Source organism: Podarcis muralis, chromosome 3, assembly GCF_964188315.1.
Source record: "Podarcis muralis chromosome 3, rPodMur119.hap1.1, whole genome shotgun sequence".
NCBI classification, from domain to species: domain Eukaryota; kingdom Metazoa; phylum Chordata; class Lepidosauria; order Squamata; family Lacertidae; genus Podarcis; species Podarcis muralis.
The window spans coordinates 110,759,365-110,812,657 of record NC_135657.1 but is presented as its reverse complement, the minus strand read 5'-3'; the positions used below and the strand labels follow the sequence as shown (position 1 = coordinate 110,812,657).

At 45.1% G+C, this 53,293-nt stretch overlaps 1 protein-coding gene across 2 annotated transcripts; it reads right to left on the bottom strand.

Annotated features, from left to right (window-relative positions):
* Nucleotides 1-8,673: 8,673 nt before the first annotated feature.
* FERMT1 (FERM domain containing kindlin 1) lies at nt 8,674-52,033 on the bottom strand. 2 transcript variants are annotated; one of them, XM_028722203.2, is made up of 15 exons: nt 51,754-52,030; nt 48,663-48,862; nt 46,961-47,194; nt 40,466-40,606; nt 37,335-37,548; nt 36,628-36,730; nt 35,117-35,224; nt 32,583-32,714; nt 31,026-31,075; nt 26,378-26,502; nt 23,348-23,454; nt 20,474-20,695; nt 17,050-17,174; nt 12,913-13,054; nt 8,674-10,665 (listed from the first exon to the last, which is right to left on the bottom strand). In XM_028722203.2, the coding sequence occupies exons 2-15, from the start codon at nt 48,811-48,813 to the stop codon at nt 10,492-10,494; spliced, it is 2,028 nt and encodes a 675-aa protein (XP_028578036.2). In that variant the 5' UTR covers nt 48,814-48,862; nt 51,754-52,030; the 3' UTR covers nt 8,674-10,491. The 2 variants fall into 2 exon arrangements, with proteins under 2 accessions (XP_028578036.2, XP_028578037.2); XM_028722204.2 differs by lacking the exon at nt 40,466-40,606 and having other exon boundaries at nt 51,754-52,033.
* Between the last annotated feature and the right edge of the window lie 1,260 nt (nt 52,034-53,293).

Sequence of the window (53,293 nt, the reverse complement as noted above, 5' to 3'; positions counted from 1 at the left end):
GCGAGCCAGCGCAGCACACGGAAACACCGTTTACCTTCCCGCTGGTAAGCGGTCCCTATTTATCTACTTGCACCTGGGGGTGCTTTCGAACTGCTAGGTTGGTAGGCGCTGGGACCGAGCAGCGGGAGCGCACCCCGCCGCGGGGATTCGAACCGCCGACCTTTCGATCGGCAAGCCCTAGGCACTGAGGCTTTTACCCACAGCGCCACCTGCGTCTCTCTGCTCAGAATTGCTCTCCACCAATTCTGGAAAGGGAGCAATCTGAGCGGGGCAGGTTTGGAATGGAAAAAACAGCAAGTGGTACAGCCTCACCCAGGACTTTTCCACTCAAAATGGTCCCCTCCCTAAAGGAGCTTTTTATGTCGTTTTAACTGGTCCCTTTCTCCATGGTGTCCCAGATGTGCCTTTGGGAAGGGTAAATATTCTGGGGAGCAATTCTGAGAAAGGAAGTGGTTGTGGGTCAAGCAGCCCTGTGAGCTCATTTACATGACATTTGTAGGTTTATTAAACGTAAAAGTAAAGGGAACCCTGACCATTAGGTCCAGTCATGGCCGACTTGGGGGTTGCGGCACTCATCTTGCTTTATTGGCCAAGGGAGCCAGCGTACAGCTTCCGGGTCATGTGGCCAGCAGGACTAAGCCGCTTCTGGCGAACCAGAGCAGCGCACGGAAACGCCATTTACCTTCCCGCCAGAGCGGTACCTATTTATCTACTTGCACTTTGACGTGCTTTCGAACTGCTAGGTTGGCAGGCACAGGGACCGAGCAACGGGAGCTCACCCCGTCGTTGGGATTCGAACCGCCAACCTTCTGATTGGCAAGTCCTAGGCTCTGTGGTTTAACCCACAGCGCCACCCGTGTCCCCTTGTAGTTTTATTAATTGTTCCCAAATCCCACACTCCCTCCTGCTAGAGCCCGGGGCAGCTACCAACAATCTTAATATGCAATACAAACTGTATACAACATTAATTAAAACAGATCAATGGCAACCTTTAAAACACAAGGCAGCAGATAATAAGCTCTTACCTGTTAAAATGTCTGCAGCTAATGACCAAAGGCCTGGGGTGTGTGTGTGAAAAACTCAATTGCAGTTCGGAGCGAATTCCATAGTTTGAGGGCAGCCTCTGAGAAGTTCCTTCCTTGTGCCATTGTCCTATGGGATTTTCCACTGATGGTACCAAGAACAGGGCCTCTCTGGCCCATGCTTTAATGTCTTCAAGAGTACTTGAAGGAGTACCTGTGCTTAGACTGCAGATAATATATGACTTCTGCACCAAGACTTTGAATTGAGCCTAGGCAGCCAGTGCTGTGAGCTCTAAGAAACAGTGCAATGGGATCTCTATTTGCTATCAATAGCGACGTGGGTGGCGCTGTGGTCTAAACCACTGAGCCTCTTGGGCTTGCCGATTAGAAGGTCGGTGGTTTGAATCCCCGCGATGGTGGTGAGCTCCTGTTGTTCTGTCCCAGCTCCTGCCAACCCAGCAGTTCGAAAGCATGCCAGTGCAAGTAGATAAATAGGTACCACTGCGTCAGGAAGGTAAACGACGTTTCCATGCGCTTTGGTTTCCATCACGGTGCTCTGTTGCGCCAGAAGCGGTTTAGTCCTGCTGGCCACGTGACCCTTAAAGCTGTTTGTGGACAAACACCGGCTCTCTCGGCTTGAAAGCAAGATGAGCACCATGACCCCATAGTCACATTTGACTGGACTTATCCGTCCAGGGGTCCTTTACCTTTACCTTTTTACCTACTTGCTATCCCATGTAGAAACCTAGCAGTGGCATTCTATGCTGGCTGCAGCCTCCAGACTATCTTGGAGGGCAGCTCCATGTGGCAGCCATTACAGTAGTCCAGCTGAGAGTGTAGATCACGGATTCCAGGCTCCCCTAGTCCGCAGATGGCTGTAGCAGGGGAACCAACCAGAGTTGGGGATAAACACTCCTCTTCACTGATGCCACTTGGGTTGCCAGTCACTGCACAGAATTGGGGTGTGTCCAAGCTGCATATGTGCTCCTGCACGGGGAGTCCAATGCCTCCAGAACAGGCTGTCTCCCTAATTCCCAGACCTGGGAACCTCCTATCCACATCAGCGTGTTCAGCTTCATTTTTTTAAACCTTATCCAGCTCATCGGTGCCTCCAGACACTGGTCCTCTATTGGCACAGCCTCTATTGGCATAAGCAAAATCTCCCAGAGCATTCTGTAAACCCCTTGGAACAGTCTCCAAGTCTGGACCATCCTTTGGCCTGTGCATCTCATCTCTCTTCTGCCTCCCATCAGAGACTGTGTCCTGAAAATGTACACCCTTTGTGAGGTAATGATCTGATCATAAAGGTGACATCTACATCCCGCATCCTCAGGCTGCCTGTTTCCATGACAGCGTAATACAACAAATCCAACATAGTACTTGTCACATGTGTCCTACATGTGTAGTAGCCCTACACACAGGCTTGCCCCAGCTTAGCAACTGAGTAACTAATGCTAGTAGGGTCCTACTCTTCAGGTTACAGACTTCACTAACCCAGAAATATCCCAAGGGCCCTACTCTGGAGTGGTCTCCTAGACTACATCTTGCTGTTAGGATGTGAAGTTGTGAAGAAATGTGGATTCAACATTAAAAGCTGTAACATTAAAAGCCCTGAGCAGATTGGGCCCAGGATACTTGAATAACCACCTGCACTCATGCCAACCTGTCCATTTACTGAAATCAGTGTTGGAAGACTTACTTAGGTGTCCACCTGTGAAGATGATTAGGTTGGTGAGCACCCTTAATAGAGTCTTTTCATTGGCTCGGCAACAATGGAACTCCATCGCTTTGTAGGCTCTATGTAGAGAGGATTGTTAGCAGCATAAAGGTAAAGGGTAAAGGGACCCCTGACCATTAGGCCCAGTCGTGGCCGACTTTGGGGTTGCGGCGCTCATCTTGCTTTATTGGCCAAGGGAGCTGGCGTACAGCTTCCGGGTCATGTGGCCAGCATGACTAAGCCGCTTCTGGAGAACCAGAGCAGCGCCCAGAAACACCGTTTACCTTCCCGCTGGAGTGGTACCTATTTATCTACTTGCACCTTGACGTGCTTTCGAACTGCTAGGTTGGCAGGCGCAGGGACTGAGCAACGGGAGCTCACCCTGTCGTGGGGATTCGAACCGCCGACCTTCTGATTGGCAAGTCCTAGGCTCTGTGGTTTAACCCACAGCGCCACCCGTGTCCCATGTTATGAGCATAAATGGCCCCAAACCCAACCCTTTCAGACATATGTCCTACAAGAAACCTGCCAAATAACGAAATGGGCATGAGAAGCAACTCCAGAACTAGCCCCAGTAAACATCTGCCAAGACAACAATGCACACTCACCTTACAAAGAACTCATAAGCCACCTACTCTCAACAGCGAGGAGTATCATAACTAAACACCGGAGGGACCTGACACTGCCACCAAACTGTATGGGAAATGGCCCTACTAGAAAAGTTAAGCAACAAATTGAAACTAGCACAGGGACAGACAAAAGAAGATGCCGTAACACTGGTATGGCTCCCCTTTATTACATATACAGCCCAGCAAGACAACAACATAAACCCTGCAACAGCATACCAATTGATGCGGCTAACTTAACCCAACCACCTTCCACCCACTCTCCAGTGAGCACTCTTGAGAGTCCCACGGACTGCAAGAAGATCAAACCTCTCCATTCTGAAGGAAATCAGCCCTAAGTGCTCACTGGAAGAACAAATCCTGAAGCTGAGGCTCCAATACTTTGGCCACCTCATGAGAAGAGAAGACTCCCTGGAAAAGACCCTGATGTTGGGAAAGATGGAGGGCACAAGGAGAAGGGGACGACAGAGGACGAGATGGTTGGACAGTGTTCTCGAAGCTACCAGCATGAGTTTAACCAAACTGCAGGAGGCAGTGGAAGACAGGAGTGCCTGGCGTGCTCTGGTCCATGGGGTCACAAAGAGTCGGACACGACTAAACGACTAAACAACAACAACAGCTCAGTTTAAGGCAAGTGAGTGAAAAGCAGCAGGCATCATTGTCCAAGGAAAACTATGCACACCCTTCAACTACCATAGCAATTAAAGCTATGCTTTTCAAAGAGCCTCGAGAACGCATGCTGGGCTTATCTTTGCACATGTCACTCAGCATCAAGGCAGCCTTGAGATCTACCAGACTTCGCAGAAACGTAAGACAGATTTCTTAATGGGACTGTCTGGTCTGGAACCCTTTTGGGTTCTGCCTCCTTTGTTACAAACAGATCAGCGTGTACTATTAGAAAACCCCTTTCAAGCGAAGGAGCGTCATCGGGTATTGCCAAATGCTGTTCAACCCTGGTGAATACTGAAAGGTAATTTCTTCCGCAGCAACAATTCTGGAAAAACAAAGCCCAGGCAGAAATAGGGCAAAAAGAGGCGTACCTCAGATTACGGACACATTTGGTCAACTTGTCAGACACGACAGAAGACTATAGGTCGATACAGTTAGATGCTTCAGAATGCCCAGCTGTCTGATTTAAAATATATTTATTTATATTTATAAAACTCACGTGTCCTAAGTGCTCAAGTTGCTTCATTCAGCACTACCCAGAGGTCCTTATGACAATCCAGTCAGCTTAAAATAAACAAGTATTATTTTATTTCCAAAATAAAACAAACAATCAAAAAGTTACACCATATAAATACTAACAGAAGGTGATGGTACATTTAACATATTTCTCCTCTGTAAGTATCTAGGTATCCATTATGCACTGGCAACTTGGAGATTTTGTTTTACTTCTTCGTAATATTGCAATTTCTACTTAAGCTCTTTCCCGCAATCTGTGGAAAGCCTTTGATACGTGTCCCTGATTTGTATACAAGATAAAACCACACTACACTCCATGAAAATTAGTTATTTTAGTTTTGTCTTTAGCTAATTTACATTGGTAAGTAATTTTTTTTTCCCTGCCATGGCTATTTGCAAGCAGTTTGTGGTATAAAGCTCTTGCAGTTTCCCAGTGTCTGGGAGCACAAATACTGTTAGTTCCTTAGATGTCGCTTTGATGAGGTTGACTGGTTTTATTATCCGCTAATGCATACGGAGAACGGAAGCTGAGAGCTCAGAGTTTATCTAGGGCTATCTAAAGCGTTAATGGCTAAACTGTGATTTGAATGAGTGACATCTGCCTCCTATCTCATGATCTTAACAGCACCGCTTCTGTAAGTGAAACACATTCCTGATTTCACAGGTTAAAAGCACAGGTTAAAAAACAACATGAAAGAAAAAGCATGTGAGAGTGTGCATGCCCATCTCAAGCTTATCGTTTCATTCCTCAGGAAATGACACAAACTGCTGTTGTAAACAAAAATTGCCCCTTTTCCCTTATGGGGGTATCCAAGAGCCCATATAGAGTCCTTACATAGGTTCCCTATTGGTAGGAGAAGATAACAGATGCCAACCAGAGAATATTGAGAAGCAAAGCAGCTAGTAAGCTTGATCTTTATTGAACTGTTGCAACAGGGTGCTCCCCTCACCCGTAGGAGAAGAAGAGGAACCCAGAAAAATGGCGCGCAAGGCCTTATACTTTTGAAATTGCCACCCTGTAGATCAAGACCACCCCCAGAAACATCATACATACATCACGGAAGGGGTGTAACCTAAGACCACCCCTCAGATACATCATACCTACATCACAGAAAAGGCGGTCTAAAACAGAAATTTGAATGTTGTTTTTCTCCTGTCATTGTTTATCTCCTATCTGGCAGGTTAAAGGTAAAGGTAAAGGTAAAGGTACCCTTGCCCGTACAGGCCAGTCTTGACAGACTCTGGGGTTGTGCGCCCATCTCACTCAAGAGGCCGGGGGCCAGCGCTGTCTGGAGACACTTCCGGGTCACGTGGCCAGCGTGACATCGCTGCTCTGGCGAGCCAGAGCCGCACACGGAAACGCTGTTTACCTTCCCGCTAGTAAGCGGTCCCTATTTATCTACTTGCATCTGGGGGTGCTTTCAAACTGCTAGGTTGGCAGGCGCTGGGACCGAACAACGGGAGCGCATCCTGCCGCGGGGATTCGAACCGCCGACCTTTCGATCGGCAAGCCCTAGGCGCTGAGGCTTTTACCCACAGCACCCTCCGCGTCCCAGCAGGTTACTTGATTGGATTTCCTTGGTTACTTGGTAGCCTGGCCAGTCTTTTGTAATGATAAATACTTAGTTCCTGGGCCATGTCACAGGCTCACACCCTAGTCATATCTTAAATGTGCCCTTAAGACAGGATTTGTGAGGAAAGAGACAATGGGGAGGTTTCCCACTTTGACCCAGGTCGGACTTCCTGTGCTGATCTATGTATGTGCTTGGTTGGTATGCTATGAACATTACCCTATATCTAAGACCTCAAAATTCCTACCACACTGCCAAGATATTAAAGAAGAAAGATGGAAGGCGGAAGACAGCAATAAATCACCTGCGTTTGGGCTGACCCTGACACCGGTGACATTTCAAATTTTGATCCAGAATTCAGAGAACAAATCTTATAACCAAGTTAGATTGAAAGTTAAATAAAGTGATCTATTTTGATTTCTGGAGAAAATAAAGGTACAACAGATATTCACTGGTGATAGGGCTTAGCACTATACCAGCATCTTCTGTCGCAAATGAGCTCCTCTTCATGTTCACATTAAAGGGGGGAATTCTGCATGCGCCTGTGTCCTGGTCCCTTCCCACATCTGCTCCAGAGATAGTTTAGGGGGAACAGATTTAGGAGACACATAGTAGGAAAAGAGTGGGAGAATATTTCACTGCACAAGCAGAAATCCTCACACTAACCAAACATTCACAAAGCGCTACATTAGATACAACCCATTATCATTTATTTTAAAAAGTCATTGTAAAACGTCTGCTGCACAATAAGCTGGTGGTTTCGTCATCTAAAGTGCCTTTAAGAAGTGTCTCATTTTTTGATCCCACCACACAGCTGCTCTTGAAACCCCTTAACATGTTGCAGAAGTCATATTGGCCACTTGGTGCCCTAATTACCGCTGTTGGGAAGTGCAAAACAGTTCTCTGGCGTGAAGTACTGAGCATATGATGAGCATTCCCTCATCCATTTTAGCACTGGAATCATTATCTCATTTACTACTGGATAAAAATGGGCGAAATTGACTCGCTCAAAGGGATTTAAACCCAGATCTCCTAAACCAGGCATGTCCAAAATCTGTTTCGGGGGCCTAATCCGGCCCGCTGGTTGGTTTAATCCGACCCCTGTGGCAATTTCCAAGTTCCTGGGGTAAAATCCTAAAAAAACCTCAACAACTTCAATTGTAAAGAAAGCTCAACAACTTCAACCCTAAAAAAAGGTCAATGACTTTGGTTGGCCCTTTGGTTGGCCCTCACAGCCCTTCACTTCATCAAATCTGGCCCTCTTTGAAAAAAGTTTGGACACCACTGTCCTAAACATACAGCAAGTAGACTACACTGATGTGCGTTTGCTTCAGGAGCAGGATATAAGCATGTTGCACTCTGTATATTATAACAGCACCTTGAAAGCTGCAACCAGCATATGTCCTCCTCCTCCTCTCCATCTCTAAAGGGATGAATCAACGCTGGCTGCAAATCATCCAGGTTGGAATGTGAAGACTGAAAGCTGAATTCCTTACTGACACAGGAAGATAAACAGACCAGAGCAGTCCCAAGAGGAGATGGTACCAGGCTCCAGAGATGAGCTCCTCCTTTAGCAAGCAGAGAATGATAAGAACTGAAATATTCAGCAAAGGCTGAAAGGATTTTTTCTTTCTTTTTTGCACTCCATAAAAATAGCACGACATATTCAATCCAGACTGAATCAGATCCCTGCATACAACTGATTCATAACAAAGGAAAATAAAATATACCTCAAAGAGAAAGAACTTGCTGTTTTCTTCTCTGCTGCACATTCTGACACCAAAAATTGAGGCGATTTCTACAGAGGACAGAGAGATCTGTTATGCTTTAATTAGGTTGGCTTTAACTCCATAGAATATAGTTCATGTAGCAGGAAATGCTACATGAGATGCTGCTTCAGTCCCCCGTCCTCCCCGATTTGAACTGAAGGAAACCACTACCATGAAAAGCACGATAGAATGTGCCCTCTGGAAAGCAGACTGTATGTTAAAGCCTGCAGTGTAGCACCCTTGGCAGGCTGCGGGTGGCGCTGTGGTCTAAACCACTGAGCCTCTTGGGCTTGCCGATAGTAAGGTCGGCGGTTCGAATCCCTGCGACGGAGTGAGCTCCCGTTGCTCTGTCCCAGCTCCTGCCAACCTAGCAGTTCGAAAGCACACCAGTACAAGTAGATAAATAGGTACCACTGTGGCGGGAAGGTAAATGGCGTTTCCGTGCACTCTGGTTTCTGTCACTGTGTTCTGTTGCACCAGAAGCAGTTTAGTCCTGCTGGCTACATGACCCAGAAAGCTGTCTGTGAACAAACGCCAGCTCCCTCAGCCTGAAAGCAAGATGAGCACCGCAACCCCATAGTCGCCTTTGACTGGACTTAACCATCCAGGCGTCCTTTACTTTTTACCTAGCACCCTTGGCACTGGATTGGATCCAAATAACTATGAACAGAAGAAAGCACTAGGGCAAGAATCCATCTCAAAGTAGTTGTTTTTTTTTAAAAAAGAAGGCAGAATAGAATAAGAGGCTTTTATGGAAGTCCTGGAACCATCACTGGGATACTATTGTTTTGCAAGAATGTATTTATTTTAAAATCTCTATTACACACCTTAAAAAATTATGGTTTCAGTAGGTTCATTACTACACGCCAACAGTTTTGATATAAAATGTGAAAATGACTAAACGTTAAAAACAAGCTGGAAGTTAAATTACTTCAGAAGATGGCACGAAATTAAAACTGTAGTTTCCCTACAGCAAGGAGCTAGTTGCAAAGCTTTACTAAATGCAAAAGGCACTGTACAAAAAGCAGGTACTAATGGCTTATGAAAATATGAGCAATTGCGACAAAAACTGGGAGGACGTTGATAAAATCCTTTCCATGAGAAGAACAACAAGAACAAAAAAAATGTCCAGGTGCAACAACACCCTAAAAATAACATTAAATCTTTTGGTGGCACTTGTTTTCTTGACTTATTTAAGCAGTAAGGAAAAGTCATCGGAATTAATCAATTCAAATAAATGCTTTTCACACTATGCCATGCTTGTGTGTGTCTGACAGTTCGTAGTCTTCGGGAGTGAACCCCAAGGAAAAATCCGTACCTGATGCATTGTGGGACATCTTTAGGAAAAGAAAAGGATAACTGCACATCTGGAGACAGTTGAATGTCATCTTGTATGCCTCCTTCTGGCAACTCCTGCAGCCAAACTGGTGCCAAACATATCGCCCTGGTTTCTTTTGGACCACATCAGCGAGGCCACTGGAGTGAGCCTTGTTATCTGGGCAGCCCAGGTCCTCCACACACACTGCCCAGGCCTGCGCCCCAGAGAGGTCACTTTGGTGCTGCCGATACAGCAAAAACAACGCAGGAGGCAGCGGTTACAAGTTACCAGTCTCTGCAGCCACAGCAGGCGCCGTGATTCTCCAACGGATTGATTTCTTCCCTGAAGGAGCACTCCATTTTGTCTTGAGACGGATGGATGCCAACAACCATGCCTAAGGGGTTCAGGAGTTAGCGGAGGTGAGGAATGGGAGGGCAAAAGGAAACTGGATTTGTCCTCTAAAGTATTTGTTGCATTGGAGCTTGACTGGATTTCACAGGCTCCAAGCGTCACACGCCAATAAAGATTATGGATAAGCCAAAACCGTGTGCTCTACAGGGATCAGGGATAGAGTACTCTTGGACTACAACTCCCATCATCCCGGTCCATGCTGGCTGGGGCTGATGCGGCTTGGATTGCAGTATCACCTGGAAGATTGCAGGCTCCACACCTCTGCCACAGGTACTTGGTTGCAATACAGTGGGCTCTAGGTTTGTTGTTGCACAGTAGGCTCCAAGTCAGGGATGGGGAGCGTGAGGGCCGTCTCGATTATATGGACTACAACTCCCATCGGTCCTGCCAGCACATCCAGCGGTCAGGAAAAATGGGAGTCGAACAGCATTCAGCGGGACACGGGTTAGCCCATAGCTGTCAAGTGTCCCTTATTTGGCGGGACAGTCCCTTATCCCAGCGCCATGTCCTGCTGTCCCTTATTGATGAGGCTTCGTTTGGCTGCTGGCTGGGCTTTCTGCCTTTGGCTCAGAGGGGCTCAGAAGTTGAACATACCTGTGCCCGGAAAATCCCTTATTTTGGCTGCTGATCCCTTATTTTCGAGGCTGCTGGTCCCTTATTTTCAAATCTGTAAGTTGACAGCTATGGGTTAGCCACCCCTGCTCCAAGTATTTACATCCAACATAGATAAACCCTTGAGGTAAGCTTATGTTTCTTTTTCAAAAGGTTACTGAGCTACACCCGTTTAAACTTCTCAGGTTCAAAACCAAGATGGATCTAGAGGAGGCACTCGCATTTTGGAGTTGTCGATTGGCTTCTTGCTTCTCCTCTCCTTATTCCCATCCTCCAGTTAACTTGTGGAACAAGTCCTCGTCCAGTGTTTCGTTCTGGTCTTTGGAACGGGTGGACAGGAAGATGTAACCTCCAATGTATTCGTGGACCACCTTGCAGTCTGCGCTCAGGCAAGCGAAAGCAATAGACACGTTCTGGTCAAACTCAATTGCAACCTGAAGGGGAAATGCAAAGAGGTATATATATAAAAAAGCACAATTAAACCGCCAAGAATAGAGGGAGGAAGGAGATAGCCAGAGAGGAAGCCTGCGATATACCGCCCTCAACCCGGTCCTGGATAGTGTATTGATACATCACCCAGGCCTAGTTTCAGCACACTGATTCCTCATCATCAGAGCTTGTTTGGATCAGACCAATGGCCCATTTAACCGTGCATCTTTTATCCAATGCCTCCACGCAGCCTGTAGGCAGGGCCCGAAGGCACAAAGGCCCAACCTTTCCCACGGGTCACTGGCAATAGGAAGCTAGACTGCCCATGCACCTGGAGGTTCTGTTTAGCCGCAACTGCTAAAAGACTGTGATAAGACTTTTCCCTCATGAATTTGCCTCAGTCCCCTTGACAGTTTGTGTCTATCAATGCTTCTTGCAGCAGCAAATTCTGTCAAGTGAATTATGCATTCTGCGAAGCATTTTTGCTTCTTTGCCCTGAAACTGTGAACGTATTTCAGAGATTATCTTTTGTGACTCCCAGCTGAGTCTATCCCCTCGCATTCATCGCATTTATGTCTCCCATGCTCCCAGTTTTCCCTCAAATGACCGATGAATAAAGAAACTCCAGAGCGATATTTTATATCATGGTGGAGATCGTGAAGTCCCTAAATAAAAAACGTAGTGAATAAAACAGCCCAATGTGATGAAAAACCACCCAATATAATAAAGTATAATACTGCGAATGGGGATGTGATGCATAATAAGGTAAAAGTAAAGGGATCCCTGACCATTAGGTCCAGTCGTGACCGACTCTGGGGTTGTGGCGCTCATCTCGCTTTAATGGCCGAGGGAGCCATTAATGTATGTAAATCACCGTATTTTTTGCTCCATAAGACTCACTTTTTCCCTCCTAAAAAGTAAGGGGAAATGTGTGTGCGTCTTAAGGAGCGAATGCAGGCTGCGCAGCTATCACAGAAGCCAGAACAGCAAGAGGGATAGCTGCTTTCACTGTGCAGCGATCCCTCTTGCTGTTCTGGCTTCTGAGATTCAGAATATTTTTTCTTGTTTTCCTCCTCCATAAACTAGGTGCGTCTTATGGTCTGGCGCGTCTTATAGAGTGAAAGATACGGTAGTTACAATACCAAATACATATCCATAAAATGAGATTTCTCTGAATCTCGAGACTCCCCCCCCCCCATCCACTCCATGGGTCCTGTTGTCAACATTTCTGACTGCATATTATTTCATTATCTATGTTTTATAACCATCCATATTGTCCGTAGTATTTGTGGCATTACAAGTGAGATTAAAATCCTGCTAATGTTTTCATCTGCTTACAGTGGTCTCCTAAATAAATTAGAAACTTTCCCCATTCTTTCTTGAATTTCTTCTTGGTCTCTGAGTTTCCCAGTCAGTTTTGCCATCTCAGCATAGTCTGACAATTTAGTTTGCCATTCCTCTCTGGTGGGGACTCTTTCTTCTTTCCATCTCTGGGTGGTTTTTCAAACTTTTTTATGGCGAAGAAAGGAAAAAACATTCTCCACCATCTGCATTGTGACACCCATAAAACTGGTAAAGGTAAAGGTAAAGGTAAAGGGACCCCTGACCATTAGGTCCAGTCATGACTGACTCTGGGGTTGAGGCGCTCACCTCGCTTTATTGGCCAAGGGAGCCGGTGTACAGCTTCCGGGTCATGTGGCCAGCATGACTAAGCCGCTTCCGGAGAACCAGAGCAGCACACGGAAACGCCGTTTACCTTCTCGCCGGACTGGTACCTATTTATCTAATTGCACTTTGACATGCTTTCGAACTGCCAGGTTGGCAGGAGCAGGGACCGAGCAACAGGAGCTCACCCCGTCGTGGGGATTCGAACCACCGACCTTCTGATCAGCAAGTCCTAGGCTCTGTGGTTTAACCCACAGCGCCACCCGCGTCCCTCCGTGATGCATATTAGGAAACACATTAATGTAGAAATAGGGAACCTGCGGCCCTCCAGATGTTATTGGACTACAATACCCATCAGCCCCCACTGACATGGCCAGCAATAAAGGATTATGGGAGTTGTAGTCCAATAGCCGCTGTAGGGCCACGGGTCCTCCTCCCTGCATTCATATAAGGGTTTCTATGTACAACAGGTATATTGTTTTGCATTTCAAATACATCACAAAAGGGCTGTTTGCCAGGTTTATTTGTGCAAAAGGTTAAATCGCAGTGCGAGAGGCAAGTTTGCTCCAGGAAACCTTTGTCTTTACCTGCCGTATCTCCCAGTTCACGTTCCACTGTTTCATATTTGAGAATCTCCATGTCGTAATTGGGTCCCCGGTGGCTGTGTCTATCCTTATCAGCCTGTTGTAAGAAATGCCCAAGAGGTCATCCTTCTTGCTTCCTTTAAATCTAAGGAGGGGGAAAACCCAGACAATTAATTCGGCAAGTCTCTCAAAAAGCAGTTTGCAACAGAGGGGAAAAAATCACAGTCCCTTTCGGAGGTTCTGTGAAGACTGTGTACAAGGATTTGCACTGGGAGAGAGGACCTATGTACGGTGGTATTATTATTATTATTATTATTATTATTATTATTATTATTATTATTATTGTCTCCCCTCAAGCCTACAAGTCAGTAACTAATGTAAAGAGGCGAGGAAATGAGAATATCAATGTTTATGATGGGATTGCACTTCCCTCTACTGGCCAAGCACAGAAATGCAATGGTAAACTATGTTATGAAAATAGTTATCGCTAAGCATTAAACTTTCTGAAGGCTTTTCCATGTGTTTTTTTTTAAAAAAAATCTTATTGTGAATAAAAACTATTTTGGCCCAAACTCTGATTAAGTAGTAGCAGGGCAAAATGTAACGACCTTGTAATGACTGTAGCCTTTTTTGCAGGGGAGATAGCCTGTTGTGGTTGAAATCTGCACTTGTATTTGACAGTTAAACGTTAAAGCCGGAAAAGATGTGTACACAGGACCCAAGAGAGGGAGAACGCAGTATTTAAAGACCTGAAGCTCCCTCACACACCAGCAACAGTTTCCAAAAGGACATGCTGGTAAAGGAAGCAGATTTAGCTTCGTGGGTGTTCGTGGTTGAGTAATATCTGCTCATTATGGCACAGGCATTTTTTTCTGGTTAAGAGCACATGACAACAGAAAGAGAACTGGGCCTCTGGCCAGGTTACCTGATCTCATGCACTCTGAATTTGAAGAATGTTGGTGCTGCTCTCTGCCCAAACAGGGCTCACCCTCAGTTACCTGCTAACTCATTTTGGAGCCATAGCTGTCAACTTACAGATTTGAAAATAAGGGACCAGCAGCCTCGAAAATAAGGGATCAGCAGCCAAAATAAAGGATTTTCAGAGCACAGGTAGGTTCAACTTCTGAGCCCCTCCGAGCCAAAGGCAGAAAGCCCAGCCAGCAGCCAAACAAAGCCTCAAGCAGTGGTTCCCACAGCATAGCAACCCGGCAAAAGGGAAGCAGCAAGGAAAACCACGATCACCTCTCCGCTGGGAAGCGCTGAGCAAAAGCGAGTCCCCAGGCAATGCGTCCAATTTGATCAGCACAAGGCATGCAAGCTCCACCCCCCAGTCGTTCTTAGACTCCTTATTGGGTGAGCAACGCAGCCAAGCAACACAGTTGGAGCCTCCCTCCTCCCTGGCCGGCAGGCAGGGAGGGAGGGAGGGAGAGGAGCTACTTCCTTTGAAACCCGGGAAATTTAAGGGACATCATCAATAAGGGACAGCAGCGGGACACAGCGCTGGGATAAGGGACTTTCCCGCCAAATAAGGGATGGTTGACAGCTATGTTTGGAGCACTGGCCCAGGGACTGAACACCAGAATCTCTCAAAGGACCAGTTGATGGCATTTTACCATTGCACTGTTGAGAGTGTATTAACTTATGGTCTGTGTGTGTGGTTTGGGAGCTGCACGGTCAGGGAAAAAAACAATGCTGTCCAAGGTTGTAAAGACTGCAGGGAGAATAAGTGGGTGCACTCTTCCCACCTTGGATCAAATCTATGCTTCCAGGTGCCATAAGAAAGCTGCAAAGATAGCGCAGAATAGTGCGCACCCCGGAAATGATCTCTTTCAACTTCTGGAAGAAGGTACAGGGTTATAAAGACTAGGACTAGCCGCCTGAGAAACAGTTTCTATCCAAATGTGATTTTGGTTTTAAACGCAGTGTAAGGTAGTTTCTATGGGAGTATATTATATTCAATTATGGGGTATCAGAGCTTTTAGGGGCTAACCAGGCTGGGATAGTTGGGATAGCAGGCTTGTTGGTTTTTGAATGTCTGATGTAAATTTTTTCAATTTCGTTGTTCTGTATGGGACAATGACAATAAAGATTATCGTATCATAATTCCAGACCCCCCAGTCAGGAATTCTGTGATGTGAGTCAGCTAAGGGACACTGAGGATGGAGCGGGAGAAAATATGCGACAGCCAGGTCAGTGTGAAACAGCAACCTCTTAATTGCAAGTGGGAGACACCTAAACAAGTGGGAGAGCCAGTGTGGTGTATTGGTTAAGAGCGGTATTCTTGTAATCTGGGGAACCGGGTTCGCTTCCCCGCTCCTCCACATGCAGCTGCTGGGTGACCTTGGGCCAGTCACACTTCTTTGAAGTCTCTCAGCCTCACTCACCTCACAGAGTGTTTGTTGTGGGGGAGGAAGGGAAAGGAGAATGTTAGCCGCTTTGAGACTCCTTCGGGTAGTGATAAAGCGGGATATCAAATCCAAACCCTTCTTCTTCTTTTAAACAATTTCCCAGCGGCTCAGTTTTTTTACTTGCATAAATTCAACAGCTGCTTGGCTGCTCCCCGTTCCAGTTTTTTTCTTCTGCCTTTCTCCTTCTTTCTGGCTGCCCCCTCCTCTCTCTCTCCTCCTCCTCTGGCCTCCGCCTGCGACTTCACTCACTTGCCAACCAAGGGTAAAGGTAAAGGGACCCCTGACCATTAGGTCCAGTCATGACTGACTCTGGGGTTGCGGTGCTCATCTCGTTTTATTGGTCAAGGGAGCCGGCGTACAGCTTCCGGGTCATGTGGCCAGCATGACTAAGCCGCTTCTGGCGAACCAGAGCAGCGCACGGAAACACCGTTTACCTTCCCGCCTGAGTGGTACCTATTTATCTACTTGCACTTTGACATGCTTTCAAACTGCTAGGTTGGCAGGAGCAGGGACCGAGCAACAGGAGCTCACCCCGTCACGGGGATTCGAACCGCCGACCTTCTGATCATCAAGTCCTAGGCTCTGTGGTTTAACCCACAGTACCACCAGCGTCCCTGTGCCAGCCAAGGGCCGGGTGCGAAAAAGGAACATAACCCCCATGCAATGTAACTTAACTGTATTTTCTTTTCTTTAACATGGACTTGTCAGTCATTCCAGTGTTGGTCAGAACCCTGGAAGATGAGACCAGTTTACCGACGCTTGATCAACTAAATGCTAAATGCTGCCTGCGGTTTTCCTCCCATCTATGTGCACAAAGGATTACTGGCTTCATTTAAAAACACAAAAGTGTAAAGTTCACATCTTCTCCACAACCCTACAGCTGAGACCCAAAGGCATTCCAGTCAAGAGCTCTAGCAACGTGGGCCAACAACCCTAGAAAAACATGGTGTAAACAGCAGGATAATATTAGGACTGCGCTCTTAATACTTCCCTTTGCAGTTGGGTCACGTGACGTCAGTGTCAGGAGTTCAGCCTACACTCGAGTAGGACCCTGGCAGAGACACATGCCCAACTGGCCTGTTCCTTCCCTCCTGGTCGATCGTTCGGGAGCTTCATAAGCTTTCTTCAGCCCAAACATTACAGCAACCGATGCCAACTGACACCAGCACACTTAGGGATCCACAGAGTTTGCGCACCTCATGCGTGACAGACCTCATCAACTCAGCATTTTGGCTAATCTACTTTATTTACATATGAACACACACGGAGCACTGCACCATGGCTCCCTCTCTCTCTAGCATCAGACAGCAAAGAGGAAAAGAAGAAATGACAATAGTCCCACTTCACGGAACACAGTAACACAAACATCCTGTCTCCGTCACTTCCCACTCTGTGCAGTCAAAACATACACCATCATGTGAAAGACAAATATCCCATGACTGCAATCATGGAGCCAGGAATTCTAACAGTCAGATGATTGTTAAAGTGGCCCACAGTTCATGACCTGGTTCACCCACACTGCTGTATTTTATCTAATTCCACCTGGGAGAAAAATCGATGCATCTTGAAGAACATCGTTGGATCACCAGAAATCATGTTGCCACTGTCACAGCTTCTGTTAAAAGTCACCTCTGCTTGATCTAATTGCCAACTCATTTGGCGCTGAGTCAAAACGCAGGAAGCAGAAGAGCTCAGAGAGCCACCTGCCATTAAATGGTCACATTGCACTTACCTCACAATGTAGTACGATAAGCCAAACTCAGGGAGCGACTGCCACGCCTGGACAAACCTCAGCTTGGCTTCCACCAGAGACATGTGGGCGATATTTTGGTGCGCCTCCAAAATGCGAGTAGCCAGCTGCGAAAACAAGGAGGGGAATAGAGGTTTCGATTGACAGGTGCCGGGGGTGAAAGAAGAGCATTAGGAAGATGGTTATGCATGTGGTCAGAGAGCAGCCATCCTTGCTACTCCCTTAAGGAAGGAAGGCAAAGGGGTGCAAACTGGGGACAGCTCATTCATTTCAGGGGGACCTTCTTACTTGGTTCCCGATCCCCAGAAACATTGCACACATGGGCAGAGCTGATATCCCCTAATCACATGGGCAAGAGGCCTTAAACGGCTACAGGCAGCTTTGATTTCCTGTAGCTTTTGTTTTCTTTATCACCCAGGGTGTGGGTGGGGAACTTAAGCTATGAATGGTATTTGATGCCCAAGAGGAGGACTTGTTGACTGTGGTTTACTACAGGGCTGCCTGGTGCAATACATAATAAGGCAATCTTAATGGAATCCAATGCTGGAGGAGACTCTTGAGAGTCCCACGGACTGCAAGAAGATCAAACCTATCCATTCTTAAGGAAATCAGCCCTGAGTGCTCACTGGAAGGACAGATCCTGAAGCTGAGGCTCCAATACTTTGGCCACCTCATGAGAAGAGAAGACTCCCTGGAAAAGACCCTGATGTTGGGAAAGATGGAGGGCACAAGGAGAAGGGGACGACAGAGGACGAGATGGTTGGACAGTGTTCTCAAAGCTACCAGCAAGAGTTTGACCAAACTGCGGGAGAAAGTGGAAGATAGGAGTGCCTGATGTGCTCTGGTCCATGGGGTCACGAAGAGTTGGACAGGACTAAACGACTAAACAAAAACAAATGGAATCCAAAGGTGAGGGAACTGACCAGCTAGGGTTGTTAGAAGCGAAACCTTAACACACAATGCTGGGAATGTAAGAAAGTAAAAAACTTCTAGGAAATGATATATAGTAAGATGGAAAAGATGTTGAAATATACATTTCTAAAAAAAACTAGAAGCATTTTTACTTATAGGTGAGGATATTAATAGACAGGATGTTAAATTGTTCTTATATGCAACAACAGTGACAAGAATATTGTTGGCCCAGAAATGGAAGCAAGAAGAAATACTGACAAAAGAAGAATGGCAAACAAAATTAATGGACTACGCAGAACTGGATAAAATGACAGGAAGGATTCGAAACCTGCGGGACCAGAGATTTACAGAAGATTGGTAAAAATATACAAACTATTTGAAGAGGAACTGTAATCAACAAATTACAAGATGTTTTATAAGGAGAAATATATGAAATATTGCAAAGAAGAGGAAGAAGAGAGACATTAGTTATGAGATTTAAATGTAATAGTGAAAGTAAGAAATGTATATTAAGTGAAAAGATTGGAAAAATTTTCAGATGTGATTGATGGAAGTAAAAAAAATGTATAAGATAAAAAAGTATGTTTAATCATTGTTGAAAATGATATGTTAAAAAACTAATAAAAATATTTTTTTTAAAAAAGAAACTTTAACACACAATGCAACAAGGAACCGAGCACATTTTTAAAAGCAATAGAGAGAAGTCAGGGCTGGGCTGTTTTGAACTGACCCTGGCAATCTGCATTTTAATCTTCCTCTATTAGGAACAACGCAGCAATTAAGGATTGTTTCTCAAGAGTCCTTAATGCTTCAAGGATCTTTCTGTCTGTAATGTTTCTTGAGGCCAGTTAAGCACACAGGATTTGGGTAGCTGAGGCTGCCTTGTGCTGGATCAGGCCATCCTGGGCACAGGGAATGTAACCTGAGGCTTTACAGAAATGCTTGCAATTTTGCCCAGCCCAGCCCTACTCTACTCTCTTAGGGACACAGATGCCGCTGTGGGTTAAACCACAGAGGCTAGGGCTTGCCAATCAGAAGGTCGGTGGTTCGAATCCCCGCGGCAGGGTGAGTTCCCGTTGCTCGGTCCCTGCTCCTGCCAACCTAGCAGTTCGAAAGCACGTCAGAGTGCAAGTAGATAAATAGGTACCACTCCGGCGGGAAGGTAAACGGCGTTTCCGTGCACTGCTCTGGTTCGCCAGAAGCAGCTTAGTCATGCTGGCCACATGACCCGGAAGCTGTACGCCGGCTCCCTCAGCCAGTAAAGCGAGATGAGCGCCACAACCCCAGAGTTGGCCACGACTGGACCTAATGGTCAGGGGTCCCTTTACCTTTACTCTACTCTCTTAAACCCATTCTGCAGAAGGAAAACTGGGAGCCTTCAATGATTTTCACAGGGTCAATACAGTGAGGACATGAGAAACTCACACCTCCCAAATTCAAGTTCAATACTCTGTATCTGTTGTATCACGCTGGCTCTTCGGTTATTATGCGCAGATCTCATAGTTCAGGGCGGGTGACCAACCTTTTTATTTTTAAATATGATTTTTATTAAATTTCCTGTTTTACAATTTCAGATAAACCTTTTACATACTTAAGATATTAATAACTTCCCATCTCTTTCCATGGTTTATTTTACATACATCCCTGCATATTTTACATAAACTATACCAATCAGTTTTCTATTATTACATCCATCAAAACTTATTTACGCTGTTAAATTTATCTTAATGCTGCCAGAGTTTTCAGCTGAACACAATTATTTTCCATATATTCAATAAACGTTTTCCAATCTTCTTTAAACGTATGTTACTCTTGTTCCCTTATTCTATATGTTAAGTCTGCAAGCTGTGCATATTCTGTCAGTCTAAGTTGTCAATCTTTTTCCATTCTCCATTTTTGGACTAACAAAACATGGGCCGCAGTTGTCGCATACATTAACAACCTTGGGGAATTTCAGTCTGAATGATGCGCAAGAGAAAGGACTCTCGTTTCAGGGGGAAGGTAATTTTTAACATTGTGACCAACCTTTTAAAGTTTGTGGGCACGTTTGGATTTGGGAGTATGTGCCATGGACTCTGGATAAAGGTTAGATCCAGTACAATTAATCTGAGCCTTGAAAAGCATATAGAACTGGAAAGGGAAATGGGAAAGAGAGTTGCTCTTCCAACTTCATCTTGATGTCCTTTTCAAAGGAGAAAAGGGAAACCACCCTCACCACTTTATGACCAACAGGGAAGTGTGTGTGTGTGTGTGTGTTTGTGATCTTCAACAGCTTCATGGGTTCAGAGGAAGACCTCAAACGGTCATTGCACCCACAGGCGTCATGCTTCCGACTCTCGTCCCAGTCTAAGACCTTGCTGAAGAAAAATACATGCTTTTGGCTTTGTTAAGCAAGAATCATTTGAATCAGGCTTGAGTCAGCTTGACAAGGGAAATCTGCTCTAGATCCCACTGTTATTTCCTTCTCCCAACCCCTCGCCCCACCCCCACTTACCTGCTTCGACTTGTATTTCTTTGCATATCGTGGCGAGATAAAGCACTCTGGCTTCATATCCATGCTTTCCACGTCAGAAACGTCCTGGGGAGCAGCAGTTCTGCTTTTCATCTTTAAGAAAGACAAGATGTTGTGGACCTCTGGGTGGTAGGAGCTGTCGGCCATCGTTTTCCCTTTGGAAGCCAAAACGCAAGCGGCCATCCACCTGGCATACTGGTTTTCCTGCAAAGAACACAGCGACGTCCGTGAAGAGTAAACTTCTGCAAATAATCCTTGCACCGTCGTTTGCTTCCTTCTCCCCCACCTTGCAGTTGCTTGAACCAAGGGCCGACAAACTGGGACCCTCTCATGGTAAAGGATGGTGGAGGGCCCCATGTTAACTTCCCACTTTTTGGTTAAGTTTAGACGCAGCCCCTAATCTGAAAGCAACAGGGTGAGGCCTAGACTTCACTTGCATGAGTTCTGGGCAGCTTTGCAAGGAGACTGGACTAATTCAAGGAGGATCAGTAAACAATGGCTACCAGTCTTGGTGGCGGCACTCAGGTTCAGAGGCTTTCTGTCTCCGAACAACAGCTGCTACCTTTGCCCCTTGTAGTAGTAGTAGTAGTAATAATAATAATAATTTATTATTTACAGTGGTGCCTCGCAAGACGAAATTAATTCGTTCCGCGTGTTTTGTCGTCTTGCGATTTTTTTCGTCTTGCGAAGCACGGTGTCGGGAAAGTTTTGGAAAAGCTTCAAAAATCACCAAAGTCTTTAAAAACCTCAAAAAAGGCTACCACACCGCGTTCTATGAGTTGCTCCTCGAAGTCAAGTCGCAACTGTATTAACGGTGTTAAGAAAAAGGAAACAAACTTGCAAGACGTTTCCGTCTTGCGAAGCGAGCTCATAGGGGAAATCGTCTTGCGAAGCAGCTCAAAAAACAAAAAACCCTTTCGTCTAGCGAGTTTTTTGTCTTGCAAGGTACCACTGTATACCCCGCCCATCTGGCTAAGTCTCCCCAGCCACTCTGGGTGGCTCCCAATCAAGTGTTAAAAACAACACAGCACTAAATATTAAAAACTTCCCTAAACAGGGCTGTCTTCGGATGCCTTTTAAAGATAGGATAGCTGCTTATTTCCTTCACATCAATGTAAACTTCCAAAAGACACTTGGCATCGCTGATGTAGCCATTGGCCTGATCCAGTAGGCTCTTCTTACAAGGAATTACTGGTTGCCTATCCAGCAATTCAACATATGGGGTTCAGAGTGGCGGTGGTGGTGACGTCAGGGCAAGAGGCTGGGTGCAGACCCTCCAGGTGTCCCTATTTTCCAAGGACGGTTCTGGATTTACAGGGGAGATTAAACCTGAGACTTCTTCCTTGCCTGGTGCTATAGTTCCTTTGCTCCAGAGGGGCAAACCGAGTGCCTTGCTTTCAACTTTTGTGAAGCTCAAACAGTTTTCATCTTCACTTATAGGACAAAGGTTGAACAACACTCCCAAGTCTGGAGAATGCAGGGTATTTTGAACGGACAAGGTTGAGGTTATTGCTGAGAGGTTTGTGAACTCCAGATCTTATATGAAAGACAGATTTCGCCCAGACGCTGTGCTAACTCCCTTGTTTACACTGGCCTCCCCATAAATCTCCCCGCTCACAGGCTGGCCTGCACTGTAACGGAAATCCAAGGCTATAGGTAGGGAAAGGAGTTTGCCCAGGGGGGCAACAGCCTCCCAGCAACAGCAATAGCCTTTCCAGCAAGTTGTTGCTTAACGGAGAAGTTTGACGTGAGGACAGGGCTGTGTATACCCCTCTGGGAAGCTATTGCTTGAGCTCTGCCTCCCCACCAGGTGAACCACTCCTGATATGTGGAAGCCAACCTGCAGCCTGGTTCACTGTTGTCCCTGCTGTGTTGTTAACTTGTTCCCTGCACAAACCCCATTTCTGTGCATATGCCTCATGTTATGTACTGAAGTTCTCACCATGGGCCAGCAGGGGGATACTGTAGATAATAATAATAATAATAATAATAATAATAATAATAATAATAATAATAATTTATTATTTGTACCCTGCCCATCTGGCTGGGTTTCTCCAGCCACTCTGGGCGGCTTCCAACAAAGATGAAAAATACACTAAAATGTCACATATTAAAAACTTCCCTGAACAGGGCTGCCTTCAGATGTCTTCTGAATGTCAGGTAGTTGTTTACTCTGCCTAGTTCCCTGTAACTTGGCCTCTCACAGTGAGGGAACCGCCAGAAGGCCCTTGGAGCTGGACCTCAGTGTCCGGGCAGAACGATGGGGGAGGAGACGCTCCTTCAGATATACTGGACCGAGGCCGTTTAGGGCTTTAAAGGTCAGCACCAACACTTTGAATTGTGCTCGGAAACGTACTGGGAGCCAATGTAGGTCTTTCAAGACCGGTGTTATATGGTCTCGGCGGCCGCTCCCAGTCACCAGTCTAGCTGCCGCGTTCTGGATTAGTTGTAGTTTCCGGGTCACCTTCAAAGATAGCCCCACGTAGAGCACAGTTATGCGTAGAGATAGTTATGCAAATGAAGGATCGAAAGTGACGTCCAGCGATTGGATAGTTTTAGAAAGTTGTTACAGTAACGTTGTACTGGAGCTCTATATAAGCAGGCTGACTGAACCCTTCAGTTCAGTTCTGTTCTGGCCTCTGAATAAACAAGAGCTGTTTGAAGAATCGCTGTGTCGTCTGATATGTTCACCCACAACTTAACACCTCACTTCACTGGCCATATTTAGGCCCTGCAGTCGTTCCCCGTGCTTTGCAATGCCAGCCTCTAAAGAGACTTCCTAAACTTCTCAGCAATGCATGCAATGGACCTTAAACCCTCCTATCGAATCTGGGTTAACCCTTTTTTACTACTCACGTTATCACATCTCAGGTGCACTTCATTCATTCCGTCGGCTACAGGGATGAGTAACTTAATCCCGTATTTTCTGCCTGACACACTCACGTCCGGAACAATCTCACATCCTGATTGACAGAAGGTACAAAAAGTCAGAAGCGAAGTTATGCTTGTAAAGGTGAGCTACGGTAGGAGAACTTGAAAGGAAACCAGAACAGGATAAGAATAAAAAGGCATACATAAAAAAGAAGGTAACATGATTTCAAGTTGTGCAGGTGATTGAATATTATATTACTATGATGGCCTCCCTATGCCCATGCCATGACTACTACCAAACAGCTGGTTTAGGAAATACCGAAATTACCGTATATTTTGCTCTATAAGACTCACTTTTTCCCTCCTAAAAAATAAGGGGAAATGTGTGTGCGTCTTATGGAGCGAATGCAGGCTGCGCAGCTATCCCAGAAGCCAGAACAGCAAGAGGGATTGCTGCTTTCACTGTACAGCGATCCCTCTTGCTGTTCTGGCTTCTGAGATTCAGAATATTTTTTTTCTTGTTTTCCTCCTCCCAAAACTAGGTGCGTCTTGTGGTCTTGTGTGTCTTTGCATCTTATAGAGCAAAAAATGCGGTGATTTCCTTAACTCCTTCCACGTGTTAGGTGTGGCAAGACATGTTATTAATATTACAGCATAGAACAGGCATCCCCAACCTGTGGCCCTCCAGATGTTTGGGCCTACAACTCCCATGATCCCTAGCTAACAGGACCAGTGGTCAGGGATGATGGGAATTGTAGTCCAAAACATCTGGAGGGCTGAAGGTTGGGGATGCGTGGCATAGAAGTTAGTTAAATTTAAGGCCAAAAGTAACACTCTAAATCAGTGTCTTCCCAACTTGCATCTCCATCTGTTGTTGGACTACAACTCCCATCATCCCTAGCTAGCAGGACCAGTCATCAGGGATGATGGGAATTGTAGTCCAAAAACAGTTGGAGACCCAATTTGAGAAACCCCGCTCTAGAGTCACAGTGCTGACAGACAACGTAGTCATCATAAACATCAAAGAGCCCATGCTCTAAAGCAGAAGCAGTGATTCAGAAAACAGCAAATTCAATCAAAACATTGGGCTTTGTTTGCACACAATAAACCACAGTCAGGTAATTAAGTCTGTGCGTGAGCTGCACAGAGTTTGGGACCCTCCTTGCTTTCTCCTCCCTTCCTAGAGTGGAGAAACACAGTACGGAGCAGCCGTCTTAGTATTAAATGTGGAAGCCAAAGTTTGCTCTTGGCTTCCTGCTTGCAGGTTGCTTGGGGAAAAGCAAGTCACAAGAGTTTCTTTTCACATAACACCAAGCCAGCCGCTCCGCCGTGTGTTGACCTGGTTTAGGAAGGGAGGACCTGAATGCAGCAGCACATAGTTCCTGCACAGGCTAATTTCCCTAACCCTGGTTTATGGCCAGTGTCATGTCTGAATGGGCCGACTCCATAAAAGCAGACTACAAATTCTTGTTGGAAATGTAAAGAAGGTACCTTTTATCGCATGTGGTGGACTTACAAGGTAATAAAAGCTTTCTGGGAGATGATATACAGTGAAATGAAGAAAATGTTTAAAATAACTTTTGTTAAGAAACCAGAAGCTTTTCTATTAGGAATAACAGGTACTGATATTCGAAAGGAACAGAAGAGACTTTTTATGTATGGAATAACAGCTGCCCGGATGTTACTGGCCCAGAGATGGAAAGAAGACAAAGTCCCTACCAGAGAGGAGTGACAAACCAAGCTGGTGGGCTCAGAAACCAAGGGGACAAAAACTTTATAAAAGAATGAAAAATGTATAAGTTATTTAGGAGACCATTGCAAGCAGATGGAAACATTAGCAGGGTTTTGATCTCACTTGTAGTTTAACAATTACCATGGATAAAATGCTTTGATATAAAAATTGAAGTATGAAAGAATATACAATGGTACCTTGGGTTACAAACACTTTGGGTTACAGACTCCGCTAACCTGGAAGTAGTACCTCGGGTTAAGAACTTTACCTCAGGATGAGAACAGAAATCATGCGCCGGTGGCGCGGTGGCAGCGGGAAGCCCCATTAGCTAAAGTCATGGGTAGGCAAATTAAGGCCCAGGGGCCGGATCTGGCCCAATCGCCTTCTAAATCCGGCCCACAGACGGTCCAGGAATCAGCATGTTTTTACATGAGTAGAATGTGTGCTTTTATTTAAAATGCACCTCTGGGTTATTTGTGGGGCATAGGAAAATTTGTTCATTATTTTTTCAAAATATAGTCCAGCCCCCCACAAGGTCTGAGGGACAGTGGACTGGCCCCCTGCTGAAAAAGTTTGTTGACCCCTGGCTAAAGTGGTACCTCAGGTTAAGAATGGTTTCAGGTTAAGAACGGACCTCCAGAATGAATTAAGTTCATAACCAGAGGTACCACTGTACAGTATTAAATGTTCAAAACAGGACCCCATGGAGGGGATGAGGGAAGCCCTGAGATTTGGAGGAATCTCTTTACATTGAGGTCCAGCGCCGAGGGCCTTCTGGCGGTTCCCTCATTGCGAGAAGCGAGGTTACAGGGAACCAGGCAGCGGGCATTCTCGGTAGTGGCACCCGCCCTGTGGAACGCCCTCCCATCAGATGTCAAGGAAATAAGCAGCTATCTTATCTTTAACAGAGATCTGAAGGCAGCCCTGTTTAGGGAAGTTTTTAATATTTAATGCTGTATTGTTTTTAACACTCGATTGGGAGCCGCCCAGAGTGGCTGGGGAAACTCAGCCAGATGGGTGTGGTATAAATAAATTATTATTAATTAATTATTATTATTATTATTTGAATATACTTTTTGATTCTTTGTTTATAACTTTGTATTTGAAAAACCAATAAAAATGATTTCCAAAAAAAGAAAAGAAAGCAGATTACACGGTGCTTGTGCACATATGCACCAAAAGTGAAGAGCAAAGGGGAGCGCTGCATTGTGCTAGAAATTCCTCAGTAGGTAGTCAACCAGGATGCGTTTCGTAAAGGTGGTCTGAAAAACAGCACTCCATACCTCTTAGGTTGAGCTTCTCAATGGGTTCTCCATGTTCAGCCTCCTTATTTTTAAAGTAAGAGACAGATGTATCCTTGAAGACAAACCAATATTGCTTGAAGGCTTTCAGCGCCAGCTTTTTGGACCTGCAAATTAACAAACCAATTAACAAACCTGCAAATTAACAAACTATCTGTGTGTGGATGGGGAGAAAGCTTGTTCTCTCCTGCTCCAGAGGTTAGGACCTAAACCGATGGCAGCTTCAAGTTACAAGAAAGGAGATTCCAGTTAAACATCAGGATGAACTTTCTGACAGTAGGAGCTGCTTGAGTGAAATATACTCAGAGTCGAGAGTGGATTTCATGCTCTTTATTCAGCTCATAGTGGTGAGGAGGGAATGGAAGTCCCCTCAGAGTATCTGCTTTACAGTGGTGCCTCGCAAGACGAAATTAATCCGTTCCGCGAGTTTCTTCGTCTTGCGGTTTTTTCATCTTGCGAAGCACGGCTATTAGCGGCTTAGCGGCTTAGCGGCTATTAGCGGCTAAGCGGCTATTAACTGCTTAGAGGCTTTAAGAAAAAGGAAACAAACTCGCAAGACGTTTCGTCTTGCGAAGCAAGCCCATAGGGAAATTCGTCTTGCGGAATGACTCAAAAAACGGAAAACTCTTTCGTCTTGCGAGTTTTCCGCCTTGCGAGGCATTCGTCTTGCGGGGCACCACTGTATATACATTATTTACACAATGGGCTGCACGTGATTGGCTAATTCTGGAATTCCCCTGTAGGCCAATCAGGTTGTGGATTCACTTCTATCTGGAGCTGAATTGGGTGGCTCCTGCCGACCAATCATACTGCTGCATTCTGAATCCTATTGTTCTAGGACCAATCAGAGTGCTGCATTTTGGATCCTATTGTTCTAGGACCAATCAGACTGCTGCAGTTTGGATCCTATTCAACTCAGTACAGTGGTGCCTCGCAAGACGAAATTAATTCGTTTCGCGAGTTTTGTCGTCTTGCGATTTTTTTTCGTCTTGCGAAGCACGGTGTCGGGAAAGCTTTGGAAAAGCTTCAAAAATCACCAAAGTCTTTAAAAACCTCAAAAAAGGCTACCACACCGCGTTCTATGAGTTGCTCCTCGAAGTCAAGTCGCAACTGTATTAACGGTGTTAAGAAAAAGGAAACAAACTTGCAAGACGTTTCTGTCTTGCGAAGCAAGCCCATAGGGAAAATCGTCTTGTGAAGCAGCTCAAAAAACAAAAAACCCTTTCGTCTTGCGAGTTTTTTTGTCTTGCGAGGCATTCGTCTTGCGAGGTACCACTGTACATAACATTGAGGGTGGAACAGATTCCCCATGAGGGGCAGTGCACTCTCACTTGAGGTTTTCTTAAGTAGAGTTTGGATGGCCATCTGTCATGGATGCTTTAGCTGAGATTCTTGCATAGTAGGGGATTGGACTACATTGGACTAGTACCTTCCAACACTACAGTTCTGTGTATAGTGTGAGCAGGGTGGATAAAAACCAATGATTTTAAAAAATAAAATAAATCAGATTTTTAAAAATTTAAATTAGATTTTTTTAAAATTTAAATTGGATTTTTTAAAATAAAATGCTTTTGGAGGAAAAATCTTTCTAAAGATAGTTTTCTATTTAAGTTACATTATAGTCCAAAGGCTATTCATCAGGATATGTTTTTTCATGTGTGCTAAAACTCAGTCTAAGCTTTTTTCTTTTTAAATATGCAACCACATCAGTTAACAAACATGGATACATGTGTGATAATATTATTGTTTTAGTTAAATAGTTTCAATTGTTATTAAGGAAACGATTATTTTTCTCCTTCCAAAAGCTGTCCAAATATAAACAGTTAACTCATTAAACCTCACAAGAATTTCATAATTATCTGTCTATGTATTTCAAATAGTGTAACAGATCAGTAATTTTTGATATAACTGTAAAAACTACTCTGAAAATTTATTATTCCAGAAATGAAACCTTCATTTGGTTGTAAATATTAAGATTATATGAGCAAGAATGAGTCTTTCTGTAAAACAAATGATTTAAATCAAGTCTTACTGACTAGTGATTTAAATCAATTTGATTCAAATGAAATCCACCCTGAGTGTGTGCACATTAATTTGGCTGCTTTTTTTTCTTCCTCTAGTTTCTTGCATTTCAAAGGTCACTTCTGAGGTTCTTATTAAAGGTAAAGGTACCCCTGCCCGTACGGGCCAGTCTTGACAGACTCTAGGGTTGTGCGCTCATCTCACTCTAGAGGCCGGGAGCCAGCGCTGTCCGCAGACACTTCCGGGTCACGTGGCCAGCGTGACATCGCTGCTCTGGCGAGCCAGAGCCACACACGGAAACGCCGTTTACCTTCCCGCTAGTAAGCGGTCCCTATTTATCTACTTGCACTTAATTGTGCTTTCGAACTGCTAGGTGGGCAGGAGCTGGGACCAAACGACAGGAGCTCACCCCGTCACGGGGATTCGAACCACCGACCATACGATCAGCAAGTCCTACGCGCTGAGGTTTTACCCACAGCGCCACCCGCATCCCGAGGTTCTTATTAATAATGTCTTAATAAGAATGAAATTGGTTCAGTGACAGAAATGGGTCCCTATAGCACTGTTGCCTTTGAGGGAGCTCACACAAGTCCTTTGGGGGCTATTGCCCTGACAGCCAGGGAACAGACTGATGCTGAAAACTGGCATTTAATCTTGAAAGCACAGCTCCTGCCCTTTGTCACTTGCATATGAATCGAAACGATCTTTTATTAGAGGTTTCAAAAATAATCAAATTCCCTTTGAAGCACACCGCTTCATTTCTGGGGGAAATGCCGCCACCGATTAGCAAAACTAAACACTGTAATCAGAGTTCAAAGCTACAGGCAATCTCTTATCTTATGTTTTCCATAGAATTAAACGTTTGGAATCAGTCACTTCAATGGAAGAAATAGGCTAGAGACTTTCCAGTGCAAATAAGACAGGCAATAGCAGAGCTTTATCTGAGTCACTGGAATGTTCAATTTGATTGCCAAGACACACAACTGATAGTGACACAGGTCGGTGCTCCTACCAGAAATTCATGCTCATTTAACAATATACAGTCGTACCTTGGTTTGCAAACAGCTTAGTTCTCGGACATTTTGGCTCCTGAACGCCGCAAACCCAGAAGTGACTGTTCCGGTTTGCGAACTATTTCTGGAAGCTGAACGTCAGACGGGTTTGACGGGAACTTCCTGCAGCCAATCGGAAGCCGTGCTTTGGTTTCCCAATGTTTTGGAAGTCGAACAGGCTTCCGGAACGGATTCCATTAGACTTCCAAGGTACGACTGTACTTAGAAGCATGCAGGCAAATGTTGCCGACAGCTGTGTTGGTCTACTACAGGCATAGGCAAACTCCGGCCCTCCAGATGTTTGGGACTACATTTCCCATCATCCCTAGCTCTACTGGGGGGGGGAATCCAAAATAGCAACAGTTAATTCTATTTTTAAGACCAACTAAAAAGTCACCAAGAAGCCAGCCTTGGTGTTTCTTAAGCCTATGGATCTAGGTAGATGTTAAGCACAAAAGAAATGCACACCTATAAATGAGGCAGGAAGAGAGTGAGAGAAAAATATGTTGCTGGCATGATAAAGGGGGAAAAATCTAGTCTGCAATTTGCAAGGTGTGGTAAGGGCTCAGTGGCACAATATCTGCTTTCTATGCAAAAGGTTCCATGTTCAATTCTTGGGACCTCCTGGTAGTACAAGGAGAGTCCCTGGTCTGAAATTCTGGAAAGCTGTGGACAGTCAGTGTAGGTGTTTTCTGAGATAGATGGGTCAAGGATGTGACTTGTCAGCTTCCAGTCTTCCTAACAGTCTTAAGACAGAATGGAAGAGGTGCCATGTAGATTAACCACACTTATTAGGTAAAAGGTAACAAGGTAAATGACCCCTGGACTGTTAAGTCCAATCAAAGGTGACTATGGGGTTGTGGTGTTCATCTCGCTTTCAGGCCGAGGGAGCTGGCATTTGTCCACAGACACTTTTCCGGGTCATGTGGTCAGCATGACTAAACCGCTACTGGTGCACGGAGGACCATGACGAGTGCCAGAGCGCATGGAAACGGCGTTTACCTTCCCACCACAGTGGTACCTATTTATCTACTTGCACTGGCCTGCTTTCGAACTGCTAGGTTGGCAGGAGCTGGGGCAGAGCAACGGGAGCTCACCCCGTCGCAGGGATTCAAACCGCCAACCTTCTGATCAGCAAGCCCAAGAGGCTCAGTGGTTTAGACCACAGCGCCACCCATGTCCCACTTATTAGGGACGTAGAGACATAGTACTTCCATGTGAGAATACAGAAGTCTCTGCTGCACACAAGGTTAGATTGTGGAAGGCTTAAAGTGCAACAAGGCAACCTTGTCCAACCATGCAGCCATTCCAGTTCGCAGCACAATCCTTAAAAGAAAAAAAGATTAAAGAAAGCTATTTTACGGAGGTGGCTAATGGCATTCATCACATTATAGTGTTACATTGGTACACTCTGCATCTCAGCGGGAATGTTAAAATAAATTATAGCCAGAAAACCTTTCCGGGCTAACTGGTGTCCATTACAGTCCATATTTTAATTTTACGATTTACAAAACAAAAACAAAGAAAACTTTATATGATTTTTTTTTTTTACTTACCTAAATAGTTTGAGGTTATCTGCAAGCTTTGGTATGTCTGTGATATCCTCCTAAAGACAGCCAAGAATTGTTTTAGTGCAGTGCACTTATAATTTACTGATACTATCATATATATGCACTTGGTTATAAAGTTATGTGTTTTTGTTATTATTATTCCCTTGCGGTATATCTTGAATCACAACTCAACACCATGCCAACAAATAGGTAGCTTTTTTCACATTTGGGAGAAGCAGACTATCCAAAAGGTGTTCTCCAGAGCATAGCAAGTTGACAGAAAAAGTTTCTCTTTAGGACCATCTCAGCTGAGTCAGAAATTGGGGAGCAATCTCCGCACCAGGAGAGATTCAACTGAGTTATTGCATATGCAAAACAAAGGACTTTCCCAGCACCTCACCTGTGCTCCCTAAATCTGTTCTGGAGGGTAGGCGGGAAGCCCAGGACAGGTTTAGGGGACTCGTGATGGAAGGAGAGGGAGAAATTCCTGTTGTGCAAGTGGACCTTGTTCCCCATGTGCATTACCCCACTTAAGCTGAATTCCACCCCACGAAAAGAACATTTATTTCAGTAGAAGAGTTGCAACCATACGAGAGATGGACTGTCATTGCCATGGAGTCAGTGTGTGTTCCCATGTATCAGGGATAGCCAAAACGAAACCTTGCTGGACTACAGCTCCCATCAACCCCAACTATCATGACCAATGGACAGGGATAATGGAAGTCATTGTCCAACGCCCAGATACCTCAGCTGGTTAGAGCATGGTGCTGATCCAGCCAAGGTTGCAGGTTTGATCGCCGCATGGTGAAGGGTTTCAACATTTTTGAGTCCTGGGCTCCCCATACCACCTACATTCTTTCTGTGGCAGCCCTGTGGGGCTCAGGAGCCCAGTTATGTCACCCCTTGCCTGCAGAGCTGGCAACCTCTCACCCTTTCCCAAACAACCTCCCTTGTGGAGTGTTCCCTCAGCCTCCTCTCCCCTCTCTTTGGAAGTCCTCTGGGCAGCCGCTGCTGCCGCCCCCTGCCCCAAAGAGAGGTGCCTCCTCACACTGTCCATTCCCAACAGCAAGGGCTGGAGGACTGCCTGGCTGGGCTCCCTCACCCACTTGCTTGCTTTCTCACTCCAAGGCTGCCTCAGCTCCTGGCAACCATCACGCTCTGACCAGCCCCAAAGGCACCATTCGCCTGGGGAGCTTGTAGCCAGGGCTGCTGCAACAAACAGCTGTGCAAGCTGTGGGGAGACAGAGACGTGAGAGGGTATCAAAGGAGCGAGGGAAGGAAAGAGGGATGGAGGCGAGTGTTGCCCGTGGCACGCCTGATCATTATTCAAGGCACGCTAAGGTGCCGTGGCCCACTGGTTGAAAACCACTACCGTAAGGGACAGTTGCATATTCCTGAATTGCAGGAGGTTGGAAGAGATGATCATCAGTGTCTCTTCCAGCTCTATGAGTCTACCAATTCTGGAGGGTTTCCTGTGTTGGCCACACCTGCCCTACTGGATGTAGCTTGAGAAATGCTTAGTGACAAGTCACAGACCCCACTCCTCTGCCCACCCAATTTTACCAAAATATTCTCTGCTTTCCCCCCTTCCAGAGTGACTTCAAGGTTAGAAAGGGCCGCCTCCACTTCATCCGTTTCTGCTTCGGTTGTGAAAACTTGTGACCCCGATGACAGTGTCAACTTGCTGATGTGGTACTACAGGAAAGATAACAAGATAAAGACAGAGAGTTGAGCAAGAGAAGGTGCGTTGGCTTCACATCCAGGAGGGATTTGTTGTGAGCCGGTAACAAAATCTTATGAAACCGTCCTTTTAAGAAATGTATGCATTACATATGAATGCATATGAATGTTTCGTTAGCCCCAAAATGGAAAACGAGCAAAGTCCCAACCAAAGAAGAATGGCAACTTAAACTGATGGAATATGCGCAGACTGCGGACCTAACATATAGAATAAGGGAACAAGAAGAACATACGTTTAAAGAAGATTGGAAAATGTTTATTGAATATATGGGGGGAAATTGTGTGCACTTGAAAACGTGGACAGCATTAAGATAAATTCAACAGTGTAAATAAGTTTTGATAAGGGAATACTGAATGGTTTAGTTTATATAAAATATGAAGGGATTTATGTTATGCAAAATGAGCCATGGAAAATATCCTTGATATTTTAAGGTTGTTTAAATGAATTTGCTAAAATGTAAAACAGAAAATGTAATAAAAATGATACAAAAAGAAAAAGGAAAAAATGTATGCATTAGATTTGTCCTGTTTTTGGACCGGCTCTCAGAAAGTCTTACTAACAACAGCCAAGTACAACAGGAGACTGGAGTCTCCTGTTTGACCAGAGTCTCCCATTTTAATCACTGTGTATTAATGGGAACATTGTATATTTATACCCCACTTGTCCTGCAAGGAGCTCAAGGTGGCATACTCAATTCTGTTCCCTTTCCATTTTATCCTAACAACAAGCCTGTGACGTAGGCTGAGAGACAGTGACTGGCTCAAGGTCATCCAGTGGGCATTGAACCCTAATCTTCCAGGTCCTGGGATATCACTCTAACCACTATTCCACACTGGCTCTGTTTTATTGAATATGTTGACCATGGGCCTTAATATTTTAACATTTCAAGCAGATAGTTTTATTGTGCATTTTAACAATGAACATGGAGCCTGCAGAAATCACTTTCTGGGAATCTGCTGCCTGCTTGTTTCCACTTGCCTACATTGTTGTAAGCAAAGGGGGGGGGGGAGTATAGATACAATTGAATATGAATATAGATGGGAAACGGCTATGTATTGTGAGTACTTATCTACTTTAAAATTTTTTCACTTATGATCTTTTTCTTTTACTTCTTTATTCTTTCTTTGTTCTTTTTTCTGATATCTTATCTTTCATTTCACTGCTTTATTGTGAATAATAATAATAATAATAATAATAATAATAATAATAATAATAATAATTTATTATTTGTACCCCGCCCATCTGGCTGGGTTTCCCCAGCCACTCTGGGCGGCTTCCAACAAAGATGAAAAAATACACTAGCATTTTATGGAGGTATAAATAACTGTAAATATGAAAAGAGACAAAATATTCTCTAATTTTTTCCCCTTGGTTAGATGTATTTTCTTTTTCTTTTGTATTTTATTTTGTTGTGAGTATGTTTTCTGTGTTGTTGTTGTGTTGTTGTTTAGTCGTTTAGTCGTTTAGTCGTGTCCGACTCTTCGTGACCCCATGGACCAGAGCACGCCAGGCACTCCTGTCTTCCACCGCCTCCCGCAGTTTGGTCAAACTCATGCTGGTAGCTTCAAGAACACTATCCAACCATCTCATCCTCTGTCGTCCCCTTCTCCTTGTGCCCTCCATCTTTCCCAACATCAGGGTCTTTTCCAGGGAGTCTTCTCTTCTCATGAGGTGGCCAAAGTATTGGAGCCTCAGCTTCAGGATCTGTCCTTCCAGTGAGCACTCAGGGCTGATTTCCTTAAGAATGGATAGGTTTGATCTTCTTGCAGTCCATGGGACTCTCAAGAGTCTCCTCCAGCACCATAATTCAAAAGCATCAATTCTTCGGCGATCAGCCTTCTTTATGGTCCAGCTCTCACTTCCATACATCACTACTGGGAAAACCATGGCTTTAACTATACGGACGTATAGTATGTTTTCTAATTTGTACTTAATAAAAATATTAATTAAAAAAAAAGTATAGAAACACTCTTCTCTCATCTGAAAGAAACTGATTCCTGTAGCACTTCTCCTGAAATGACCAATCGCTTGGAAGTGGCAAGCACAGAACAATGCTTTGAGAGGGATGGTCCTGTTTGCTTTTCGTGTGGTTAGATTCATTCTGCCAAAGTGTAACTTAGCAGTTGCCGCTGTAAAAGACTAGGGGCGCCTGTCAATTATTTACATGGGTCTCAATGGAGCTTGAAAGAGCCAACCCGTTAATCACTGCCGAAAGAGGTGGGGTTGGAGCAGGAGAAGAAAAGGGCTTGCAGAGAGGAACCAGTCTGAGCTCGGTTCATTGTGTTCGTGTCCTGGCAGGTGTTTGCCTGCCACAAATGGGGAAACTGGTTTGTCAACTTGAGGATCAAGTACGTACCTGCAGCGCAGCAAATATGAAGGTTTCTTCCTCTGTGCAGTCTATCTCTTCCAGCAGAATGGCCCAGCGGGCTTGTTCATAGAGCTGGTTGATTCGCACCGCGTCGTACTGCCAGGAGAAGAGAAACAAGGCCATGTTGTGTCAGAGGCTCTCAGCCAGGGGCGGCCAACATTTTGAGTGAGCCTGTCATTATGTACAGCTAAGCAGTGCGACACACAAACACACAGTGCCTCAACCCTGTGCGCTTCTTATAGGAAGCAAGCCTGAGTCAGACAGAGATAGTTGCAGGAGTGAGAAAACGTTAAAAGATAAGTAGAAACCTTTAACTGAATTCATGAAGAATAGGTAGAACATTAACGTTGATGAGACCTACATTGGCTCCCAGTACATTTCCAAGCACAATTCAAAGTGTTGGTGCTGACCTTTAAAGCCCTAAATGGCCTTGGCCCAGTATACCTGAAGGAGCGTCTCCACCTCCATCGTTCCGAAGGCCTTCTGGCAGTTCCCTCACTGTGAGAAGTGAGGTTACAGGGAACCAGGCAGAGGGCCTTCTTGGTGGTGGCACCCGTCCCGTGGAACACCCTCCCATCAGATGTCAAGGAAATAAACAACTATCTGACTTTTAGAAGACATCTGAAGGCAGCCCTGATTAGGGAAGTTTTCAATGTTTGATGTTTTATTGTGTTTTTAATATTCTGTTGGGAGCCGCCCAGAGTGGCTGAGGAAACGCAGCCAGATGGGTAGGGTATAAATAATAAATTATATTATTAGTTATTACTATTATTAATTATTATTATTATTAAAGCCAGATAGTGTGCTGCATTTGAGCTCCGGACCTGAGCTCAAATGCAAGTCTGATGAGAGCCCTGCAACTAGGCATTTGAGAGTGACTTTCATCTTTCTTTGCAGAGGAGAAAGAATCAAGCATTATCCTTCCCAAAGCTACATGGAAGCACAGCTTGGTTTTGGTCAGGATATAAGCAATAAATTATGATTCTTCTATTATAATTACAGCAGTTTTTCTACGTGGTAAATGAGTTATAGTTATTGCATTGTGATATTTATAATACTGGTATTTATAGTTGTGGGAGATAGAAATGTATTATCTAGATGGTGGAATTCAACGGAGTGCTGTGGAGATTGTTCAGAAACCATCTCCCTTCTCCTTCCTGGGATGTTCTGCAGTTCTCCGAACTCTCCAGAGCAGATTTAGGGCAGGTGCCTGGGTGGGTTTGCAAGAGGTTAGCAGGAGTCATTGCACTGGCTTCCACTAGTGGAATGAGTTAGCTGAATCCAGTGTACAAGCAGGGTTGGCAAGTGCTGCGAGGAGGGGTGGCAGCCCCTAGTTTTTCTATATTTACGTAGATACGCATTTGCTACATGAGTGGCAGATGGCCAAAACTCAGAGAACAAACAGGAAACCTAGTAAGACCCTCGCAGTTGCTCTTTATCCAACATGCCCTAAGTCACGACAGACTGTGAAGGGAAGCGACTCTTTAAGAGCTACTTACTTTTGCATTCAGATCAAAGAAAGAATAGTACTTGAAGCGTAACAAAAGCTGGTCGTCCTCCTGGATACCTTGTTCCATAAGTGACCGAGAGGAATCTAACCACCTGAAAGAGGACGGGAGACGAAGGAACAGAGCAGGAAGGATCCTGTTAATTTGCAAGGCGTCTGGGAGAAACAAGGCAGCATATAAGCATGCAATCGGGGCTTCAGGCACTGTCTTCCAGATCTACCTGGAGATCCCAGGGTTTAAATCAAGAACTTTGGGTTGTATCACTGATTTTCAGCCTCCCTTCCCCCCGTAAAAAAACCTACATACAGTGGTACCTCAGGTTAAGTACTTAATTCATTCCGGAGGTCTGTACTTAACCTGAAACTGTTCTTAACCTGAAGCGCCACTTTAGCTAATGGGGCCTCCTCCTGCTGCTGCTGCACGATTTCTGTTCTCATCCTGAAGCAAAGTTCTTAACCTGAGGTACTATTTCTGGGTTAGCGGAGTCTGTAACCTGATGCGTATGTAACCTGAAGCATATATAACCCGAGGTACCACTGTAATACTGTAAGCTGTCTTGAGTCCAGGGAAAATGGCAAGGTATAAATAAAGATATAATAATAATAATAATAAGCCCACGCAAGGACATCACACACTCATGACCTATCCTGGCTTGTCCAAACTGGCTAATCCTGATATCCAGCGGAGGAGTCTCTTACCCAGCATTCAGCTTTGCTTTGTCGACCAGAGTCCGAGGCTGGTACATTTTGGCAAGCGATTCCGGTGTGCAGTTTGAAGGGCTGAAGGCAAGGTTGTTCCAGCTCTGCTTGGCCAGAGGGCTGTCACCAAACCAGGCAACTGCAGAAGAGACAGGTGTCCCACTGACAGGATCGTAGATGGGAGTCATGGTTTTGCTATAGAAGCCAGGGCTTGCTGAAATAGAGGAGATGAACAATTGAGTCTACAACAGCACAGCCAGTATCAAAACAAGGAAAGTGGCTTTCCCTAAAGCCTGGCTGATCTCAGAAGTGACCTTCTATAAAACAGGTATAGAGAACTCCGCTCTCTCCAGGCGATGCTGGACTCCAACTCCCATCAGCTCAAAGCAGCATGGCCAATGGTTGGGCATCATGGGAGTTGTAGTGACATCTAGAGGGGCGCAAGTTTGTCCCGTCCCTGATGGGAGCTGCTCATGGCAAAGGAAATGGAAGAAATCAAAGTCTCTTTAAGGCTAAGAGCATACTGTGGTGAAGGAATGAGGAACGATGCTACCAGTTGCTGACTGCATAATGTCTCTACATGTCTACTCAAAAGCAAGACATATTTATTTCCTTGGGGATTACCCTCACGTAAAGGGGTACAGAATGGCAGCCTGAATGCCATTTTTAAAAGGCTGTTCTGGGGTGGTTTGAACAGGCGACTTTCACGTGCCTGGTACCCCAGTTGTCCCAGGAACCAAATTTGCATCAGCCAGAGCCTTGCTTTCCTGAGAAAGGCACTTTGTGACTCAGCTAGTTAGAGCAACAGCTCCCATGGGACTGCGGTTCATTAGCCAAGACTGCAAACTGTGTTGCTTCTTTCCCAGCCAGGTCCCTTCAGTGAACCTCCTTTGTTCCTCTTGATAGCTTTCCAGGATAAGTGGCTTCTAAGGCAAGAGATCAGTGACACAAGCCAGAAGACATTGCTGGGGAGAAGAGGAGCCCATTCCACCAAGGAAAACTCACTCCCTTTGACAGCCAATCTATCATACTACAACTGTCCCTTTTTCAGCAGGCTAATCCTGAGGGGATCTGGTGGGAGACTGAAACGGGAGGAACAAACTAGAGCAGAGTCACCATTTCTCAGGAAACATTTTTCTGATAAACTTCCTGAGATTTTCCTTTGTCACGTTCCCCCACCCAAGTAAAGAAGGCTACACTGTAGACTAATCTCCCATTATTTTCTACCACTTTTAGGTTGGTTTTTCTGTTTTGCTGGCTTCGGCAGCCACTATTTCCTACCCTTGCAATAGCCCAGAAGGATGCTAGGCCTGAGGCACTGGGGTGGATTCAAAATGGCGGACACTTTGCCAACAGCAGCAGAAAAAACAAAGCCAAACTTGGTGACAGAGGCTGCCAATGGTGAGCCCCCACCCCTGGGAAACTGTTGAAGAGCTTCCCATCTCCTTGGAGAAACAGGTCATAAAATTCCTGAGAAATGTAGTTTACCCCTCACATCACAGCATCCTTAACACACTACAGTTCCCAGAATTCTTTGGGGGAAGCCATGTGTTTTAAATACATGGATGTAGCCTCGGTCTCTCCTTCAATTTCTCTGCCCACAGAGGGGAGAATTTCAAGAGGCCATTTTGCGCACAGCTCCAGAGTTAACCTCCCACAGACAGATCGTTATCCCACCAGCTTCTCTGTCCACTTTCTCCTTGTTCAGCAGACTGAAAGATGCTTAGGCCTTCACTGCTGTCATCCAGCACAGCTAGCAAGATTTGTTACTGTGGAGACCACTGATTCTCTCCAGATTGTATCGATGCCTTTTTGGACTTGGGTACCAGTTTTTATAGGGACGCGGGTGGCGCTGTGGGTTAAACCACAGAGCCTAGGACTTGTCGGTCAGAAGGTCGGTGGTTCGAATCCCCGCGGCGGGGTGAGCTCCTGTTGTTCGGTCCCAGCTCCTGCCAACCTAGCAGTTTGAAAGCACGTCAAAGGGCAAGTAGATAAATAGGTACCGCTCCAGCGGGAAGGTAAACGGCATTTCCGTGCTCTGCTCTGGTTCGCCAGAAGCGGCTTAGTCCTGCTGGCCACATTACCCAGAAGCTGTACACCGGCTCCCTTGGCCAATAAAGCGAGATGAGCGCCTCAACCCCAGAGTCGGCCATAACTGGACCTAATGGTCAGGGGTCCCTTTACCTTTACTAGTTTTATGGGTGTCACAATGCAGATGGTGGAGAATGGTTTTGCCTTTCCTCGCCATAAAAAAAGTTTGAAAAACCACCCAGAGATGGAAAGAAGAAAGAGTCCCCACCAGAGAGGAATGGCAAACTAAATTGTCAGACTATGCTGAGATGACAAAACTGACTGTGAAACTCAGAGACCAAGAAGAAATTCAAGAAAGAATGGGGAAAGTTTCTAATTTATTTAGGAGACCACTGTAAGCAGATGAAAACATTAGCAGGATTTTAATCTCACTTGTAATGCCACAAATACTACGGACAATATGGATGGTTATAGAACATAGATTATGAAATAATATGCAGTCAGAAATGTTGACAACAGGACCCATGGAGTGGATGGGGGGGGGGGAAGTCTCGAGATTCAGAGAAATCTCATTTTATGGATATGTATTTGGTATTGTAACTACCGTATCTTTCGCTCTATAAGACGCGCCAGACGACAAGACGCACCTAGTTTTTGGAGGAGGAAAACAAGAAAAAAATATTCTGAATCTCAGAAGCCAGAACAGCAAGAGGGATCGCTGCGCAGTGAAAGCAGCAATCCCTCTTGCTGTTCTGGCTTCTGGGATAGCTGCACAGCCTGCATTCGCTCCATAAGACACACACACACATTTCCCCTTACTTTTTAGGAGGGAGAAAGTGAGTCTTATGGAGCAAAAAATACGGTGATTTACATTTGTAAAATAAAAATAAAAATTCAAAAGCTAAAAAAAAGTTTGATAAACTAATTCAGCCTTTGGTACAGCCCCATAATGCTCACCCGCTACCGAAAGTAAGCCTTTTTATGAACTCAACAGGTATTCCTTCCCTCTCTGTTGCTTGTGACAAATTGAAAGATCACAAGTGCCTTACTTACCAAATAAGTAAGTAAATAAACTCAGTAGTGTCTGTTGGGTTATTTACCTGGCAATCCCAAACTCACAGGAGAGTTGTTCAGATTTAAAATATCTTCTATGACTGGTTCTTTGTCTTTGTCTTTTCTCTTTTTCTTTTTCGCGTCTTCCGATGGTCTCAGTAGAGAGAGTTCTTCTGGCCGTCTGATACCTGGGACGGAGTTTCGGAAGGTAAAAATGGAAACATCTTTGATGAGAACAGGCTGAAAAGGCTTCCCTCATTTGTGCTTCCTGAGCTTTGACAAATTTGGTTGAGCTCTTGCAGCCTTGCCTATGCTTACAATATTTCATTTGCAACCCTCCCTGGACAAATTTATTATACCGAAGGGCAGCACATACACGTTATGTTTCTTTTCCTCACATTTTCTGTATTAATAAAAGTTATTTTTAGGGGAGGGGGAAACCTTGGAAACGAATAAAAATAAAATAAACATTAACCTGACTACCTACGAGCTGGCAATTCAAACAAGAAATTTTGTGTGTTATTTGCTTTGCTTTTCCCAGTGTATGGGAACATTCTCCTTGCTTGCTTGACCAAGGTGCAGGGATGAGAACTGCAGGGCTGAATCTCTGCATATGTAGAACAAACATGGTCTGATGTGTATGAATGACCCTATTTTATTTCGTCAGTCAACTCAAGCAATAGAACTAACTGCTGATATTGTAGCAGAAGTACTGCAGTGTTCTGAAAACACAATCAATTGTATTAGGTGCTTCCTACTTTCCCTTCTTTAATTACGGTCTTATAGCCAAACAATGTTTTTATTCTGTTAATTTGGTCACACATATTCTCCCGCAGGCTGAACTAATTTATCTGCTCCATAACTGTTATTTGTGGTTAGGAAGACTGAAGAGCCAAATTCCAGTTGAGCAATATCTGGGGCTTTCATCATAGTAATTGTGACACTCAAGACAGGTTTACAGTCATGCGCTAGGAATTTAGATAGTGAATTGCACAGCTGTTAATATGGCTCGGGGTGACAAATTCCATCCCTGGGGAGCGTGCGCGTTAATTCACATGCCACAGGAGATGTGAACGATATGCACTGCGGTCGTTCTGAAATTCATGGCCTTAAAACAGACTTATTGGGTTGAGGCAGCAACCTCAAGCTGCCGTGTCGATGCAAACGCCATTAACTCTGTGAGATTTGTACCAGTAGGAACATGGTGCATTATCACTGCCATTTTGACAGTTTCAGAAACACTCCTCCTCATCTCTCTCTAAAGATAGATACCGTATTGTTCGCTCTATAAGATGCACCAAACCACAAGATGCACCTAGTTTTTGGAGGAGGTAAACAAGAAAAAAAAAATTCTGAATCTCAGAAGCCAGAACAGCAAGAGGGATCGCTGCGCAGTGAAAACAACAATCCCTCTTGCTGTTCTGGCTTCTGGGATAGCTGCACAGCCTGCATTCGCTCCATAAGACACACATTTCCCCTTACTTTTTAGAAGGGAAAAAGTGAGTTTTATACAGCAAAAAAATGGTAAATAATTTTATTGCAATGGTGCATTCCATTTTTCTTCACAAAAACAAATCCAAAGTTGCTCACCGGTGGTGGGTGTGTTGAAGTGTAAAGGGAGGGGGGTTGATTAAGTATGAGGGAAGGATAGTTTGCAATGGGGTTGACAAGTAGGTGGGGCAGCGAAACGAGCAGGGGCAGAAACCCTAGTGTGTGTCTGTGTATACTCTGTCTGTCTATCTGTTTGATAGTCATCTCTGCTTCACATTAACCAAGGTATATATTTGAGATATTTTCTGGATATAATAGGTCCCTAAAGTTTAGTCTATATCCTCTTTCTTTTTTGAGAGAAAATGTTTCTATTCTTTCTTTCTTTTTTGGAATAACATTATTATTATTATTACGTTTTTACATCAAGTTTAAGGTACATAAAAATAAAACACATAGAACAATACCTGTAACAAACAAAACAAACAAGTGTGGGACAATCAAATGTTAAATCAACAACAAGGTGCTTCCGTATCCGTGCCAAATATAGTCCAAAATCTTCCGAGAGTTGTGGGAGGGTGAAGAATGCCCTCAGACTTAAGTTATATGCTCGATAAATGTATAAAGGTAAAGGTAAAGGGACCCCTGACCATTAGGTCCAGACGTGGCTGACTCTGGGGTTGCAGCGCTCATCTCGCTTTACTGGCCGAGGGAGCTGGCGTTGAGCTTCCGGGTCATGTGGCCAGCATGACTAAGCCGCTTCTGGCGAACCAGAGCAGCGCACGGAAACGCCGTTTACCTTCCCGCCGGAGCGGTACCTATTTATCTACTTGCACTTTGACATGCTTTCGAACTGCTAGGTTGGCAGGGGCAGGGACCGAGCAACGGGAGCTCACCCTGTCGCAGGGATTCGAACCGCCAACCTTCTGATCAGCAAGTCCTAGGCTCTGTGGTTTAACCCCCAGCATCACCTGCGTCCCTCAATAAATTTATACCATATGGCATAAAATTTATCTGCTTCCGGACCATTTCTTTGAGCCTTTACTTGAAAGGTAAGGTTTTCCCTCAGAGCAATTTGCCACATTTCCTTATATTCTTTTTTCTTATAATTCAAACCCAATTGTTCAAGTCCTGCTCTCTGGAGCAATAGGAAATAAATCTGCCCAGAATCTAGGTGAGAGTTCTTCCGCTATTTTGTCCAACTGCTTTCAATGCAGGAATCTTTTGCTGAACCCACAACCTTGAGATTAAAAGTTCCATGCTCTACTGACTGAGCTAACTGAGTCAGATACCCAACTCATTCATTCATTCAGTGTTTCCTCTTTGGACTTGCTCCCCAGGCCCCTCACTGTCTTCGTTGCCCTCTTCTCTACTTATTAATCTATTTAATATACTGCCCTGCCCTTTATCTGTAGATCTCAGGGTGGTTCCTGCTCCCGTTAGCCTTCTTTGAACAACCGTGCCCAGAGTACTCTAGGTGGGGTCTGGCTTAGCCTACAGACAGTAAAGGTAAAGGTAAAGGGGACCCCTGACCATTAGGTCCAGTCGTGGCCGACTCTGGGGTTGCGGCGCTCATCTTGCTTTATTGGCCTGGGGAGCCGGCGTACAGCTTCATGTGGCCAGCAGGACCAAGCCGCTTCTGGCGAACCAGAGCAGCGCACGGAAACGGCGTTTACCTTCCCGCTGGAGCGGTACCTATTTATCTACTTGCGCTTTGACGTGCTTTCGAACTGCTAGGTTGGCAGGAGCAGGGGCCGAGCAACGGGAGCTCACCCCGTGGCAGGGATTTGAACCACCGACCTTCTGATCGGCAAGTCCTTGGCTCTGTGGTTTAACCCACAGGGCCACCCGTGTCCCTCTACAGATAGTACCTCTGATCTAAAGAAGTGCTATGAATGATATCCATGCAAGGAAGGATAACTGCTCCACAACATAAACCATAATTGAAATACCACCCAAAGAGGTATTAAAACCAGTCTGCAATGTAGCGTCAGGTGGAGAAAAGAGGTACACTGTTCAGAAAAATAAAGAGGTACCTTGGCTGTTTGAAAAGCTGATTGTAGATCACAACCAACCTTACATATATGAGCAGAAAGCGCTTATATAGATTCAAATAATAATAATAATAATAATAATAATAATAATAATAATAATAATAATAATGATGATGATGCACAGGTGAGGACAGGGTGGATTTGATTTAAATCAATCGATTTTATTTAAATCAATCACGATTTAAATCAATAGTCAGTAAGACTTGATTTAAATCATATATTTTTTACAGAAAGACTCGTTCTTGCTGGTATAATCTTAATATTTGCAACCAGATGAAGGTTTCATTTTTGGAATAATAAATTTTCAGAGTGGTTTTTACAGTTATATCAAAAATGACTGATTTGGTTATACTACTAGAAATATGTTGACAGAAAATTAATAAATGATTGTGAGGTTAACTTTATATTTGGACAACTTTTCTGCTGTACTTTACTGGAAGGAGAAAAATAACCATTTCCTTAATAACAATTCAAACAATTTATTTAATTAAAACAATAAAACATTATAGCATATGTATGCAGGTTTGTTAACTGATGTGGTTAAACGCTTTTTTAAAACACACACACCTTAGACTGAGTTTTAGCACACATGAAAAACTTAAAACAAATCCTTATTTCCTGATGAATAGCCTTTGGACTATAATGTAACTTAAATAGAAAACTATCTTTAAGAAAGATTTTTCCTCCAAAAGCATTTTATTTTAAAAATCCGATTTAAATAAAAAGAAAATCCAATTTAAATTTTAAAAATCCGTTTTTTAAATTTGATTTTAAAAAAAAAACAACATTTGATTTTTATCCACCCTGGGTGAGAAGGACCATATTTCCTTCCTGCGACAGCTCCACATGGGGTGTTGCTCTGTAAAATACCCCCTGACCGTGGCAACTTGGAAAAGGTTTTTCTGGAGCAATGAGAGTTGCAACTGGAAGGTGCATGGATAAAAAGCCTTGGAGAATGCAGAGGAGACAATGCATGATAGTAGCAACTCTGACTAGTACAGTGGTACCTCGGGTTAAGTACTTAATTCGTTCCGGAGGTCCGTTCTTAACCTGAAACTGTTCTTAACCTGAAGCACCACTTTAGCTAATGGGGCCTCCTACTGCTGCTGCGCCACCGGAGCCCGATTTCTGTTCTCATCTTGAAGCAGAGTTCTTAACCCGAGGTACTATTTCTGAGTTAGTGGAGTCTGTAACCTGAAGCGTCTGTAACCTGAAGCGTCCGTAATCCGAGGTACCACTGTATTGGGCTTTCATCCAATTAGCTTGGGATTAACCCACTGAAACAAACAGTACAGTGGTGCCTTGGTTGTCCAACTTAATCTGTTCTGGGAGTCCGTTCGACTCCCGAAACCTGTACTCAGTTGGAAGCCATGGAAGTCGCGTCGGATGTTTGGCTTCTGAAAAATGTTCGCAAACTAGAACACTCACTTCCGGGTTTGCGGCGTTCGGGAGCCGATTTGTTCACGAGGCAAGCCGTTCGGGTACCAAGGTACCACTGTATAGAATATCTATATATGGGTAACGCAGATAACTGAAGAAGCAACTCTTTCCTTTAATCACAGAAGCAGAAAGCTCATTCTTAGATCATCCAACAGCCTTAGGAATTATAACCCACGCCGAACAACATAGGGCGAAATTTACCAAAGCCAGATGTTGTTCTGTTTCCATCCTTTGCAAAGAGCGGTTTCATGGGAAGCCAAACACAAGGCAAAAGATACGGAAGGGATTGCAGTTGTGGGAAGGGACATAGGTCTATGGCAGAACACAGGCTTTGGGAGGCAGCCTTGTCTGAAAACCTGCAGAACTGCTGCTAGTCACACTTCCGGTTTACCGCGGAGCCGATTTGCAAGCGGGATTCAGCCCTCTGGGGAGAATCCAGCTTTTCAGGGGAAAACGGGGGTTTTGCAAGGGCGCCGCAAGCCCCCAAAAGCCTCAGGGGGAAGATCCTGAGGACAGGATCCCTGCAAGCCGTAGAGCGGTCTCTCCACTGCCAAAAAAAGCTCCTTTAAGGAGCAAAAAGAGCAGCGAGATTGAGATGCCGGCGCGGGACGCCATTTTCTACCCTCGAGAAGCGCAGCCTCAAGCTTGTTCGGCATAGCGGTAGACTCCAAAACACTAAAAAATCCGGATTTAATTGGCGAAACAAATAAGAAATACGTAAGAAGTGGTTAAAACGGTGGACCATCAGAGGTGCTGGTGGAAGTCTAAAAAGATTGTATAAGTGATAAGTTTTGTGGTACATTTTATAATTTATATGTTAAAATCAATAAAATTTTATATATATATATATATATAGAACAGCTGCTAGTCAGTGCAGGTAGTACTAAGTATATAATGCATCTTTGTATACTACTAATTGTGCTAGCAAAGAGCAGTCACGAAATTAAAAGACGCCTGCTCCTTGGGAGAAAGGCGATGGCAAACCAAGACAGCATCTTAAAAAGCAGAGACATCACCTTGCCAACAAAGGTCCGTATAGTTAAAGCTATGGTTTTCCCAGTAGTGATGTATGGAAGTGAGAGCTGGACCATAAAGAAGGCTGATTGCTGAAGAATTGATGCTTTTGAATTATGGTGCTGGAGGAGACTCTTGAGAGTCCCATGGACTGCAAGATGATCAAACCTCTCCATTCTGAAGGAAATCAGCCCTGAGTGCTCACAGGAAAGACAGATCCTGAAGCTGAGGCTCCGATACTTTGGCCACCTCATGAGAAGAGAAGACTCCCTGGAAAAGACCCTGATGTTGGGAAAGATGGAGGGCACAAGGAGAAGGGGACGACAGAGGACGAGATGGTTGGACAGTGTTCTCGAAGCTACAAGCATGAGTTTGACCAAACTGCGGGAGGCAGTGGAAGACAGAAGTGCCTGGCGGGCTCTGGTCCATGGGGTCACAAAGAGTTGGACACGACTAAACGACTAAACAACAACAACAATTGTGTTACCAACACATATTCAGGTCACCAAATATAACTACCCAGAGTCTTGGAGAGGCCACACTTACCAAGGGTCCTGCAGATGTCTCCAACTACCTTGAAGACCACAGACGAGAAGCTGACGTTCAGCCTCACCGTCTTCATGCTCGGCAGACGGAGGCGCAACATTTTGTGCTGGACAGTGAACAGCAGTTTGGCATCTGCTTGCACCCCATACTTATCCAGCGTCCAGTGAGTTTTGAGAAGCCAGCACTGCTTCTGCTCCCACCAAAGGGCATAGTCTGACCAGTCCTGCGACACTCCTGGGAAAAACATCAAAACCAAGCACAAGTATTAACAACCTGCTAAAGGTGATTGGTCAGGGATGATGGGAGTTGTAGTGCGACAACATTTTTATGGCTATGGGTTTCCCATCCCTGAGTTCAAAGAACAGGTACCATTATAAGCCTTCTTATGTAAACACAAATCCACCTGGCTCTTCTTTGCACTTAGGCTGGTGAGCCAGATTCTTATTTTTCCCAATTCCCCAAGTTTGATAGGTAGGTGCGGCTGCCTATCTGTCTATCCCATGATGTCACCATGACCTCAAGTGACCTCTTTTCGCCACATGTGGGGCTCGACACTTGGAAGCCCCGACAATCAGCTGAAAGCCTAATTTGAAAGAAGGAACAACAAGCCTTTGGTTGTTGCTCTTGTTAATCAACGAAAGCCAGAATCTCTTGGCCGTCTACTGCAGTGATGGCCAAACTACAACTCCCATCATCCCTAGCTAACAGGACCAGCGGTCAGGGATGATGGGAGCTGTAGTCCCAAAACAGCTGGAGGGCCAAGTTTGGCCATCACGGTCTACTGCAAGTCATCCAAGCGTTACTATTAATTATATTTATTTGTCCCTTGCTACAGATAGTTCTCTCTCTCAAAGTGGCTTACAATTTAAAAGCAAAACAAAATGTACAATACAAAATTAAAGGTAAAGGGACCCCTGACCATTAGGTCCAGTCGTGACCGACTCTCGGGTTGCGGCACTCATCTCACTTTATTGGCCAATGGAGCTGGCATGCAGCTTCCGGGTCATGTGGCCAGCATGACTAAGCCGCTTCAGGAGAACCAGAGCAGCGCACGGAAACACCATTTACCTTCCCACCAGAGCGGTACCTATTTATCTACTTGCACTTCATACTTTTGAACTACTAGGTTGGCAGGAGCAGGGACCGAGCAACGGGAATTCACCCCGTTGCGTGGATTCGAACCACCAACCTTCTGATTGGCAAGTCCGAGGCTCTGTGGTTTAATCCACAGTGCCACCCGCACCCCACAATATAAAATTAGAATGCAGCAAAAGATTAAAAGCATTGGGAGGAACTCAGTGTTGCACTACTGAATTATTCTGTCAGTGCAAACATTTCTGCTTGTCACACAGAATAATCTCCCCTCTTCTCCCCATGCACATCATTCTGGGGGTTCTCCTGACCCACCCACCCCCACAGCCAATTTTGGGGGTGGCGGGAGCCCTGTTGCACTAATGGGACTTCTTGCACTAACTCCCACTAGTGCAACTACTTAGTTGAATCCAGCCCTTTATTACCAAAAAGGGTTCATCCTGCAATAGCTTAAACAGGACACATCCTACCCCCCCCCCCAAAAAAAAAACATGAGCACCAATGAAGAGTTGTTGTATAGTGACACTTGAAGAAACTGCCCATATAAGTAAATTAACCAAAGTGTTCTGCCTTGGTGCATATACAGAAAAGTATGTATCTTTGAACTCACTGATTTGTTCCACGAGCTTAAGCATCACTCCTCCAATGTGAAGATCTCCTGATACTTGGAGGGTGCTTTCCTTTTGCTCCCCTCCGCACTGGTGATCGATAGCAACAATGAGCTCCCAGGAACTGGAACCATATTCATTCGACGAAGTCATATTGCTACTGAAAATCCCAGAGGCTCAAGAATGGAAGAAAAGTCAACATCTGTTCAGAAAGAAAGGAGGGGGAGGAGAAAAAGAGAGGCATTTATTTTCTTGCACAGTTACCCAGCTGTGAAGGCCACTTCACCTGGTTTAGGACCAGGATGACTGAAGCCAACTAGAGATATTCCCATGAATGTTCGGCTGGTGCCTTCATTATATACCTTTAGGCTCCAGGCAAAAACATTCCTCTTTAACCAGGCCTTTGGCTGATTGACGTCCAATGCCCTTTTAAAATGTGATGTGTGTGTGTGTTTTCTTGGGTTGTTTTTGTTTCTGTTTTGATTATGTATTTTGTCTTTTTATATTGTGATTTTATGTTGTGAACCGCCCTGAGACCTGTGGGTATAGGGCGGCATGCAAATTTAATAAATAACAGTAATTATTTCTAAATAATTACAGGTTACAACCAAAAACATGGTTGCCATCAATTTGATTTGAATTAATTTTATAATTAAATAATTTTAGAATGTTGTATTTTATTGTTGATAGCTGCCCTGAGCCCGGCTTCGGCTGGGGAGGGTGGGATATAAATAAAAATTATTATTATTATTAAATGATATTATATCCTGAAGTGCATTCCATAGTTTTCAATGGGGATGCCTTTTCTGGAGAGATTCTGTGGATACATCCCATTCAACGCAATCCTTGGAATCTTGCCACACCAATAAACAGGAAGAACCACTAATTAAATTCCAAGGAGCTTCTATGAACAATTATTTTCCTGAACTCTGTGACCCAGCAGCAACAAAAGAAAATCCTCTGCTATCCATCAAACTCAGTAAATATACCAGATGTCTCTTGTTTTCAAGGTCATGTCTTTTTCTTTAACACTCCCCTCCCCCCAAACACCCACACCCACACCCACACCCACCACTCCCCTCCCAATAGTTTATTCAAGACTTGAAAGTCCATTAAATCTGCAATCTTTTAAGGTGCTCCTGTGGAAGGAAATTGTGGTGCTGGAAACCATGTTTGTTAGAGCAATCATCCTTATAGCTCTACATATTATTTAATCTGCTTAGAAGATTCATTCATTCATCATCATCATCATCATCATCATCATCATCATCATCATCTATTATATTTGTATACTACCCCTCATCTGAACATCCTAGAGAGGCTGACAACAGAAAAATACAAATTGAGAACACAAAATACAGAATAAAACAAAAACTTACAACCTCCTTCCCACAAACACATTTAAAAAGCCATAGAGTGTTAATCAGCTGAACACCTGGCTGAGGAGAAGCACTTTCACCTGGCACCTAAAGATATGTAATGATTGGCACCAGGTGAGTCACCACAAGCAGGGAGCCACCACAGGAAAGGCCCATTCTTGTGTTGTGGAGGAGACACACAAAGAAGGGCCTCAGAGATTGATCTCATGGTCCTCTGGTTGGTTCATATGAGGAGAGGCAGTGCTTGAGGTATTGCGGTCCTGGGCCATTCAGGGCTTTATTGGTCAAAACCAGCACTTTGAATTGGGACCAGAAACTAATTCATAGCCAGTGCAGTCAGGCCAGGATCAGTGCAATAAGCTCAAACCGCCTTGCCCCAATGAGCAACCTGGCCACCAAATTCTTTACCAGATAAAGTTTCTGAACTGTCTTCCATGGTGAAGAAAAGAAGAAAAAGCTCTTCAAGCAGTGCCCAAGCAATTATATATATATTTATATATAGGTAAAGGGACCCCTGACTATTAGGTCCAGTTGTGGCCAACTCTGGGTTGCGGCGCTCATCTCGCTTTACTGGCCGAGGGAGCCGACGTTTGTCCGTAGACTGTTTTTCTGGGTCCTGTGGCCAGCATGACTAAGCCGCTTCTGGCGAACCAGAGCAGTGCACGGAAACGCCGTTTACCTTCCCACCGGAGCGGTACCTATTTATCTACTTGCACTTTGATGTGCTTTCGAACTGCTAGGTTGGCAGGAGCAGGGACCGAGCAACGGGAGCTCACCGTCGTGGGGATTCGAACCGCCGACCTTCTGATCGGCAAGCCCTAGGCTCTGTGGTTTAACCCACAGTGCCACCCATGTGTGTACACACACACACACAAGCATATATATATATTGCACTGGCTTTAGGGCAGTGTGGGTTGTTCCCCCACACAGGGCCCTGAGCCAAGGAGGCACATAACAACAACAACTATATTTATATCAGTACCAACTGAGAAGATCTGAAAAAAAGAAACTGTGCCTAAAGGAATTAGTGTGGAACTAATAAATATTTAGCGGTGGCACCAAATTTTGTCCTCGCTCAAGGCATCATATTAAAGTCCAGCTCTGAGAGATATATATGCAAATGAATAAATCTTCTAAGTAGATCAAATAATATGGATAGCATATCAGAGTGTTTATATATGTAAATGTGTGTGTGTGTGTGTGTGTGTGTGTGTGTGTATAAACACATGTCCAAGACATTATCTGATATGCTATCCATATTATTTGATATTATATGAGAGCTGGGAGGGTCTACTAACTTCTGTGGGCGGTAAGCGTTAAGAACTAAGAGCGGACTCCATACAGCTACTTTTTGTATCTGTTTTTGTTTTTTGTTTACATTAAGTTTTCTAGATCACGAAAAAAGCTTTAATAATAATGTAAACAGCCATACGTGTGCACGGTCTCCTCTAGTGCCTTCCTAGCAGACGTGCTGCTGCAACTCTCGAGTCGCACGCTTCCCGCCCTCTGGAAGTAACCCGCGCGCTCCCCACTCCCCATAGCATAGCAACGGCGCAGGTGTTCCCACTGACTGAGCTACTCCGAATCGCGCGCTTCCCTTCCGCAAGCAGCCTGGGAAATCGCGAGCGCGCTGGCACCAGCCCCGGCCACCCGGGCTGCCCCAGATCCCCACCCGATAAGACTTTGATGGTGCCCAAATCCACGCGCTACTCACTCGCTCCTTCCCAAGCCGGGCGCCGTCTCTGCTGCTGCTGCTGCCGCCGCCGCCGCCTCTTCCCGTCCCGGAGGAGCCGCTGGGTGCAGGTCCCGACAGCGCCAGCCCAGGAGGTGCCTCCCTCCTTCCCCGCCAGCCCCACCCTCCGAGGCGGCGGGGCCCCGAGGAGCCGGCGCAGATGTGCCGATGACCTGCGCTCTCGTCGGGCCCCGTGCGCAAAGACGCACGCCTGGCCCGGACGCGAGATTCCACAGTCTCCTCCCTGTCTGGCACCGGCAGGCAGGCAGGTAAGAACAAGCGAGCGAGCCGGGCGGAGCTTCCTGCAGACGCCTCGGCGAAACGCGCGCGGGTCTTTCCCAGCGTCTGGCTGGAGCAAAGAGGAACGGCGTCGAAGCCCAGGAATGCGCCTCCTGCAGTTCTGTGCGCGCTGACTCCGAGGGAAACTGCGCTGGGGTCAAGGAGTAGGCTTGCTGCTCTCCGGTAAGGATGCGCAGCATCTTAGACAGCATCTTAAAAAGCAGAGACATCACCTTGCCAACAAAGGTCCGTACTGTATAGTGAAAGCTATGGTTTTCCCAGTAGTGATGTACGGAAGTTAGAGCTGGACCATAAAGAAGGCTGATCCCCGAAGAATTGATGCTTTTGAATTATGGTGCTGGAGAAGACTCTTGAGAGTCCCATGGACTGCAAGAAGATCAAACGCATCCATTCTTAAGGAAATCAGCCCTGAGTGCTCACTGGAAGGACAGATCGTGAAGCTGAGGCTCCAGTACTTTGGCCACCTCATGAGAAGAGAAGACTCCCTGGAGAAGACACTGATGCTGGGAAAGATGGAGGGCACAAGGAGAAGGGGAGGACAGAGGACGAGATGGTTGGATAGTGTTTTCAAGGCTACCAGCATGAGTTTGACCAAACTGCGGGAGGTAGTGGAGGACAGAGGTGCCTGGCGTGCTCTGGTCCATGGGGTAACGAAGAATCGGACTCGACTAAACGACTAAACAACAACAACAAAGGATGCGCATGGTGGAAGCGTCATGGTCTCCACTTCTCCATGTGCACATGTTGCGTGCAAGAAGAGCCCCTCTGTGGATCGGGCCAAGGGCTCGTCTGGTTCAGTTTCCCATCTCAAAATGACAAACTAGCAGAGGGAAACCCCCAAAGCAGGGGTGCAAACTTGAATAAAATATGGGGGGTGGCAGGTAAGCCCCTCCCTGCATAATCAACCACAAGATGTGGGGGCATGCATACTATCAGTGAGAATGCCCATCAATTGGGGGAGGGGGGGGGCTGCCCCCCTCATATTTTATTGGGGCCCCTGAAAGGAGCTCTGCATCTAGGAGTTGGTTCCCATGTCCCAAACACATATATAGAATTATTTAAAAGTTATTCTTCTGTATTGTTGTTATTATTTTCGGCTAAACGGCACAGAAAATAAATACATCCTTCTATGAAGTTCAAGAGCTGTGTTACTGCATTCTTAGCAATGAGCCGCTGTGCAATTTCAATACATTCAGAACTTTCAAAATGTTTCCTACCAGAC

Coding starts and splice junctions, on each gene's coding strand:
- FERMT1 (XM_028722203.2), bottom strand. CDS start 48,813: ATGACTTCGTCGAATGAATATGGTTCCAGTTCCTGGGAGCTCATTGTT. Junction 26,503..31,025: donor GATAACCTCAAACTATTTAG/GTAAGTAAAAAA, acceptor GTTAATTTGCAG/GTCCAAAAAGCTGGCGCTGA. Junction 20,696..23,347: donor TGCACCTGAGATGTGATAAC/GTGAGTAGTAAA, acceptor TGTTCTTTGCAG/GAAAACCAGTATGCCAGGTG.